We start from the raw sequence: 69,173 nt of genomic DNA on the forward strand, positions 1-69,173 counted from the left end.
GTCTTTTTCTTTGTTATTCTGTTTAAGGGTAAAGATCAACAGCACGCGGCGTGCATTGCACGCCCGTGCTGTTGATCTTAAAAAAAAAAAAAAAAAAAAAAAAAAAAATTTGCACTAGGCGTGCCACGCCCGCGCGTGCTGCCAATCAGTGCTCTCTGTTTAATAGCTAAATAAATCCTCTTCAAACCATGCAACTTGCTTCCATTTCAAATGAATTAATTGGGGACCAATTAAACTAGAAAAAACTTGGGTGGGTTTGGTTTTTAACATTATACCATGTTTAATGGACTCACCCAAACCCCAACTTGCATCTATGAATACCTATTTCAACTACCTACCAAATGCTTTCTTCTGAGAATTTAGTATTCCAACAAATATACGACAGACCACTTCAACATTGTGGACACTCTTTTTAATGACTGTTCCTACAATTGAATAATTGTTAATCTTAGTGCATGTTTTAATATGCTTCTTTGGATTCTTTTCTTCTTTCTTCTTTCTTCTTTCTTCTTTCTTCTTTCTTTTTCTTTTTCTTTTTCTTTTTTCTTTTTTCTTTTCTTCTGTTGGATCCTACAATTGAATAAAACGTTATAGCCTGTTGAAATGGGAAATCAAATCATTATGATCATAATACCAAAAGTAGAAGTTTGACCCCACAATAAATCACGGAATAAAACACCGAGACACACTTTGGTGGATTCCTCCTTTGATGTAAATAACGTATAAAACAAATGCATGGTTCCAAAATCCAACTACCACCATGAAACATGGACAAGAGCTGCAATTTCATTTTGGTTTTTTTTAAATGCTAGGGGCAGCCTAAAAATATTGGTGAACTTGAAAATATTTGTCGGTTGACATAGGAAAATAACTTTTATGAGGCTTGATAACGCTTCTTATATGCGTAAACCACTATCTACTACTATTGATCTCACACTTTTAAGTGGGCTGTTGTGAAAGGATCCCTTATGGGGCCTATTTACTCGAGCATGCCTCGAACTATATGAACACCTGACAATTGGGCCTCACAAGGGTTCTCTCATATCATAATTATTTGTCCAAATTACAAGCAATATAGACATGCAATTGCATTGAATTTCAATCTCACTCTCGAATGCCTTTCATTCTCATATATTATCTTCCTCACATCTTCTCATATTGGAGGTGGACCCAACTTAGATCTTTGGGGCAGAAAAATTCTCTAAAATTTTCTATTGTTTATAAGATAAATCCCTAAAATCTTTTTATTTCCCCCATAGTTCCCCTCAAATCAATATTTTTAATTAGTTCCATCACTGCCTCATATAATATAAAAATATTTATTGATTTTTTTTAGCTATTTTTGTTTTTAATGGAATAACTTTACGCCAAAAACAAACTTGGACTAAGCCTCCTTGTACTTTTTTGTTGGCGTTCAATACGAATAGACAATGGTGATGGTTAGGTTTCTCACTTAATAGGCGTCAAGTTTAGGTTTCTCAAGTAATAGCATCCGCACAACTAAGTGATATATAGTAAAGTTTAGGTTTCTCAAGTAATAGCATCCGCACAACTAAATGATTTATAGATAAATTATAAGGACAGTAGTTTGGAGGAAATTTTCTCTAACTCATGTAAAATAATGCTAAATGTCTATAAATATTTAAAGGGCACATTAAATTTAGTTTAAATTAGTAAACTGCTATTAATGAGGTTAAAAATTTAACGTGTCTTTTAAATGTTTATAGACACTTGACACTATTTTACATGGATTGAAAAATATTTTATCGGTACCGATTTCGAGGAAATTTCTGTCCAAGTTTATAATGACTTCTCCTCATGGTGTATAGGAAATGCAATTCATCTACTTTTTGAGGTGTATTAATGCATTTTGAACATAAAATGCTTTTATTTTTGGAAGCAGGATAGTTCTGTTTTGTGATATTACTTTTGAATATAAGTTTTCTCCAAAATTGATAAATTTTTAATTTTTAATGTTAAGCAATCGTAGGGTAGCTAGGTAGAATTCAGACGCAGCAAAGTGATGGAGCCTCCCAAGGATCCCACCCGCGTACGTAGTTAGCACTCGGAGAGGAGACAAAACTGATCCCGAAGAAATAATAAGCATCAACGCCAGCTGCTGTCTCCTCCATTACTCTCTCTCTCACACACACTATTACAAACAGCCTCAGCTGTCGCGGCTTCCTATGTCTAACGGTCTATAGTTTATACACACACAGAGATGAGGGAGAGGGATCCACTTTCAGTGCATGTATAAGCGTCAAGTTAACTCTTTAATTTGGTTATCCTTTGAAGCTCACAAGAAAGTAGGATCAGAGTCAAGACAACACTTCCCGATGTCTGATCACAAACCAGGCCGTATGAACGACCAGCTATCAAAGACAACCTCAATCTTTGGCCTTAAACTCTGGGTGGTTCTTGGGTTTTGTGTTGGAGCTGCCTTTGTGCTTCTTCTCTTCCTAATCTCTCTCTGCTGGCTCGCCTCAAAGCGCTCCAAAACCAAGACTTTACGCCGGCCCACGATCCCACTTGTGTCCAAAGAGATCCAGGAGATCAGAGTCGACCATGCCCGGTCCAAGCCAAGCAGGACTCAAATCCAAGCCGTCCCATTTCCTGAACCGGACCCAGTTCCCGGAATTGAAAGGCAGGCGCTGCTGCCGCCTCCGGAGGAAGAGAGCCCGCTGGGATACCACCACAGGATAAACATTGAGATTGGGAAGGACCATAGGATTTCTTATCCTGAACGGTTTTGTAGGTCTTCTTCTTCGCAGGGGAGTGGGGAGGCTCGTGGTGTGGATCATCCGGTGGCTATGGTGGTCCCTGAAGTTTCGCACTTGGGGTGGGGCCATTGGTATACTTTGAGAGAGCTTGAGGCATCGACGAATGGCTTTGCCGACGAGAACGTCATCGGCGAAGGTGGGTATGGGATTGTATATCATGGTGTTTTGGAGGACAAAACTCAGGTTGCTGTCAAGAATTTGCTCAATAACAGGTGCTCTCTTGCTACCTTTGCCTTAGAATGCACTCTGTTTTTGGTGTTCTATTAAAATTGGGAGCTTAATTCGGGTCCGTTTATTATTGAACCAATTAATTAATGTCAAAGATTGATGAATCAGATATTTGGTATCCTGTAGGGGACAAGCTGAGAAGGAGTTCAAAATTGAGGTCGAGGCAATTGGCCGGGTTCGGCATAAGAATTTGGTGAGATTGCTTGGGTACTGTGCTGAAGGAGCTCATAGGTACTCAATTGTGCCTAATTACCACAGCTTCCTTATTTGAACTTTAGCCTTTGGTATTGCAGGCTAGTAGAGTGTATTAATTCCTCATTGGAAACAATATTAAGTTGATTTGTATACTTTCATAAATGATGTTAGATATATCACCTTTTAAGTCTTGTGGATAACGGTTTATTTGGTTAATATGATAGGATGCTTGTCTATGAGTATGTAAACAACGGGAATTTGGAGCAGTGGCTTCATGGGGATGTAGGGCCTTGCAGCCCTCTTACTTGGGAGAATCGGATGAATATCATCCTTGGAACTGCAAAAGGGTATGATCCAAATCACTCACAATTGAACCTTAGTTTTTATATTCATTCCTTTCCCTGCATCTCATTCCTTGCATTGTTTCACTGGCCTCATGTAGGCTAGCTTACCTTCACGAGGGACTGGAACCCAAAGTTGTTCACCGCGATATAAAATCTAGTAACATTTTAGTTGACAAGCTGTGGAATGCAAAGGTTTCAGATTTTGGCCTTGCCAAGCTCCTCGGCTCAGAGAGTAGCTACATTACAACCCGTGTCATGGGAACATTTGGGTATGTAGGGCTGTGTTTTTATGAGTCTGCGTGCCAGTGTGACTAAAGAGGTAACAAGAACTATTTTTTCCTCTTCTTGTAGCTATGTAGCTCCTGAATATGCAAGCACAGGCATGCTGAACGAAAGAAGCGATGCGTACAGTTTTGGGATTCTTATAATGGAAATCATTTCCGGAAGGAATCCAGTTGATTATAGCCGACCTCCGGAAGAGGTTTGCACCATATTATTAGTATCGCTTTGCTTTAAAGATAGTAGAATCAGCTAAAAAACTTTTTTAGGTTGGTCTTTTATCATCTTTCCTCTTCCTTGTTTCTTTTAATTAAAAAGCCAAGAATTTTCAGGTCAACTTAGTTGAGTGGCTTAAGAATATGGTCGCTAACAGGAATCCAGAAGGAGTATTGGATCCAAAGCTACCTGAGAAGCCTACTTCAAGGGCATTGAAGCGGGCTCTTCTCGTGGCTTTACGTTGTGTAGACCCTAATGCACAGAAGCGGCCAAAAATGGGACAAGTTATACACATTCTTGAAGCAGAAGACACCCCATTCAAAGAAGTATGTATGCAACTCTGCTCAAAATTAATTTCAAATTCAGTGTTAACACATACAGGTGCACTAACAATGCTCAGATCACCTACTATCCAATCAATTAGTCCTTTCAACGAGTAATTTGTATTTAAGCAGATTAATTAGGAAATGATGATTAAAATTATCAAACCATACCAAACCACAAGTTTGGAAAACGACTCTAAAAGCTGGCTAACTCTTATGTTTCAAACGGAGTGAATAATTCTTGATGCACATGATCAAACTGGAGCAGGAATTTCATGAACTTTTAAAAAATGTTTGCTTCTGAGCATTTCTTTTCCTGCTTGGTCTTTTGAGCAGATATATTGTAATTCATTACTGTTATTAAAACTTCCATTTATCTCGTTTGGTCCTTACTATATATAATTAGTTTACCATATTGCCCCTCCTGGCATTTCATCTATCTTTTTTTCTTCCCCTGCTTTTCACAAACTGGTTAGCTGCTACTCTCCCTTTCTTAGAGTAGAACACATATAACTTTTTATCCCCTTGATTTTATTGTTTCTTTCTTGTAGCTGTTTACTGATCTGGTTCTGAGTATCTTGTTTTAGGAACGTAGAGTTGGAAGGGACAGAGGAGAGGCTAACATGTCAACAGTGCAAAGGATGTCTTGAAGGCCCCCTTTGATGTGAATAATTCTTGATGCATATGATCAGAACTGTAGGAATTTCATGGAAGTGGGGTGCATGCCCACTGAGGCAAGATGGCGACATCAAGAAAAAAATGTGAAGGTCCCTTTCCCAATCTATAATTATACTAAGACTTAATTGGCTGATTGGGGCCCTCTACATAGCCAGCAAAAATAGCTACGTGACAGTAATATGATTATTTTTGTTTAGAAAGCGATTAGTCATTTGATTAGCTTCTAAAGAGAACAATCCAACAAATTACAGAGTATCACCTTAAAATTGCCAATGTGTTGAAGAAATGCTTGGAACTTTTTCAGAATTGAAAGATGTATTAGACAAGAATCTATTGGACAACAGAAAGACCATCTTCTGCATTTCATATGCAATGCTGCGTTTCAACAAAACTCAATTAGTGCATTGGCCCGTGTATCTAATATCTTAGAAGCTATATATATATATATTAAAAAAACTACTGTACATCTTGTGTAGTTTTTCAATGGTCCAGATCTAATTTCAAGTTTCCATGAGAAAGAATATTAACCATTGAAAAAACCCATAGAAGATGTGCTGTAGTTTTTTTTACGGCTCTCAAGTCAAATCAGTATATCTAATATCATTTTCACAACCCGAAATGAAACAACATCAATCTCATCCAAAAAAAAATGTTCCGTGTGGTTCAAAGAATAGAAGAAGAAGGTTATCAGCAAGCAAGATGTTATAAATTACAGCCAAAAAAACAGAGTAGTGGCAAGTATTGCCCCAAACAACCACCGCAGTTGCATTGGCCTACTATCCAAGTAAGCAATGTTGGAAAGACCTGGTGATGATGGTGACGATCCGGATCCAGATCCAGCGGCAGCAGGCGGAGGCGGAGAAATGGGAGGGACGTCACACGTGCCAGATGTAGCATTTGCCTGCTCATATACAGACAAGGGTCAGATTACAAGTTAGCCTTATAGCCTCCCATTATAGTCAATATTTTCTAGAGCTAAGAGAGAAGAAATGGTTGTAAACCTTGCAGTAGGCAATGTTGTCACACCCACAAGTCAGATGACCATTTGCTTCATCTACAGCTTCGGGGGCTCCTCCACCATCACTCCTCTGCCACACCCAAAAAGGGTCAATATATATAGCAGATATGGGTCTCTTGAAAGAACTTACATAACGAATACAAAAAACCCAATACCTGGTAGAAATCAACAGCAATGAAGTTTGGCCACCGCTTGCCATCTGCTTCATAACATGTTTGCATCATGCTAGTTAATGGAGATGAATTGTCGGCGCAAGCTTCAGATGCATTGGGATTAGTAGGAAAATAATTCTGAAGAACCAGGGATACTGTCTTTGTGTTCATAGGTGACGATTCAGCACGACTTGGACAAGAACCAGCTACCATCCCTTCATTTCCATCTGATATTCCAGAACACCATCAAAATTGTTTCTTCACCTCTAATTAAAACAGACAGTAAACAAACAATAGGGCTTTAGGAAGAAAACATAATACCCACACTGATTTTCTACGACATAGTTCCACTGATAAGCAATCCCCTCGGAGGCCTCCTTGGATGATTTTGAGGTGAAGACCACCAACCGTTGATTCTTCTGGATCATGTCATCGACGGTCGGCCAATTGGTGCCGTTCTTGGGCATCTGGGAAAGTGGGAGCCAGAAGGTACTAAGGCCAGACGCATTAAAGACCTTTGTCAAGCCCTGTGAAGACGTCACATAATCCTCAATAAAAATGGTGACAATCTCCGACGGATTTGATTCCAAAAACGCTTGGATCTCTTTCAGCACGTTAATGGCAGGTTGCTGGGAAACGAAAGAGTTAGTGGACAATGAGTTAGAGAAGGGGAAATTATCCTTGGCAAAGTTAAAGCACCCATCAAAAGAGGCTCTTACAAATGCTGTGTAATTGTAACATTTGCCTCCAAAGGAGTGACACAACCATATGTCATTCTCGAAGTCATACATATCTAGCATAAGCCCTCGAACGCCATTCTACAAGAGAATAGAAGACAACACACAAAAGAAATCAGTATATAAAACTAATGTGGTAGGTTCTCACCAAGCAATTAAATAGCAGAAGTGACATGATTTTGGTGGGTTAGTTGGCATGCTTACTTTTTTGTTAATCCCCGGGCAATTATAGCTCATACAGCACATGCACCGTTTGTTTGAATTTGTAATTTTAAAAAGTACGAGCGTTTTAAAAAAAAAATACAGTTAAATATTTGGTAATATTGCAGTTTAGTCTTTAAAATCGTGCATTTTTTCAAACATATTACATCAAAACATTTGTTTAAGCCAAAATTAAAAAACTCATTTTAAGAGCATTATCAATAAACCCAAGCTTCCTGCCATGATAAAATTTAAGTAACTGTGGTAGTTTTCTTAAATTTAAAATAAAAAACAGTTCAAGAACAGTCTTAACAAATGTATTTTTTAAAAAATTGATATCGGAAAAGAATGAACATTTTATGTATTAATCTTTGAAAAACAGAGCCAAATATGCATATTTAGGAGAAACTCACATTCAGTTGGTTGGTGACCGAGTCTTCCTGGTTGGTGGGAGAGAGTAAAGGAGAACCAGTCGCCGACTTGGCACCCGAGAGAGCGTACGAGTTGTGGGTCGTCAGCCATGAGTACTGGTTATACGGCAGGCCTTTCACCTAATCACCCACCAAAAGCACAACATTCCACGTGCACAACATATGCCATTCAATCACAAAATAACCACCCCACTAAAATAATTTACAAAAAAAGGAAGAAAACGACATACTTTTGATGTGGGGTTGAGTGGTTGGACCCGAACGCATCTGGACCGGGTGTTGCCGCTGGCATCGCACTTGTCGCAGCGTAAGCCGGCGTCGCATTCACCGTTGGACGAACATGTCTCTCCGATCTGAGTTGAATTAAGCACAAGAGTAGATGAACCAGAATTAGAAACATTGATTACATGTTAGTGATGGAGCTTGTCTGGGAGTTTAGGGAAATACCGTGAGACTGGAGGAACAGGAAAACAGACAAACTGCGATGAACAGAGATTGGATTTGCAGATTGATGAAGATGTTTATTCTCTGCAAAAAGGAAAAAAACACAAAACAAAAAAAGAACAGAAAGTGTTTGTGTTAATGACACTTAAAGGCTTCGAGTGTCTCAAAAAAACATAAAAACCGTAGAAATGAGAAGAAGGAGAATGGACATGCCTTCATTGTTGCACTTGGGTTTGTTCAGAGAAAGATGGTTTCTCTAGCAGTTTTGAATCAGAGGTTGAAGAATTGACTTTGGCTCTGCCGCAAGAAATTAAGCAGGTGAAATGAGAACAGACGAGTTTGGTAAGAGAGGGAAACGCGTCTTCCCTATGCTATTCCTCGGCTAGCAGCTATTATTATCTTTTTTCGCTATTTAATTGGCCAACTAATTTCTTTAAGATATTTTAAAATAATAATAATAATAATAATAATAAAATATTGTTCGTTTCAAGGTTAAGTATGAATATATCATTAATATTCCACCGTCAAGCTATGTTTGATTAAGATAAAGAGCAGTTAAGTGCAAATTAATGTAGTTTTATGCTAAATATTAGTTTCTGGTACATTTGTGTAATTTCAGACAAAGAAATAACATGAGATGAAGAAGTCTAGAAGATATATATTATAAGCCATCTATTCATCTCATTTAAAGGAAATTAAGATGAACTGAATAATTCAATCGGCTAAAAATCACGTCTTATGACTATAAATTTGAAAGCATATTGCATGCAGGGATCTCTCTCTCCCCCAAGCCCACGCTGAAGTAATTTGGTACAGGCTTCTAGAAAGAGTAGTATGAAGAAAATGAACCTGTGGATATAATATATATTACGTTAAAATGAGGAATCCATCATACAGATTGGGAGAATTCTATGACCCGGTCGAGTTGTTGAAAGTTGTCCCATTCCTTGTTACTTTTCCATTTTAAATTTACCTGCTCTGCAGATCTTAGTCAAAAGAAAACAACCCTTATATATATATATATAAATGTGATAGGATCATCTAAGCTAGAAAGGGGTTATCTGGGATTATTCCATCCACATGCACAGTTTCTCCAATACGCAATTGTTATATAAACAATTCGTAACCAAATTGAATTGGGAAGAATTAATCGTCTTATGACTATCAATTGCGTCTTCTACGAAGACAAAGATGGGAACGGAAGAAATTGAAGAAAGAAATAATAATTAATAAAAGATTAATTAAACAATAAATATTGCACAACGTATATGCATGTGTGACGTAGCCGAAGCAATAGAAAAGAAAAGAAGATCGACGTCTTCAATTCCTTTACACAACCAATAGCAAGGTAAAAAGACATATTCAACTTTCTTCGTACCCTATAATTTTCCTGGGTTTGTTGGTAGAAAGTTTCTTCCAATTCTGGAGCTTCCTGGGTGAATCATAATGAGACATTCTAGTCATGGGCACAAACCATGACCGGCACCATCAAAGAAAAGAAAAAAAGTTAGAATAATCCATTAAGTTAATCTTCTAGATTTGATAAGGATTAAACTATTCTCATCAACCGAAATACAAATAAACATGACAATTGACAAGCAAAGCAAAAAGTAGACATTGAGGTATGATTTAAAGCATTGTTATAACTTGGTGGCATGTAGTAATTTTGGAGGGTTAAAACTGTTAGAATATATGATTGATCTACTCCCCAAAAAAAATAAAAAAAGGCCAAGGAGCTTATATCTGGCCCAGTTCCGTGGCCTATAATGGGTCCAGGCCTATTTTCAACTATTTGTTAGCTCATTTATCCAAGTTTTTTTTTTTTTTTTTTTTTTTTTGACATGTCCACACAAGAGAGGATGAAGGATTCGAACTACCGCTTTATAAGGTGTGAATTCCCAGCCAATTGAGCTACCTCTTGGAGACAATTCATTTATCCAAGTTGTTCATGCTATTGGCCACCATTGTAGGTCGCCGCCTCTCCGGTCACAATCGCCAACAGTCATCACCTCCCCGTCCACCGTCATTGGTCGCCACCGAACTCTGACTACCACCACCTTCACCTCCTCCTTAATGGTGGAGGTAACCAGGTAGGTGTGTAAGTTAATATATATATATATAAGGAAAATATATTATAAGTCTCTAAGTTAACGCGCCAAAATTAAAAACTCTCTAGATTTTTTTTTTTTTGACAATTTACTCCCTAGGTCAATCGAAACTACAATAAACTTCATACTGTCAAAATTTTTTAACAGTCGTTAGGGCACTCAAAAGTCAAAACGTACAATTTTACTTTATTAAAATATTAATTTTTTATTAATTTTAATTAAAAAATTAAATCTAAAAAAAAAAAAATGAAGCCAGCCCCCCCCCCCCCCCCCCCCCAAAACCCCTATGCCACCCATAGTGCCACCTTTGGCTACCCTTGGCCATCCTTCAATTTTTTTATTTTTATTTATAATTTTTTAAATTAAATTAATAAAAAATTTATATTTAATTAGGTAAAACGATGCGTTTTGAGTGGCCTTAACAACCGTTAAAAAATTTGACGGTGGGGAGTTTATTGTAGTTTTGATCGACCCATGGAGTAAATTGTCGAAGAAAAAAACTTAGAAAGTTTTTAATTTTGACGCGTTGACTTAGGGACTTATGATATATTTTTCCATATATATATATATATGACACCACTCCTAATCAAAAAACTTAAAATTAATGGGCTACGTTCACTTAGATATATTAAGTATTATTTTTTTTTATAATTTAACAATGTGAGACACAACACTTATGCACTAACAACAAGATTTAATGATGATTTTTTAAAAGGAAACAGCACAATATATGGCAACGAATGTGGAATTTCTTTCGCAATTGATGAATAATCAAGGTCTTATCACTTTTATTTAGTGGCCCAGACATGAAAAAGTGAATATTTTGTGCTTTTAACCTTTCATAGACAAGCTTGTTTTGCACAGGTGATCAGCCATCTCTCTCCCCATCCCATGGCTACTCTAACTCTGCAACTTCTTTGTTCAATTCTACTGACTATATCCCACCTCTCCTGCAATTTGGCAGAGACTAAGACATATATAATCCACATGGATTCATCAGCCATTCCCAAAGTCTTCTCCAGCCACCAGAGCTGGTACTTGGCCACCCTTTCTTCCATCTCAGTCAATGATCATCTCACCACTACCACCTCTAGGCTTATCTATGCCTACACTAGCTCAATCCATGGCTTCACTGCATCTCTCACTCTTTCCGAGCTTGAGGCCCTGCAAAAGTCCCCTGGCTATATTTCTTATACCCGAGATCGTCCTCTTACCATGCACACAACCCACACTTCTCAATTCCTTGGTCTGAGTTCTGTCTCCGGTGCGTGGCCATCTTCCAATTACGGGCAGGATGTCATAATTGGTTTAGTTGACACTGGAATTTGGCCAGAGAGCGAGAGTTTCAAAGATGATGGAATGACTCAAATTCCAGCTAGATGGAAAGGAAAGTGTGTGGCTGGCACCCAATTCAATGCTTCCTTGTGCAACAAGAAGCTTATTGGCGCTCGGTTTTACAACAAGGGTCTGCTTGCTAACAAGCCAAAGGTAAAAATTTCAATGGAATCTCCCCGTGATACAAGCGGGCATGGGACACATACTGCATCCACAGCTGCAGGCAACTATGTAAAAGGTGCATCCTTTTTTGGCTATGCCACTGGTACTGCAAGAGGCATGGCTCCACGGGCTAGAATTGCAATGTACAAAGCAGCTTGGAGCTATGGGGTCTACTCATCCGATGTTCTTGCCGCTATAGAGGAGGCAATTCAAGATGGGGTGGATATTCTGTCCCTGTCATTGGGTTTTAGCTTGGATGGAAATTCCTTGGTAGATGACCCTATTGCAATAGCCACTTTTGCAGCCATGGAAAAGGGTGTAGTGATTGTTGCTTCTGCAGGAAATGATGGGCCTCTGTATGGTACCTTAAACAATGGAGCTCCATGGGTACTAACTGTTGGTGCGGGTACTATTGATCGTAAATTTGAAGGAATCCTTGCTTTGGGAAATGGGATGCAAATCACCTTTGTGTCCTTGTATCCGGGGAATTCTTCCCTAACCCTTCTGCCTCTTGTTTTCATGGATGGCTGCCAAAGTGTGGAGAAAATGAGGAGAAATAAAAACAAGATCGTTGTGTGCAAAGACAACCTTAGCATAAGCACTCAAGTGGCAAATGCAGAGTATGCAAGAGTTAATGGAGCTGTCTTCATTTCCAATTTTCCTTTATCCGAATTCTACACAAGAACCTCATTTCCAACAGCCTTTATTGGTCTGCGAGATGGCCAAACTGTAATAGACTACATACAGAAGAACAGCAATCCAAGAGGAAGCTTGATATATCAAAAGACAGTTACTGGCACAAAGCCAGCGCCAATGGTGGATAGCTATAGCTCCAGGGGGCCATTCCCAGGCTGCCCCATTGTCCTAAAGCCAGACCTTCTGGCCCCTGGCTCATTAGTCCTAGCATCATGGTCTCCAATCAGTGCAGTTGCTGAGGTTCAATCAAGTCCTTTGTTTAGCAACTTCAATCTTGAGTCAGGCACATCAATGGCTACCCCTCATGCAGCTGGTGTAGCAGCACTTGTAAAAGAAGTGCACACAGATTGGAGCCCTGCGGCTATCCTGTCTGCCCTAATGACCACAGCAAGCTCATTGGACAACACTTTCAGCCCCATAAAAGATAAAGCAAGCAACGAGCTGCCAGCCAGCCCTCTAGACATGGGTGCTGGCCACATTGACCCCAGCAAGGCACTTGATCCCGGACTTGTCTATGATGCAACAGCAGAGGACTACATAAAGCTTCTATGTGCAATGAATTACACGGCAAAACAAATCAGAATCATTACAAGGTCCACACACAACTGTGAGAACAGGTCTCTTGATCTCAATTACCCCTCCTTCATTGCCTTTTTTAATGATTTCAATTCGAATTCGGATGCAAAAGTTGTGCAAGAATTTTGGAGAACAGTGACTAATGTTGGAGAGGAAAGGTCAAGTTATACTGCAGAATTAACTGCAATAGATGGTTTAAAGGTGAAGGTGGAGCCAGAGAAGCTGATATTCAAGCACAAGTATGAAAAGCAAAGCTACAAGCTGAGCTTGGAGGGGCCAAAATCTTTGAAAGAGGTGGTGATCCATGGCTCTCTTAGTTGGGTGGATGATCGTGGTAAATATGTAGTGACAAGTACAATAGCGGCGACAAGCATCATGCCGGATTCTCTTTTAAGGGCATAGCTGCTATGATCAGTATCCCCATTACCCTTTGCTGTTATCATTATAATTTCAGAATGGAAGTTGAACACAGCATATATATATATTCTTACTTTTTCCTATAGTTTTCCCCAATGTTTAAGGCAAATCAATACGAGAGCATGATCATGTTGCCATTAATCGCATCTATAGCAATGGAGAAGGGTGTTTTTGTTGCATCATCATTTGGAAGTGTTGGTGCAAAGTTTTCTTATTGCAGAAGATGATCTTAGAATGTTTCAAGACGCATTTCTGAGTCTTTTTTTTATGAAGAATCTTGACTTTATAATTTTTTTACTCGCCATAATTATAAAATATTTTAACATGCTTGAGTCCACTCATTGAGAAAGAGTTTGGGTGCACGTGAAGGAAGGGTTTGAACACCGACGCTTGTCCTTATGCAGCTGGAGTCACGGTGCACAACCCAAATGGAGTCCACCGGCAACGGAATCTTCAGTGATGATTACAGCCATCCCATATCATAATAATATACTTGACCCCCATCCATCTAAAAATAATAATATAGTATATGGAACACTTTCATCTCACTATGTCTTCTATACTCCTAACGTGACACGTCAAATACTCAAATGTGCGTTAGGCAAAAGAAGTCGTCCTCTCATCTTTTGGCCGGAGCCGCCTCCAACCACCACGAGGGCTGTTCGGGACTACTAAATCCCAAATCGGGTTGCATCATTAGGAGTAGATGCGATCTTCCCTGAAAGTTCGATTGAAGGGTAATCAACCACTCATGGAGGTTAGGCAAATTTTCTTTTAAAACTGACCTTACAGTATCACATTGCACTGCTACGTCGCATTGCCACATTATAAAAGAAATATGTTACACATTATTCTCTCAATCATCCTTTTTTAAAAAATTTATTAAAGTTACCATTAAATCTGTGAACTCATTTGAATCTCACACAGATTCAATAATAAATTCATTCCTTCCCTATATAAAGACGAGCTTGAAATAAATAAAATAGAGAATTATTTTTATTTATTTTTGTCAGGAAATATAAAAAGTGTTGCATTGCACTGTTATGCCCTGACATGGCACTACCATGTTGCGTTGCCATGTCAGAACGTATAGAAAACAAACGTTCATGAATTCTTTCTGACTTTCAACACGCCTTCTCACGTGTGGCGAAAGGACATCCAAACCAACACGTGCGACAATAGGTGACGGTGGGCTATAACCAATTGGGTTAGGGTCTGATACCATATGCGAAAACAAAGAATATTTAGAAATGACAGCTTACTTGATGTTGCTGACTATTCTTTCATTTATAGAAGAGTTCGTAGCTTTACAAATGAAGATAAAGATAACATGTAAGTTATGTAACTAAATTACAAAATTCAAATAATACATTTAAGTAATACAGATAAAATAATATCTATCTTATCAACGGAGATGTTTAAATATCATAGGATGACTCATCCAAGTGATAATCATCATCTGATATTCTTTGGGCAGAATTTCACGGATGATAACGCATCCAATTGGGACCTACTACTTATCACGTGCATTTAAATAAAACTGTGTTCTTACACGTGTAATGAGCCCAATAGTATGTGGCACTTGAAATCCAAATTAGGTGTCAGACATGGACACATGTTCCGGAGCTTCGCGCGTCTGTATGGCCCAAGACCCGGACAATCCCATACCATAACGGCATAAACCTACTTGTCCAGTTCACCCAAAATAAGTCGGTGCTTTGACCAGGGACCTCATCTGCTTATATCACAACCTAATAACATGTGGCAAAAAAAAAAAAACTGACGTGTCATTTCATAATAGGTAAAATAAGTAAGATTGTAAAATTTACAACTTAGCCATTAATCAATTAAATTACTCATATCACTAATAATAAAATGTAGCTTCAAATTTGTAAGAAGTTTATAATAAAAATTGTAGTATTCTTAATTATTTTCCATTAATTAGCAGTGTACGTGCAGCATACTCTTTCAAGTATCTATTTTTAAGTGTTTATTCTCTTAGATGACAATAAAAATTACATTAAATAAAATAACAAATGATTATTATTTGTCATGTTTGAAAAGAAGAACTTTGGAATAGGCATTTGAAAGTATATATAACATTTTTTTTTAATAAATATATAACATTTTCTAATAATTTTCATTGCCACGTCAGTAACATTTATAGGAATAAGATCAACTTTTACTAAAACAAAAGAGTGAGAGTAGGCAATATATTAAACAAAAAATCAGCAAGTAGACAACTGCCATTACTCTGTGTTTCGAGAAATCCACCATCTCCAATTAATAACCTTCACAAACAAGACTTCGTAAACAATAAAGAAAAGAAAGACATAACGTGCTGCACTGAGATTTACGTTCCAGAGATTCTAAACACCCATAGTCCTCCTCTTCACTCGTCCTCCATCTAAATCTCCCAAGTTGCTTGCTGATCAGAATAGTAGCAACAATGTCAATGCTGGCCAAGACAGACTCTGAGGTGAGCAGCCTGAGCCAGTCCTCGCCAGGGCGGTCCCCCCGCAGGCCCGTCTACTACGTGCAGAGCCCTTCGAGGGACTCCCACGATGGCGAGAAGACGACCAACTCGTTCCAGTCTAGCCCAGTGCTCAGCCCAATGGGCTCCCCTCCGCACTCCCACTCCAACTCTTCTCTGGGCCCCCACTCCCGGGAGTCCTCCTCCACTCGCTTCTCCGCCTCCCTCAAGCCCGGCTCCCGCAAGAACATCGGCTCCCAAAGGAAAGGTTGGAAGCCCTGGAAGGACCAGTTTGATTCCATTGAAGAAGAAGGCCTTCTCAACGACGACGATGGCAGACATGGCCTCACTCGCCGCTGCTATTTACTTGCCTTTATTGTTGGCTTCTTCGTGCTTTTCTCCTTCTTTTCTTTGATTCTCTGGGGTGCAAGTCGTCCCCAGAAACCCATCATCACTATGAAGGTACCTTCATATTTTAGAATAAAAATAAATAAATTAGTAGATTATAACTATAATTTTGTGATCTGGGTTTTTTTTTTTTTTTTTTTTTCTTTTGCTTTTTCCTAGGCCTGTGATCTAATTGTTCAATTGTGTAATTGCAGAGCATGTTATTTGATCAATTTGTAGTTCAAGCGGGTGAGGATTTCTCAGGAGTAGCAACTAACATGGTGTCCATGAATTCCACAGTGAAGCTCACATTTCGAAATACTGCAACATTTTTTGGGGTCCATGTGAAATCAGTACCTTTAGATCTCTCCTATTCACAACTCATAGTAGCCTCTGGAACCGTAAGCCACCTAAGAGATACATGTCCCTTTATTTCTCTCTCTGCTTTTTTTTTTTTTTTTTTGTAGTGTAAGATTAATTAAATTTGATTCTGTTTTAAATGGGTCTTAATTTACAGATAAGTAAGTTTTATCAATCAAGAAAGAGCCAGAGATCAATAACAGTGGTGCTGAAGGGAAGCAGTATTCCATTGTATGGAGGGGGGGCTAGCTTGGGCAGTTTGAATGGCGCACCAATTGAGCCAGTGCCACTGACACTCAACTTCATGGTTCGGTCAAAAGCATATGTTTTGGGTAAACTGGTGAAGCCCAGGTTCTACAGGAGGGTTGAGTGTTCGGTGGTTATGGATCCAAAACAGATGAATATGGCCATTTCTCTCAAGAGCAAGTGCACCTACAAGTGATGAACATAGTATAGTCCAGATTAATGATCTAGTTTTTGATTATGGAGGAAGCAATATACTGGTTTTTTTTTTTTAATTTCTTTGAATAATTTAAGGGTTATTAATAAAATCATTTTGGAAGTGATGTGTGGAAAATGCAGTTTTTTTAGGCATAGAAGCAGGAGTTGACTTGAGGGATCCGGATGGACCGGATCCTATTCCTGACTCACTAACCTTGAGAATCCAGGAAGTAGCCGATTTAATACAAAATCAGGAGTTGGTAGGTGCTATAAATTCTTACTATATTTTTCACCTTAACTCATACATGTATTGATGTCCAACTCCTAATATTTAGTCAATATTTATTATAAGTTTTTCCCTTTTTTATTATTATTATTTTTTTTTTTTTGCCTTATGGGAACCCGACAGTTTCTCTACCTTAAAAATTAAAAATATATAAAGGTAAGAAAGAGATAAATCGATATTTCAAGGTGGATCAAACCTCCAAATGAACCCTTCAAGTAGACCAACCTCTAAATATTTCTTTAAGCAATTATGTATTTTCCTTGATAAATTGCCATAAAGCATCTACATCTTTTAATTTATAGTGGAAAGTTATAATAAAAAATAAAAAATATCACCTAATAATGAAAAGATTGCAATATCATGCCACTATTACAGAATTTTTATTTTTATTTTTTTGAGAAATATTACAGAATATTTCTAATAATACAGAGATTGCAATTATTATATAAGGAAAATGCTTGGCATGCTACAATATTTTTTATACTTACTAATTAATTAAGTTGAGAAGAATTTTTTAATTAAGAGAAATGTTATTTAGTATCCTTCCATCTTTTTTCATACTCATTTTGAAAATTAACCATTAAATTTATATGATTACTTTTGAAGCGTTACGTCAGTAAAATACTTGATAATTATGAACTACCACGTTAGGAAATATAGTAATGATGTAGAGAATTATTTATAAACTGACATGACAATTCATAATTAATAGAATAATTAAGATAAATTGGAATGTTAATAGAGGCAAATGGTAGATTTTGTTAACTAAGTTTCTGTAGCTAAATACTGGGCCGAAGTGTAAAGGCCCATACCAGATCCAACACCTTCAGATTTAGGGACCCAAATCCATGCCAACACGGGGTTCCACGGCAACAAAATAAACACAACACCAGTTTATAACTGCGTTGCCTCCAAAATGGAATGGGTTCAAACGATTACACTTTTTTATTTTTATATTTTTCTCTATTTACGTCCTTTATTCAAGGAAATTAGTGCCATTTGTTAAATAAATAATATAAAAAAAAACAATATAAAAATTATGATTTAACATTTTCTGAAGGTTGCTGTAAAGCATGTTTGAGATTATATTTGAGAAATAGAGTTTTTAAATCAAAAAGAGCTTTTGGACAAAAATTTTATTTTTAAGCTTTTATAAAAAGTGCGTTTTGATCATTTTTAGGCTTTTTGGACCCTTAAAAGCGCTTTTAATTTTTTTACCAAACGTGAACTTTTTTTTTTTTTTTTTTTTTTTTTCAAACAAACTTTTTAAGTATTAAAAGCACTTTCAGGCCCATCAAACACAATCTTAAACAGGTCATAAGTCAAAAAGAGTTTTTGGGCAAAAGCTTTATTTTAAAGTTTTTAGGCAAAAACTTCATTTTGAAGCTTTTGCCAAAAGTGCGTTTTGGCCAATTTTAGGCTTTTTGTACCTTTAAAAGCGCATTTAATTTTTTTTACCAAACAAGTATTTTTTTCTTTAAACGGAGTTTTTTAAGTGTTAAAAACACTTTTAGACCCCTCAAACACAGTCTCAAACAGACGCACTAAGTTCCTTCCTAAAACCATTGAATTTAAGATTTTAGCTGATTATGAATTGTTACCACAATTTCATTATAAACCCATATGGCAGGATCAAGTAGTGTCGTATAGAATTTCACGTAATTTCTTTAAAGTATTATTTAATTGATAATATTTTTCCAAACTTTTTTCTAGTGATGGATCAAATACATTATTGCAAATCTTATATTACAGACTCTTCGAAGCATACGATAATATATTTTTAGTGATGAAATAATTGCTACAATAAGAAAATAACAAATCTTTCTCTTTGGAAGGAAGTATAGGGGCATATCACTTCTTTTTTTTTTTTGGTTGAAATATGTCGATATCACATTTCATTTATACTCAGCATGGGAATATAATATTCCTAGAATAACCTTTAACCCAGTTGCCTTTTACAATCGATAACATCAAATCAAAACCAAAACAAATGCTCTCCAGTCTCCAGTTTTAAAAATCAAAATCAAAAGAATGACGTATATTATCTCAATTAAAGGGACCGATAAAAACTTTTAGCTGTCACTTTTTCAGGCCCATAATGTTGGGATCAATATGCTCAACCGACTTGTTAATTAACATTGAAAATTAGTTTATTTACTTTTATCTATTTGAAAGCCACAAAATTTAAAGAAATAAGATATAAAAACGGCATATTTTTTACATCAGAAGAATATTCCAAGAATGACAGCAATCTCATCTACCCCATTGCAACTATAATTGCTGGGGTTGTTGGTCACCTTCCTCCTCTTATTGAGGAAATCAAAGGTCTTTTGCCAAACATTCAAAGAATGGCTTAAACACACCACTTGACGATTTTGACTCATCGCACACCACTATGATACAATGGACCAGAGGAGAAAAAGTCTTTTATGGCTTCCCACCATGTTTTTTCTTTTACTTTTACTGTGAAAATAAATTTACAAAAAGATAAATAAATTGAATCTAATCTTTTATTCGAATCTCAAAATAATTCTTTAAATATTTATTTAAAAAAATAAAAAATTGCTATGTACACTCGTGGCCAATTGTTCAATCAAAGTCAAAAATGCCAAACAAATATCTCTCTACTTTCTAGCATTTACAATCTACTTTCTAGTATTTACAATCACAAGGATGACAATCAACTAAACTAAATCAGAACCGTCGGATGTCCAAAAAAATGAAAAAATCTTCGGAAATTACTTTCCACAACTTCCTCTGCTCAAAAGAATCCAATTTCCGATCACCTGACTATGACCCAACTCTCCGAAAAGGACCAATTGGGTGCGTCATCGGTCACCAGCTGCCGGAGCCGATCCACCGGAGAACATAAACGCGACGAAGCCGGCGAACAGGACTCAAAATTCACTTCCCAATCAAACAATTTACCAGAATCCGGTGACGATTCCGGCGAAGTAACAACTGAGGATAGTATCGAAACCCAGTCTGGAAAATCGAAAGGACTTCTCGGCGACGAGGACATCGTTTTTAGTTCGTCTTTGTCCTCTAATGGAACAGTGTCATGATCATCATGAGCAGCAACGAAGGGATGTTCCAAAAGCATCTCAGCCGTCCATCGCTTTCTCGGATCCTTCACAAAACACTTCTCAAGAAAATCTTTCCCTTCAAAAGATAATTCCTTTGGGACTTGTGGCGTTTCTTCACCAACCCCAATTCGAAGCAGAAGCTCGAAGATGTTCCCCTGGGGCCCACAATTCCACACTGGTTTTCCGGTCACCATCTCCACTACGGCGCACCCAAGAGCCCAAATATCAGCCGGAGATTCGTACTCATTTTCGTTAACCGATTCCGGCGACATATACAGAGGAGTTCCTCTGAATTCGGCTCTCTTTTCTTCTGTGCTCTGTTTTTGCTCTGCTTTCTTTGCCAGCCCAAAGTCCGCAATTTTGATATCTCCATTGTCGAACACGAGGATATTCTGAAGCTTTATGTCGCAGTGAACGAACCTCTTTGCGTGAATTTCACGAAGCCCCAAAAGTATCGACTTCGCGTAGCGCCGAACATCGGATTCCGGTAACGAGCCTCCGCGGTTCTTGACCTGATCGGCTAGACTGCCACCAGAGGCGTACTCCAAGAACACGTTGTAGAACTTCTCGCCGTTCTCGAAGCTGTGGTCTTCTCCAAGGCACCGAATGATTTGCGGGCAGGTGGATAGCTGATCGAGTACTCGTTTCTCGTTCTCGAGCGACGCGGAGAAGGACAACTCAGAAGATTTCACGGCCATTAGCGGAGGCGCCTGATCAGAACTTCTTCGGGGTATCGCCAAATACACAGTTGCGAAGCTTCCATGACCGACTGGTTCTCCTCGAACCCACTCCATCCTTCGGTTTCTTGGGCGTCTCTGGTTTCTTGCTCTGTTTTCGTCTTTGCTGCGTCTTTCCTTGCGTTGCTTTGTTAATTTGTATGAAAGAAAGAGAGAGGAGAACACGAACTGAGCACAAAATGAAAGCAAGGGAGTTGCTTTTATACATGAGGAGGAGTCATAGGAGTATAGGACTGTCTTTTTTATTTTTTATTTTTTATTTTTATTTTTTGATTGAAGAAGAAGCGGCTTCAAATCAAAGCTATGATTAAAGCACGTGATACTCGATGATATTTTAGCTCAACGACGAGTTGTTTTAATTTGGCCCAATAGTTTCAAAACGTGGTATGATAATAATGGTAGATCCTTTGAGATTTTTACAAAACCCCACGCCGTTTGGATTGTGATGGCTTTTGCAGCCTCTGCAAAATGACTAAACTGCCATCATCACTAATTTGACGAAGCAAAATACCAAATCTCACAAATTAATGCTTTTTTTTTTCCCACTTCATTAACTTTAAAATAATGCTAGATATTTTATTTTTAGCACACAATTATCTAACTGATACGGCAGTTATAACTGGTTAAAAGAATTTTTTTTTTAACGATGCCCGATCTAATAGTTAGTTGAAATAGTCACATTAGCATTGATTGAAAACAACTGTAGTTTTTAGTGTCACTCTTAATGTTATCCAAACAAGGTAGTATAAGGTCGAATAAGGATCATCTCCATTTGATGTGTATATATTGCCATAAGGTTAATATGTTGCTACAATATTTACAAATTTTTTTTAAAAAAAGTAGAATTATGTACATTGTCAGAGTTGACTCGATAGCTTTTGAGGCCTAATTAGACAAATTTAAGTGATACATTTTTATATTTTTATATTAAATAATTCAATTTGAATCTCCTATTATAGTTGGAGTTTTATTTAAATAGCATTGACTAGAATTTGGATCCCCTCCACTTCAAATGAACTATAGGAGATTCAGTTGGTTTTATTTATAAGAATAAAAGATAATCTTTGCCCTTATAAATACAACCAACGGGATCCCTTCCAATTTAAATGAACTGGAATCGGAGAGGATCTTGTCATATTGATTAACTTCTTTACCATAATCCTTGTCCCATTGATTAACCTCTTTACCATAATTAGGGCTTTAAAAGGTTTTTATTTTATATGAAAGAAAACAATTATTCTATTGCCATTTTGAGGCCTTATTCCATTACAGGCCTTAAACGACAACCTAATTCAACTAGGCAATGAACTAACCCTAACTGTTAAATACCATAAAACACACTCCATGCAATTTATAGTTTCAATTCAGACCGGCAATTTTTTACACAATTTGCTACTTGATATGAATCCAACATAAAATTAACAAATTTAAATTAATGAGTCAAGTTTATTTAATTAAATAAGTCGGGTTAATATTATACTATATAATGTTATATTTATGCTTTGACACAATTCAAACACAATATGCGTGTCATAATATCAATGGGATTAATGGTGGGCAAGGGTATTTTAATTAATTAATTTATTTTTATTATTGCTAGAATAATGAGGGGGTGGGAAAAGAGGACCTAGATGTCCAGTTTCTAGAATTTCAGATCCAGACCGTCCATTTTCATCAAAGGGCCATTGTCTTGTTGCGTATCCTACTATTAATAAAATACTATTTAAATTTTAAAAAGAAAATAAAAATAATAAAATAATATGCGGTGGTTTGCTATATGGGGTGGCCATTTTTTGCCATGGGTGGCTTCAGCGGGCAAAACCCAATTTTTTAAAAATTATTATTTTGGGTTTGGACCGTGGAGATGGCCGTTTTATGGCAAAAATGAGGTGGCTGGCCATCCCATATATATAAATTTAAATATTATTTTAATAATAGTGAGATACGTGGGAGAACAATAACCCTCAAATAAAAATAGACGACGTGAATGTGAAATTTCAGAAACTATAATTCACTTCAAAATTCCGGGGATTAGATCTGGGAAAAGGAGGCCATACTAGTCAAACTCCATTCAATTCGCATTGTTTCACACGGGTAAAATTTGGACGTGTGTGAATTAATTGCAATTCTCAATCATTGGCTTTTAAATGTGTTTGGGACAACAATGAAATGAAATAGTAATTATTAGAGTCATTATTATTGTCTTTGGCCATTGCTCTCAAATTATTGAGAGATTGAATCGACCACCCATTTCAATAGTTTCTCATTGATTGCTGAGAGGGAACATGGGTTAATTCAATTTCGACACTGCAGGTTTGGGCCACAAATTGGCTTTTTTATGAGATTCCCAATTCCTTGTTTTTTTCTTCTTAATTTTTCCTTCCAATTTTCTTCGTAAATTCTAAAATTACTGACTTTAATGATGTATTATTAAATCACCATATATTTTAAATATGTATAATAGCTTGTTAATGTATTTTTGATTGGGTAGCTAGACATGCACAAAGCATGTGTTTTTATAAATAATATATTGTATATTGGAAGCGTCTTTTAAATCACATACAGAAAATGTGTGGTGGTACGTCCAATAAACTAATGGACTGATCATGTACCTGTAGAAACGTGCAGTCCACGTGAGGTTTATATATATGGCCCAAAAAAAAAAATCGACAAGGTTGATAACCGACACTCGCAAAACGTGGATTCATGTGAAAACAAAAAGTGTCCACCCTCCACCCCTCGTTGTCAAAGAAGGTAGGGGCATCTAATTTGTGGTCGAAGATATAGAAAGCTTATTTAATTTCTCTGTTCTTATTAACTCAATAAATAAAGTGGTAGCTCCCTCTTATGTTTCTGACCGGAAGGTAGGGGTCTCTTTTATCATGCGTTGTATGTTTAGTACGGAAGGCGTGTTTCATGTGTACTTAGCAATGACCTGCGACTTCAATATCGTGTCTAATGAATTCGGTAACAATCTAAAGAATTTTTTAGTCAAATCTGTGCTATTACGTCAAATGATTAGACAAATTGGGTTAAATTTTGTTTTGTTTTGTTTTGTTTTGGTTTTTGTTTTTGTTTTTGTTTTTTTTTTTCTAATTTAGTATACTAAATTTAATAAAAATTATTTCCAAGTAAAACTTTATCCTCTTGTTGCATATGTTTCAACTGTCAATGAGATCCATTTGCTGGGTTTTTTTGGTTCTTTATTATTTTCATTATTATTATTATTATTATTATTGTGAATATTTGTTGTGTTTGTTTCAAGTAGGGCTCACAATTTGTATTATAGTATCAGATTCGAGTCATGTTGAGGTATGTACATAAAACAGGTCAGACCCCTAAACCAGGGACAGAGACAAAGATTAGTATAGGTACGGACCAAGGGCCAAAAAATTTAATTGGTTTGGCCGATAGACCAAAAAAAAAAAAAAAAATCTTCTTATTGTGAATTGGGGGGCTATGGCCTATACTGGCCCCCAATTCCTCCCTCCCTACACTAAACCCTAATTTACTAACTTATTAGATTGGTAGGTCGTGACAAAAGTTGTTAGCTTTTATATCGCATGTTAGATTATCAGAATGTGTCAAAACGTAAGTATATAAATATGATTTGATAGGTTAAATCTAACATAATCCGTTTAATTAAATGAATCATACTATTCAATTTTAACCCGTAAATATATAATATATTGCATTCATATTAATTTCAAAGATGATAATATCAAGTTGCCCAAAAGAAGGAAAGAAAGAAAAAAGTTATTTTAATTACCAAGTTAGATGGCAACGTAGGAGCATGTTGGGAAGTTAGGTTTCCAAATCTGTGAGCTATGGCTGATATCACCATAAAGTGGGTAGCAGAAGCAGTGCTCGTCACTGTGACTTAGATGAGTAAAGGAATGAGTTACGAGTTCACGTTTTTGGTCCGCCAACTTGAGCTGTCGCATGTGCTCACGTTCTACACTATAACAAATATTATAATATAATATAATTATAAATGTCTCTGTTGCAGCCTGTTTTCAGCCTTGGGACCCAGCCTCTGTATTTACTTACAGTTACTGCAGCAAAGTTCATGCATCTCTGTTTTTCCTTTCTCACAGGGTTCATGAAATCTCTCGCAACAGTGTGGGCGGCAGGGCAGCAGCCGTTTTTAGTTAAAAAGGTAGCCCGAGGACCGATGCCGCGCGCCCTCACGTGCTCCTAACTATCTTTGGGGCTTATTTTCAGTTCGATGAATTGGACGGCGCACCCCACTTGGAGCTGCAAGACTGCGGCCTTAAATACTATCACTTCAAACCAAGACGACAAAGAGGCCAACGTCACGTTACTCGAATATGGAAAACAGATTACGTGAAACATGGTGGTGGGATTTCATTTCAATCTCCACGAATTTCTTCACTTGAAAGCGTGGGAATGGGAATTTATTATTAACTAATTAGGTGGATATCGCTGGATCTAAGCCTTCCCATTCACTGTTGATTCATGTGCCTCGTTTTTTGGCACTCAAAACAGAGACAAGACTAAAATTGATGAGCTAATTCTCAATCTTCTGGATCTTTCTGGCTTGCTAAATGGAAAAATATTACTTTACTCTTTAATTTTTATGTGATTTGACAATTTTTTTAAATTTTTAAATTTTTCAATTTGAACACCTAATCTTTTGATTGTTCTCAATTTAAACAATTTCTTAGATTTAAAATATTAAAAGTGAGACAATAACATTTATACTTCTGACTTTTTAAAAAAATTCTAAGTTTACCCTTATTATCAAATTAAAAAAAAAAAAAAAAAAAAAATTTGGCCGAGACTCGTGGGTTTTTTTCTTAAAAAAAAAAAACACTAAGCCCTGCCCAATGTTCAGGCTTTTATGACAGTTGATTTATTACCGAGATTTTGATTTTTTTAATACTAAATTAACTTCAACCTCAACATCACGAACAAGCTCAATGAATGGAGGACCGTCCAACAGATTTGCGGTCTCGTATGGGGTCAATTTGCGTTGATTGCTTGGGTTTGAGTCGTGTCAAGATATTAGTATAAAATTATACAAGTTAATTTTAATTAGACCAATTCAATTAAATAGGTAAATCCTCTCAAACTTAATTATCTAATTTCGTGTTGATTCCATATCATTTGCATATTGTATAAAAAAATTGTTGCTTTAAATGTGGTACGTCGGGCTTGAGTCATGTCAAAAGACATATATAATACTATATATAAGTTAAATATAACCTAATTAATTTAATTAAATAAGTCACGCTCGTTAACAGTCACCTGCTTTTCACAATTATTTTTTGGTGGTCTCCAACAAGATTCACTGAACCCCCCCTGGTACGAAAAGATTCCTAGGTTGATATGCTATTTTACTGCCAAACCCCCATTGCAAGTTGTACCAAAAAATCTGGCTCGCCGTCAAAATGTCAATTTTCCCGGGAAAACATGAGAGAAATGGCGTGATTTGTCGGTTCTTGTTGAAGCGGACGTAAGCGAAGACGGTGCTGCCGCGTATGGTGAAATGGAGTGAAAAATACATGAACCGACGGTTCACGAGCCACCGAACAGCATATTGGTGCACCAAGAGGGGTCACGGTTCGTGGGTTGGGTCCCAGTGCCCAGGTTGGGTTAATGTGGGCTTCAAGATGTGAGTGGTGGCCCACTAGCCGGCCGCGCCTTGATTTGACCCTCTAGATCACCTCTCCCGTGCTTTGCTTCAAAACAAATGCTAAATACTATATCTGTGTCTGCTTTCGGCTTGCATTATTATTGGTGGGGTTTTCTCCTACAACTTGCCAAATGCTACGATGAGTCCCAGTTGTAATTCAACAATTCACCCGGACCCACCTACTCGATTTCACCCATTTTTCAGATATTTTTATGATGAATTTATCTACAAAATTAAAAAATTAAAAATAAAAAAAGGACCAAAAAATATTGTTATTATAGCTCTGAAGATTAAAAATAAAGAAAAGAAAAGACATGTGATGAATTTTTTGCAGCCGTCGGCTGGCTTAGGCCATGACATAAGAGGAGTCAACAAAATTGCTTCACGTTGTTGAAGATTTAGGTATATTTGGTCCAAGTTCACAAAACCCATGTTTGAACTAGGCCAAGTTCAACGCTCAAGTGAACACGGACTTTCCAGGAAGCATTCCATCGGTCAAAGGGTTGAGTTTTAGTTAGACTTCTATTTGTCCAGATTGGGATGAGTTTTAGTTAGAGTTCTATTTGTCCAGAGACATCTAAAGAGAACGTAAAATAATTGTTTTGAATTAAATTAATGTATTATTTACTCTCATAATTTTTATATATTACATATTTAGTATGTAACTTTTATAATTTTCATATGTTACATATTTATTATGTAACTCTTATGATTCTCATAAGTTACATATTGATTATGTACTTATTGTATTCTTGGCCTCATTCAACTAAGCCATTTTATTGTACAATTTCAATGAAGTAAAGGAAAGATGTAGCTAAGAAAATGCTTTAACGTATAGGTGTAGGTCATAGGCTGAACCACCTTAATCTGTATCTTCCTTGCTTTTTCTCTTTATATTTTTTATGTACTTTAACAAGGATTACGGGTCTACCAGGTTGTGGACCCGTAACAGAATAATAATTTATGTTTGCGTATTGGGTTCAGATTATATATATTGATATAGGTTAACATCAATTCAATCTATTTAATTAAACGAGTCAAATATTTGAATTATAATCTATTAATTTCGTGTCCGATTGTCGTAAAAAAAATTGTCAAACCCTAATTAAAACACATGTTTCATGTGCCAATTGCCATACTATGAAACACACACATGTTTGAATCTTTAGACGCAAGCCATGACGGTTTCTATATATAGTGGCGACGACCAGTAGAAAAGCAGGAATAGATTCAGCCGCTAATTGGGGCAAATAAGATGGCCATTGGTGAAGCAATTTCTTATTCTTCGAGTTCGTTATCCATTTCCCTGTTGTTTTTTTAACCAATTACCAACTACTACATTAAGACAAGTCAATAATGTGTACTACAATTGAAAATACAATAGTCAAATGTCCTACTTTCATATGTTATTATTATTTTTTATATTGGGGAGAGCAACTATTTTACTGTCTATATTTTGTTTAAATTTTATTATGCTTATTTGCTGACGTGTCACAGTCACACGTATCGATATACACTAATTTTTATTTTTATTTTATTTATTTTTAACAGAGTTTGTCAAGAACAAAATATTTGAAGCTTAGTAGACTACTCAACAGTGATGGTTGATCTGGATTTTTGATTACCTAAACACCACGTCAACATCTTACGAGTTCCACGCAATTCGTAAGTACCGTTAGAATAATGGCCGAATATATTTTGGATATCTCATTTAAGTTACTAGGAAATGCTAGGTATTTTTCTAGTGTTTTTCTCGTGTGATGTGAATTTTTGAATTTGAGATTATCATTATTGATTTTTAATCTATTAATGATTTTAAAAGCCACATCGCAATTGAGAATACACCAGAAAAATACTAGAAGAACACATAGCATTTTCCTACCTTATTAGTCTGATATAAGAATTTGATTGTGTTGAGATTTCTTGTCATTCATATTTCATACACATCATTAGGTATAGATTTATTTTATTTTTTATTCTAACCGACCTTATTTAAATATAAAGAACAAAATATTGTGGTTTATTTTTCTATACCTTTCTTTAGTTTTTTCTGCACAATAAAAACTAAGACCGGATATTTTTGATTATGTCAAAAGCCCAACAAATGGCCTGGGCTATCGTATCTAGACTCACATCTCACTCGGTCTGTTTGAGCATATGCGGTAAAAGCCCATTTGCTTTTTCTCCATTGATCAGTGCGGAGAGATTATATATATTTCTATCTGCAGGCTATGAATATGAATATTTCTCCATGGTAAGCAAACAAATGAAAGCGAATGGGCTGCTCGCATTCGCCACTCCTTTTATGAATTGTTTTCTTTTTTTTCTTTTTTTTCTTTTTTTTTTTGGAGTAAATACAAACAAAAGGGAAGGATTACATTGGGGATCATTCCCACTATTAATTCTAATGGAAGATAAAATGGAAGAGGAATTGAGAATGCTACTAGACACAAGGTTAGTAGTGGCCGACTTGGCGAGGTGGTGTGCACGAAAGTTTGCACTTCTAGAAACTTTTGTAGCATTTCAAACTTGAAAATGCTAAAGTTTTAACTGAATGTTCGATGATGATTGGAGCAATGGTTCATTCAGTGAAGAGGTTCTGATTGTTAGTAGCTAAGATGGAAACCAAAGAGTCACCCTCAATCAACAAATTGCTGCAGCCTTGTAAGATAGCAAGATCAATCACTGTAAGAGCAGCCATGGATTCTCCCTTGTTCATGTCAGTGGAAAGTAATTTTTTGGTGAATGCTGAGATGATGTCTCCCGAAGAGTTGCTTAGGACAGCAGCAGTGACTGAAAAATAAGCATTAGTAGTAACATCAAAGTTAATCTTCATAGAACCTGTAGGAGGAGGATGCCAAATAGATTGACCAAATGAAGATAATTTCCAAGCTTAGAGATGAGTCCGGATGACATTAAAGATGGACTTCAAAGTGTTGGAGATAACCGGAGTGATATTTTTGTAAATCAATTGGTTACGGGCAAACCAAAATCTGGTCTAGAACAATCATTGCAGTCAATTGGAATTCAAAAACTTCTTCAAAGGGGATGCCAAGCATGGAGTATGGCCTAAGCAAAATTCTAATCCAAGAGGGAATAGAAATATTGCTAAAGGCATTACTATCCAAGGGCCATTTTTGGTTTCTCCAAATAATCTTGGTAAAGGGACAATCCAAGAAAAGATGGTGTTGAGATTCCACATTACCATGGCAAAGAGAGCATTCCCACACCTCCGGATCTGAACGAGAGACAAATCTTCTAATGTTTTCTCTAACATAAAGGGCATTCCAAGTCAGTTTCCATAGGACGTGCTTGTGTCTATGTTGGAGTTTTAGGCTCCAAAGAAGGTTCCAATTATCATTGTCTAGGGGAGGAATCCTAGTCAAAAAAGGGTAATCAAAAAACTTAAGGCTATGTTTGGAAAAAAGGGTAGACTTGAGGATGCGAGCCAGAATTGTAACAAATTTGATTAATTTAAAAAAAAAAGTAAGAATGTTTGTATAAAAAGTAAAAAAATTTATTTTGTAGTGATTTTTTTTTATTTAAATAGTAATAAAAGTGATTAATATGATGTAAAAAAGTAAAAGAATTGTGGTTGATTTTGAAAAGAATGTTTTAAAATTTTGGTTCTGGACCGGCCCATTACTCCACCGAGGTTCCTGAAAAAAACTTAAGTTGATACTTTTGGCTAACACTGTTTCTTTGTCTTCTACAGTCAACCGGTTTTGATTTGAATTGATGTTGTCTGTGTTATCTCAAGTGTCTGTAATCTTGTGTTTTTACAGTTCTAGCAAGAAGGGAGCCTCAATTTGACTTTATGGTTTATAACTCGAACAATCAAATGCAGGTATCTTCATAATAGCAATGGTATTCAATCAACATAATAGATAGCCGGGCTGAAACCCTGCTTTCAAATACTTCATAAGAAAATAGATCAGGGTGGAATTCATGAGGCAGGTACATGAAAATTAATGGAATTGATTGAAGGCAGAACCCTGTCATATACCATTTTGCCCAAAATCATAACAAAATATAAATTGATCCGCAGTGAAATTGGGGCTAGCAAATGATGAAGGTAGGTGACAGTATTAAGCAAGTTGTTGGGGGTGGTTGAAGCCAGCTGAAAAGATAATAGATGAGTAAAGCACTTGATGAGCAATTTTTGAATATTAACACACAATAAAAAATTGGCAAAGCACTTCTCTGCACCATATCCCCATCAATCCAGACAGATGATGTCTACTAACAACTCGTGGCTCTCAGCCTCACTAAAATACACAAAAAAAAAAAAATTCCCAATTGAGGTACAGAAGGAGATAAGCAGTAAGCTATAACCTACAAAAGGATTAAGAAAATGTAACATATGAAAGGAAGATAACTCCATCCATTACCAAAAACCAGGCCAAATTTCCATACAGACGCAAGCGTCTAAGCACATTGTCTACATTACACGGATAGTAATACCCAAAACTCACACTACCCAGATGGCTTAACACTCTCAACCCACACCCAACCAAACTCACACATACCCATTAACATAAATCAAACAAAAAAGCATTAAAAACCCAAATCGACCTCACTCATCTCCTGCAGCGAGCGATCCTAGAGCAGCCTCTGGTGTAAGGGTTCGCTGGGGTTCTAGCCTTGTAGCAGTTGTGGGTGTAGTAGGACCTCCCAGATCGAGGTGGGCAGGGGATTCTATTGGCCGAGAGCGCACCGTACGAAATGTAGTACTTCACAACTCCATGCCAGAACAAAGACCTACGCCCGGACGACCCACCATCCATGTTGTCGTCCGCCTCCCCCTCGTCGTACAGCGACGACATTGTCGTCGGCCACTCAAACGCGTCAGTCATGAGCTTCATGCTGGTCTCCTCAAGCTGAGCCCGAACACACGGACCAAAATGAACGAACACAAGGAAGAAGCTGAGGACGAGAAGCTTGGGCAGATCCGGAGATGCCATGGATAGCCTGATCGAGAGAGAGAGAGAGAGAGAGAGAGAGAGAGAAAGGAGGCTCTAGTAGTGCCGAGTAGGTGTTTGAGTATTTGTCCCAACTGTTAAAGGGTAAGGGGGGTTGAGAACCATTCGTTGGTACAATGAGTGAAAAGAGTGAAGGGAGGGAGGGGGGACAAGTCACAAGGACAAGGGGTCACATGCAGCAGCAGTGAGAGAGAGAGAGAGAGAGAGAGAGAAAGAGGTGAGGGGAAGTGATTAGGTTTACAGCTGTGTCTCATCAATGCATGAGAGTTTCAGATATGACGCGTCCTTACCTCGGCCATCGTGAAATGAAACAGTGCGGGTGTGTTTAGCTAAAGACTTGAAAAAGGAAGTGTAAAATCTGATGCGAGAAAAAGGCAAAATGCTTGGTTATATTAAAATGTTTATTTTTCAGCTATTTTAACTTTAAGTGGCATAATTAATTTTAATTTTTTTATTGTTTAAAATTTATTAATTTTAAAATAAAAATAATAAAAAATAATGAAAAGGGAGTAGTTGCCTCAAGACCAAACCCACAAAATTTATTATTATTATTTTTTTCTTTTTGGCCCCCAACCCAACCCCAATCGGCCTTGGGGGTGGTTCAATCCCAAGGCTCAATAGGGTGTCTAACTACCCATTTTTTATTTTTTTATTTATTTCTTAATGTTTTATCATTTTAATTTTAATTTTAAAATTAAGAGATTTTAAACAATAAAAAATTAAAATAGGGTCATACGCTCTTTGCCATCTAAGCAAAAATATGAACTTTTTATTACAATTAAGCATTTCTCGAAAAAATATATATATATATATATATATATATATATATTTTGTAATAATTTTTTTATTTAAATAATAATAAAAAATAATTAATGTAATGTAAAAAATAAAAATATCAAAATTAATTTTAAGATAAATTTTTTTGGGTTTAGGGTCAGTCCGTCCTTTTGGCAAACATGCCCTGTTTCTCCCTTAAATTACGCGGCCGTTGGTCGGATGGGCTTGGAATACATACAGGAATAGCCCGGTCCCATTTCTCTCTTTCTTTTTTTTTTGTCCTATTTCTCTCTCTTTTTTTGTTTTGTGTTCAAAGAGGGTGACGCCGTGTGCAAATTTAAAAAAAAAAAAAAAAAAAAAAAATTTGCACAGGCGTGTTGTCTTGAAAGAATAAAGAAAAAACTTCAAGACAAATAGAAGTACGCCGTCTGTGGGAATCGAACCCACGACCACGTGGTTAAAAGCCACGCGCTCTACCGGCTGAGCTAAGACGGCCAGATGGTATGTGCTTTTGTTTCTAACTAATTATTGTAATGTTTTTTTAAGGGTACTCCTATGGTTTCTAAATTTTAATTAATTTCGAAATTTATTCAGATGTCAATAATTTAGTATTGAATTATGATTAGAATTATGTTTTGTTAATTTATATGTTAAAGAACATAAAATCTTTTTTTTTTTTTAATAATATTTACGGTTTTAAAATTGACATAAATTTGCTACAAAATGGTTTGTACATAATTTATATAAACCAGTCTAAGAAAATGACATTCTCTTATCTAACCTTTTTAAAAATCAACCATTAAATTTATAGGACCCACATGAATGAAGGCGTGGATCCTACATATTCACTAATTAATTTTTTTAACAGTTAGATAAGAGAAGGATAGGGGAAAAATAAATAACAATTGTATTTTTTAATAGCATTAATAAGAAAGTACGTGTTTCTCACATGCTTTAAAAACACGTCGCTTTATTATAATAGTTTGTATGAATAAATTATAAATCATTTTTTTATAGCTAATTTTTGTCACTTTAAATATTCAACACAGAATTATCTGAAAATACCTAAAAAATTGAGAATACTATGATCAAATTTAACTGAGAAAAAATTGATAAAACTGATAAAGTGTAAATTCCAAAAACCATTTTGACAAATATTCTTTGTTCACCATTCTTTGTCCCTGCATCAATCATCCAGGAATGGCTTATTGAGCTGGCATCGGAACATTGGATTCCACCAATTATAAAGTTCTTAATTCGTTTTATTTTAATTATACTTTAAAAAAAAAAAAAAAAAAAGTGGACATTTATTTTGGGGGATTTCTTAAGCAAAGACAACAAGTATAAGGACAATGAACAATGGGTCCATATGTTTGGATCGAATTCTTTTGGGGTATTTATCAGCTGGCTGGATTGATGATGCCTTGTGCACGTGAGCCCAAAACGAAATGCCGTATAGCTTGGACTTCACCGAACGCCGCTCGAGTCTCTAGGGGCCCAATCTTACAACGGTAATTATTTCATACTAGAGATGTTGGATTATTCTATAAATTAGTATAATTGATAGATTTCCATGCAGATATTCCATATAATTATTAGTTTCTCATGTAGGAGATAATTTTTTTTTTTGGGGGATAATTGCTTTGTTACATCAATTATTTCCAAACTGGGATGTTAAGCTTGGGCCAGACTGGTTAGCCCAAAGACTTAAAACCGGCTTAGGTGTATACTATACTACTCATTGAATTGTCTTACCTATACTACTCATTAAGGGGAAAGAAAATAAATTATTGACAGCTTTCTACAGTTTTTATTTTTTTATTTTTTCCTTTCTTTCTTATTCATAAAAAAAAAAGAAAAAAGAAAAAAAGAAGTAGTTGGATTCCGTGTTATACGTACATAAATGGAAGACTTTATTTGAATCTCACTAGTGTTCAAAAAGCATGAGGAAGGGGTTTGGACTCCCTAAGCACTTACCTGAAGAAATAGCACTCGGGCGTGGGTAGAATCACGAAGAATCAAGTGAAGTAATCACCATCAAAAGTGGTGGTTTAATGGCCCAAAAAATTTATTAAAGTGGTTAGGATATCTACTAAGGTGTGGGTTCAAATATTTGTAATAAAAAATCATCATATATGCCTGATTGATATTAGTCATCTTGAATTTTTATTGATATTCTAGTGGACTAGATCAAGCTATGGTTATAGCTCAATTGGACTTGAAAGAGCCAAAAAAAATTTTAAAAATTTTGGGTGACTAATTGGGTGTAAGTTTTCCCCTGCCTAGTGCCTATATAGCCCTTACTTGCACTGGATTGGGAAAATGAACCAGTAGAGAGGGACGTAGGTCTGTCTTTCTTTCTTGTTCTCTCACCCAGATTGCTCACAAAAGAGAAAACCAATCTAGTCACAATCTCAGCTCACGCCTGGTGGGACTCGAACCCACAATCGTCTGATTAGAAGTCAGACGCCTTATCCATTAGGCCACAGGCGCTTCTCCATACTGACTGTTTAATGACGCTATAAAACCTTTAATTGTATTTTTTATGAAAATATAATTATTACGCAGCTGCTTCTCTAATAAAAAACATTAAAAGTGAACCCACCGCCAAAATAATAAATTACCTACCAAACAATAAATGGTCTTATTATTATCTTCCTATATTTACTTCAATAAATTTTGAGTAAAAGTAAAAGTTACTGCAACAATTAAATTAACCGCAGCTTTTAGAAATCCCATATTTTTACCATACGGACAAAACTAGCATTTTTAGATAATGTTTCCTCGAGGCTCAACTTTGCCCTCGGATTCTCTCACAAAATTGGACAACGTCAATGTCTTATACGTAGCTATGCGTTTTCATGCTTATCAGCGCCGTGACTTTTATTAAAGATCATGACAACTACTGCCTTAGCGGGATAGATAGACATAGACTCAATCATGCCTCCAGATTAGCTCACCTTCAAGCCATGGTGGTCCATTTTCTTGGTTCTTCTTATTGTCATACTTAATTTACTCCCTATTCATATAGGAGTTGGCGCTGGCTATATTATTAGACCGATGGATTCGGCTCGGGTCCAATTTTCAGGACACAATTAGAAATAAAGTGTTCCAATTTCAACGAGTTTAGTTCCAAAACACGCTGCCCATTTGACTATTTAGCAAATTTTTTGGGTGTTCCTATCAAAATACCTACACAATGGGAAGAAGTTATTTCTTGAGCTTTGTTGTTGGTGAAAGCCCACCGCCAACCTTTAAATTTGCAGAGTTGACTCTGCAGATTCGTGGAAAGTGCATTCATGAAGCACCTGCCGTTTTGGTGCTTAATTAGGATGGTTAAATTGTTGGGGCATTTTGCACGGTCACATGCAGCCCCTTGTTGTCAACAAATATGGGCTCCTGGCTATGTCATGCTTATTTTTTGCTTACTTTAAAAAAGGGTTCTTTAATTTGCCCATGATGGTAGCATGCAAACCAGAGAAGTAATGGTGGAATGAACGCCAAAGGGCAGACAATTTGAAAGCTTGCATTTCTATTATTGATGCTGGTTTGAGCATTTGTGGTAAAAGTAAAAACTAGCCAATTGGGTTGAAGATTGAGGAATATATATCACGCCCAAACAATATGCATATATATAAGAAACTTGGAGAAATCTGCAGGGACCACCCTCTGAGCTTTTGTAATTATCTCTTCATCGTGCTTCCTCATTATTATTATTATATATTTCTATAAAATTAATATCTTCTTTCATTTTCATATGGGGCCCCTAGCAGAAGGGTAAAATTATATATGTTCATCTCCAGGCCTGGGATCTGGCTATATTTGAAACTTCTAAGCTCAGTCCAAAATGCATTTGTCTTGGTTGGTGATTATAGAACAGCAGTTGAAATATGGTTGCCTTTATATATATATATATATATATATAAAACTCATTTTTATATGGTGAAAGGATTGAATTATGTCTGATCTTGCAGTGCAATTGGAAGAATGCTTCAAGTTGCATGTATAATATATAATTTCTTATTCAACAAGAATAGTGTATATTGGTAAATCTATCTCTTTTCTGGATTATTTGTTTATTATGTAGATAATAAAACCTTTTAAAAAGATACTGAAACAGTTGATTTCATTTGTGTCACTTTAACGTAATGTCAGAATCTATCATAATCATCCATTGCATGTAAGTTGGCTGGCTTTATTTTTCGATCCTTACAATATTGATCAGCTTTACTTTAAAAACTTTTTTCACACAGTCGTGAATCGTGACACATTTTCATGAAGATTGACAAGCTGCTTCACTGAAGTTTGTATACAATATTATAGTTAGCAAGAAATTTACCACTTATGCGTAAATAAGCAGCAGGGGAAGTCAGCATCACCGCCAGCTTAATTCTAACCAACCTCGAGAAGCGTGCCAATGGAGCAGTGAAGTAACACTTTGCTGTGTAGTAGGTCCCCAACCCACTTCACCATCACATAAAGCAACTGACACACCGGAATATCCCACCGCCGGCCGGCAGCGCCAGCTTCCTAGCTCAATCCTCATCATACTACAAATTAACTACAAGTAGCACCGGCAACTAAGTCTTTTTGGGGGAGGCTCTTACTAATTGTTCTGACAAAATCTCATGTGACTGTGGGGTTGCAGCCTCTTCTTATCGGGAACTAAAAATATTTTAACGCTATAAAGCAAATGTAAAGCTTTCAGTCAAAAGAGTCATCGCTTTGAAAGGAAGCAAAAGATCATAGCATTCAAAGAAATTGCGGTTCATGCACCTTTTTTCAACCCTTAAATTTCTGGGCCCACTTCAAAATCTACCGTTGATATGATATCCATAGCAGGTTTGACCTTTCGATCTGATGGTGGAGACAACACTTAGCAGTAGGCTGTAGCCCCACAATGATGGGAGCAAAATTTCTTTTAATATGAAGCATTTTTTAATCATTTTAATGTAAAAAAAAAAAGAAGCTTAAATTAAATAATTTGAGAATTTGCAATTTTAAAAATTAGAAATGATAAATTAGTTCCCGGATTGACATCTTCTATATCTATCTCATTAAATTCTTAAATATGATTTATTTTAGATGCTTAAATGAGATCAAAAGCTAACATTTATAAATTTGATAATCTCAAATTTAAAAAAAATTCTAAGGCATCTCGGCCCATAAATGAGCCGGGAGACTTGTTTAAATCCATGTGTTTCCAAGAATAAAATATTGATCACAACTTGCTATATAAAGCCATTCCCACTTACAGAGAGCCTGCAAGATTGATGGTCGGTTCCAGAGATAATCTTACAACTACTTTGTAATTTTCTGTCACTATTTTATTCTTCCCATCTCACATAACTCTGCATATATCTGATAAAACCCTTCCTCGCCCATATCTGATCTGTTGCTACCTCTTCTCTGTGTGTGTGCGTGAGAGAGAGAAAGAGAAAAGAAACAATGGATGCTGACATGCTAAAATCATCAGCGCAGGATCACATGGACGTGATGACAATGATGATGCAAATGGAAAAGTTTCCTGAATTCTGTGACCCTTTTCACAACATTCCCGCATACCAATCTCTGATAAACCCAACTCCCTCCATGCCGTTCATGGGCGGCGCTCCCATTCAAGAGCCGGTGACGCCGCCTCTCCAAGCCCCCGTGATGTCATCAGGTGGGAGATTAATCAGGAACAATGCTTTGTCGAAGAACTCGTCAATGGCGGCAATGAGGGAGATGATTTTCAGGATAGCGGCTATGCAGCCTATCCACATAGACCCGGAATCGATCAAGCCGCCGAAGCGGCGGAATGTGAAGATCTCCAAGGATCCGCAGAGCGTGGCGGCTAGGCATAGAAGGGAGCGGATAAGCGAGAGGATAAGGATTCTGCAGAGACTTGTTCCTGGAGGGACGAAGATGGATACAGCTTCCATGCTCGATGAAGCTATACATTACGTGAAGTTCTTGAAGAAACAAGTGCAAACGTTGGAGCAAGCTGGGGTTAATAATAATGCTCAGATGGGTAATTTTGCTGCAGGGATGACGAATGTGAATTACTCTACCTTGGTCAAGGCTTGCCAGCCTGCTCAAATGGTGGGGTCCTTCCAAATGCCTAGGTGATTGATTATATATGGAAGATTATATCGAGTCTTCATGCGTTTCTTCTTCCTCCATCTTTTTCTTAATTAGTGTGTATCAAACAGCTCTCTCTAATGGATGTCATTGCTCTTATCAGTTAATTAATTAACCTTTTTTTTTTTTTTTTTTTTCTTGAGGACGTTTAATTAATATTCTGAATGCAAAAATTGAAATAATGGCTTCATTATTTGGTCTCAGCGAGTGTATGTTACATGCAATTTAGTCAAAGAAAAACCGTAGTATTTCTCATTTTCTATAGTTTTTTTTTAAGCTTCATTTTGGGTACTGTTCAAAGTGCTATAGCTTGTAGCTGATGATCCAATCATATATAATAAATGAAAATGCAAGCCCATTTGAAAAAAAAAATTAAGGTAGACCAGACCAGAACTTGGTGACACCTGCACCTTTGTCATTTTCTCTCTTACATTTTTTTGCACTTGTGGGACTGTCCAGTCTATCACAGGACGGCATTGGGGCCAGTCCTCTCGTGTTTTTTTTTTTTTTGTTTACGGTACAAGAGGTTATAAGGGAGGATTTTCCCGCTCTTAATCCAAATGTAAGAGGGAATAAGAGATCCTATGAGAGCTAAGTAATGCTTTAGTCACCCGTCAAAGGAGTTAGTTACGTACGTACATATTATATTGACGGTTAGGGTTTTAGATCCTTTCTATTACATTTCTGAAATATTGGAGCAGATGAAATAGTAGATCTAGAGTGTAATTAAAATCGGGGATTATATAGCTTAATGAGGTTTTCATATTGAATTGAAATCAGTATCTAAGTATGATTAAATTTCATGCGTTTGATATAATTTTTAAAAAAGGAAATGCAAAATCAGTCTATGTAATTTCTTTGGATTGCAAATAGCTTTACGAAGTTTAAAAAATGATTGAAAACTCTTTGAGGATAAGCAAAAAACACAAATAGGTCCACAGACACATGATTTTTGTTAACAAATTAGATGGAATCCAATAATGTGCCATGATCGACAACACCAAGAATATTGTGACAAATGAAAAAGTATTAAAATATAAAAGAAAATTTAAGACCACCATCTGCCAACCAACATGTAACTACTTGCAACTCAATAAAGCCACGTGGACTAATTTTGTATATATATATATATATATATATTTCGTAATTTTTATAGAGGCCTTGTACTAAGTAGCATAATTAGTAATATGCGAGAAAACATTGTAAACTACATGTGGATTTGGAAAGTTTTACTTAGAGTGCGGAATTAGTATGCAATATATATATACACACACAATACACCTTTTAATTAAAATGTTAAAAAAATAAAAAATAAAAAATTAAGGTACATTGACTATGCCACATCAACTGAAAATGTTAAAAGAGTGTTGAGAAAATACAAAATAACATTTATTATATCAACTATATATATACATACATGCACATTATTCTTGGGTACTTTCCTAAACTTAGGCGCATTGGATTTATTAGAAGTGTATTTCTAGTCTGATTTTTCGTTAGCATTAAGGGTGAGCTTAATAGTACATCTTTGGCTTCAGCCTCTTTGCAGTGGTTGTTGTTGGTTCCAAATAAGGGTTCATATAGAATCGCCTTAATCTGTGTCCATTTTGCTTCTGTAACAGCCTTGTGCAGTCTCTTGAGAAGACCGAGTGACTTGTTTGACCTATGTTCTACTTATTGTAATTATTTTTGCACTGTTTTAGTTTGTTTTGAATTTGTTGTTGAGAAGCCCACCCCATTTTTGTTTCAAGGATCACCCACTTCTTCTTCATTTAGGATAAGAATTGGGAAGAATCCTCTCTTATAACCATTTCATTATTCAATTAAACCAAATATATATATATATATATATATATATGTGTGTGTGTGTGTGTGTGTGTGTGTATTGGAGAGGTTAACTGTTTCTTTCCAGGGAAGATATGTCTAAGACAAAGGACCCATCATTTCCTTACCTCTTTGTACGTCTTGGTGATGAAAGCTTTTTTTAGCTTCCATTTGAAGATAATAGAAAGAGCACTGCATCACCATATCTGTTTTGGGGAAGTAAATTCAATTTTAGTGATAAAAAATTGCTTCTCTCGACTTAAGGACATGTCTGGCCTCACTCCCAACCGGGAAAAAAGCAACCTCTTCTCTTGTGAAGAGACAGAGTCTGCCAAAACGATGTTAAAGAAATAAACGAAAGAGATAGAAAACATTAAAAGAAATTGGTTCCACAAATTAAAATCTTATATGCACAAAAAAGATCAACATGTTTGGTCCAACTGGCCGGTTCTAGTTTGTTCTAGACTTAGTTTCCTTTGCAATTTGCATGTTGATGTTTGATTATAGTTGGGACCCTTTACCCTTATCTATGACTATAAGTGTACCAGTTTTGAAAGTGATTCGAATCTCATTAAATTGCAGATATTTTTGTGTAGGACATTATGATAATTGGTCCATCTAAGCTGCTCTTTTTTTCTTTCCCAGCAAATGGGTTATGGGAAAGGAGATATAGTGGGTGAGGTAGGTTGCCTCCCGAGGCAGGGTCGGATAGCACAAGTGTTTGTGTCTGAAGGATCATGCCTCACTAACACCCATTTCTCTCATCCATCCAAAACAAATCCAAAGCAATCATAAAGAAAAGAAGATATATATATAATGGTCAAACCCCATCTATAGCAAAAGGGCCATGTGAGATATCCCACTAGTGCCCCAACATACTCATAGAGGCTTTGATTATTTGTGTGGGGATACCCCTTTTCATAAATTTAACGCATGCATGGGCTATTTGGCTACCTCTCACAACCCTCAAGTTCATTGTATCCTTCTCCTTTCACACCCTTCATTGTTTAAAAACAAAAACAAAAACAAAAAATCATTTATTATCCACATCTATCTCTTTTCTTTTATATATTCACAATTAAATGTAAAAAAATAAAATATTATTTATGACTTAAAAGCTTCATTGTAATAAAATATTGGTTTTTTGGGGTAAGAAATTTTATTTTTATTCCATCTTCCATGCATGCATTAGGCTTGGTAGCTAGAGGAGATGCATAGAAGTTTGGTGGGGGTGGAAGCCAGTATAAATAATAATAAATGAAGATAGGGTCATATGAGTTGAAATAGGAAGTTTCATGAGATTCATTTGTATAATACGTATGAATACAGACAATGAATTGGTTGGTTGGTTGGATTAGATTTTGGCAGAAGCACTGCCCAATTAAAGGGGGGCAGATTGCAGATCCTGAACCAAAATTCTTCACCATGTGTGATGTCCCTTATGCCAAGGGAGACGTATAGAATGTTACTCCATCTCAGACAAAATTTGCTCCAAAACAAGTTATACAAGAAAATTGAATTAAAAAAAAAAAAATTCACAAAGTTTTTTTATATTACGTGGTCAAATCTTATTAATCAGATCGAGCACGTGAAGTTCGTTGAACAATTGACTTATTAGTTTGATAAGTTTCCAAATTTGTCTAAATTATCACTTATAGCACAATATTTTGACTACTTTAGAACCAGTTTGATTAAATTATATATTAGTTTTTAATTCTAATTGGATAAAGTTTTTTCCTAAAGTAGGGTAGGAATTTCCTCAAACTCCGTCTTTAAACTAACATATGTTTATAAAGCAAGCATTTAATTTTTATAAGTAATTTTAAAAATGCAGGTTAAAAAATAACATATTTTAAAAATAAATATTAATTTATTAGACTGAATTTAGAGAAAATTCTTTTATTCAAATTGCCACCTCCAGCACGTTAAACCATCAATACATGGTGAAATCAGGAGATGATTTCTTTTTTTCCTTTTTTTTTTTTTTTTTTTTGGTCCCATGTCAGTGATGTGACTGATGTCAGCCACCCTGTGCCATCGTCGGCGTTTTCTTCTCTTCAACGCATGGTCCAGTCCAGATATGGATAAAATTCACTACGCTGTCATCAAACTCCCAATGGCATGGGGTGATTTAAGGGAGCCCATGGGCCATTGAGGGTTTTGTGAACAGATAAACGATTTTGGCCCAAAGTGTTGGTCCAACTCTCTAAGCTTAGCCCAACCCACGCTAAGCACGGCTCGATTCAAGGCCAGGGCCCAGGAATGAGGAAGCTCTCTGTTTGATAAGCACAATTTGACAATTTGACAGACAGGAACAGGCAGGAACAGGCTCATTGTTCATGTCTCGATCAACTTTATATCACGAGTATCCAACAACATCAATTGCACGTGATTCGTGAACGTCCCTACTTTTTTGGAAACCTGACCAATATTGTCGTGCCCAAAGAAAAAAGAAAGTTGGGAGTATGAAAATTAATTAACAGTCCAGACAAATTAGGTTATCTTTTGATATTTGAGATATTGTCCAAGAAGAATGTACATCAATGGATTCAGTTTCTCTTGGAAAGGATTATGATGTAAGATGAGGTAAGGATTTAGGTTTATCAATAAATTTAGAGAAAAATTACACATATAGACTCTCAAACTATCAAATGATTTGTAACGTTTCTTCAATTTTTTTTTTTTTTAAAAAAAGAAAATTATAATGTAAGGTTTTAATCTAGTCGAGAGAGTTGAGTTGATCGACAATCTAATATCGATATATATCAAAGTATAATTTTCCATGTACATTTTTAATTTGGTTTATATCAAATACAAGTCATATGCAAGAGAAATTATTGGTTCCATTTTACAAATGTTTTGTAACAAGATTTTTGTTTGATTAGTAATAAAAGGTAATTGATATGATATAAATGCGTGAATTTTTGTATGAATAAAATAAAAATAAAAATAATTTAAAAATATATTTATTTAAAAATAAAAATAAGGATAGAAACATGTGCTGATAAGACATTTTGTCATTGCAGAATATATATATATATATATATATCGTTTGATGCCAAAATTGATAATCTGGTCGAACATGTGCTCATAAGACATTTTGGCCACATGCATAATGCTATTGATGATTAATAACTAATTTTCTTTTACATTAGTACTGTTTTTATATATATTTTTTTTTTAAAAAAAGATAAGAATAAGATTCTTAAATTTTGCTCAAATGTGAAAATTTAATGATAATTTTCATTTAACGTCACGTTAAAAAATGTGCACTTGAGAGTACTGAGTAGATATAGCATTACTCATTAGTTTAAGAAAGCAAACTCTATTCTTTGAGTATTCGCCCAATGGAGGGAAAGGAACTGGAACGTGGATTTGCTTTTTAAGGAGAGGCTTACATGCGGTCCAGCAAAACTACTGCAATCTGCGGTAGTTTGGTTGGAAGGTTGAGATCTTCCAAGGAGATTTTAACCCCAAAACGACAGTAGGTCATGATTTTAATAAAAAAAAAAAAAATTGACGGCAAGAAGGATGCCCGTTAACTCCCATCCAAACGTCCTTTCTCCTTCTTATTTTCTTCCCAAAACTTCTCTCCACTCTCCACTAGTATTCCCCCCGGAGCGCTATGGTTAGAAAAACCCAAAATCAACGTCGGCAGCCCTGAAACGTGGGAAAACTTTAAGCTACTAAAGACTCCCAAAGCTATGACCTCAGACCCTATGTTTCCAGCTACAGAGGTAGTTCATGACTCTCCCGGCTCAAAATGAAATCACAACCATAAAATGGCCCAAAAACATAAAATTCGCAATGCACATCATCTAATTTGAGAGCAGAAAAATGTAGAAAATAATCAACATTTATTTTCTGCAACAATATTAAGTGCTTTGTCATTCTCGGCACTTTCCTCCTCTGCAGATTTGAAAGCCCCTACAGCTCCAGTAGCTACTACAGCCAATTGAGCGCCGTGGCTAGATTGCCGTGATCACTAATCACGCTGGGTGCATCGCCGCTCTTCTAGGCAGAGGCGGCGACTCCATTTTTGGGTAGAGAAGTTGCGCCACAAACCCTAAGAAATATCAGGTCTATCGATTTTGGGTTTTTCTACCCATAGCGACAGCCGGATTGGAAGCATAAGAGAGGTCACACCGTCGTTTCAGGGCTGCCGGCGTCGACAAGCATTGAGAGACTGGAGATTTTGTCGATTTTGGGTTTTTCTACCCATAGCACACCAGAAAGGAATACTGGCGAGGATCTGAAATATTTGTGGAATGTGGTTTTTTGAAAAAGAGAACAGAGAGAGAAGTCTTGGAGAAGAGAGAAGACGTTTGGATGGGAGTTAACGGGGCATCCCTTCCTGCCGTCAATTTTTTTAAAAAGAAATCATGACCTACTGCCATTTTGGGGTTAAAATCTCCTTGGAAGATCTCAACCTTCCAACCAAACTACCGCAGATTGCAGTAGTTTTGTTGGACCGCATGTAAGCCTCTCCCGCTTTTTAAATTCTCAGGTATTTTGGTTTTCAAATCAATTGGTTTTTGTTTCCCAAGTTTGGGTATTTTGTTTCCTATGAATTAACAGTGAATTGATGTGTCAAATGATAAGTGGTTAATTTGAATGGTAAAGTGACAGAAAAACCTATTTAAAATTTGAATAAAATTTAAGGACTTTATTATTAAAATTGAAAACTCAATAACTAAGCCTAAATTAAATAAAAATCTTTGGACTAAGTATAAATTTTCCATATATGTATATTATAAGTATAAAAACACTCGAGATAGTCATGAATTGCTACCAATTTCTTATGTATATTAATACGACATGAAGTAATTTGTAATTTAGGCCAACTATAATGACTAATTATTTATTCCAAAAAATGATATTTTTTTATTCGCTCATTGTTTTTTTTTTTTTTTTACAATCATTTTATTATTTTATTTGTTAAAATAATAGGGATATCATAAGAATATAAAAAAAAATAAGTGGCATTTTTGATACATTTTGGTAGTTTTGGAGATTATTTTAGTACCTTTCAAACATTGGAGGACTATATTACAAGCTACTTATAGTTTGGATGACTTTTTTATATTTTTTTCCTAAAAAATGAATATTTTTAACCAAGAAAATGTAGAATTTACAATAAAAGGAATGAGAAGATTACAAGAGAGCGGATGTAATCAAATGACATCATATTGCACGTATAGCTAGTTTTAGTTGCTTTGCTCAGATTAAAAAAATAAAATTCTGTGGCGCACGTTTTATCCTCTGGTCTGAGAACCGACCATTTAAGTGGTAGTCTGGTAGAGTACACTTTTAGTGGGGTCAAATGAAGTCAATGATTAAATAAGTTAAAATGACCATGTGAAGCTTGCTGGTTGTTTCGCAGAAAGACTTTAATGCCGAACTATTTCTCACAAAATTACTTTTCAATACTTTTATTTTTATATTAAATCAATTGTGTTTTTTATTATAATTCAAATTAAAAAATAACTACAACACAATTTTTTTTTTCATACAAAATATTCTTATTTTTTTCTCACATCAATCAATTTATGGTATAATAAAAAAGCCAAATGCCTTTACCAAACAGCCCCCTAAGTAATTTGGAATTCGGCTAGAAAAAGTAATTTGCCTATATTTGTTAATGTGTTTTGAGAATTTTGTTTTGTTTTTAGTTTAAGAAAATATTATGTATTAAAATATTAATTAAATGATTAATATTGACTTCACATTTCACCAAATTTCTTTAAAAAAATTTATGTGTTGGACATCATTTGTTGAGGAAGGGCTTTAAAATGTTAATTAAATAATTAAATTTGTTATTTCTTAAAAGCTTATCTTCTTAGATTAAGTAGTGATTTAACATTATGATATGATATGAAAATAAAAATTATTTTTTATTTGAGTTATTTATTAATACTTTTGTTTCGAGTTTAGAATAAAAATTTTAACAAACAGAGCCAAAGTTATTTTTAGTTTAAAATAACAATTAAATTTTTCTCCTCAATTGTATAAAAAAGACAAGAAAAGAAAAATGAAAAAAATATAATTTAGTCTTCCAAACTACCGGCCATTTTCATTTTAGCTCCCTAATATTCAAAAAAGTGATAAAGTAGCATTTCAGACTACCAACCAATTACAATTTGGTCACTTCGTTAGTAATTACCGTCAAATAGGATGAAAAATTCAATACTACATCGTTTTGACAATGTTAAATTACTAAAATACCCATTTAAACAAATTCAATTAAAAAAAAAAGCCCTCCAAAACAACGTTGTTTTGTGGAAGAAAAAAAAAACGGTGGTTTAGAGGTGGCTCATCGTCCAGCCCCGGGCCTATGGGAGTGGCTAACAAGCCACCCCTAGGCCTGTGGGGTGGCCGCCACCCCTAAACCACCATTTTTTAAAAAACGACGTCGTTTTTCAGGAGTATTTTTTAAATTGATTTTTTTTTAAATGACATTTTAGTAACTTAACCTTAAAAAATGACATCGTTTTGTATTTTTCATCCTATTTGACGGTGTTGACTAACGGAATAGTCAAATTACAATTTTTTGGTAATTTGAAGGTTATTTTATCACTTTTTTAATTTGAGGAAACTAAAATAAAAAAAAAAATTGATAATTTGAGGGACTAAATTATATTTTTTTTGAAAAAGAAATTAGATGCCATGGATTATTGTGGATCATCAATGATGGTGAAGGTGCTAAAAGCTATGTTTGGCAAGGGAAAGCCCGGCACTGTAGTTGGAACGGCACTGTTCCAGCTACAGTGCGGACTGACACATGCTGACTTTTTTCAGCTTAACTTTTTTTTTTTTGTTAAGCAAAATATTTTTTTTAAAAAAAGGAAAACGCTGGGGTGGTTCCAACCACCCCTTGGCCAAAATGGGGTGGTTGACTGGCCAAGGGGGTGGTCCAGCCACCCCCTTGGCCAAAAAAAAAAAAAAAAAAAAAAGGTAACGGGTGCATTTGGGGGTGGCCAGACCACCCCCAAGGGGCTGGGGGTGGTTTCGGCCACCCCACACCGGCCGTATGGGGTGGCCGAAACCACCCCCAGCCCCTTGGGGGTGGTCCGGCCACCCCCAAATGCACCCGTTACCTTTTTTTTTTTTTTTTTTTTGGGGCCAAGGGGGTGGCCGGACCACCCCCTTGGCTGGGGGTGGTTCGATTTTGGCCAAGGGGGTGGCTGGAACCACCCCAGCGTTTTCCTCCTTTTTTTTTTTTTTTTTTTAATTTTATTTTATAAAAAAAAAAAAATTAAGCTGAAAAAGTCAGCATGTGTCAGTCCGCACCGTAGCTGGAACAGTGCCAGTGCCAACATAGCTAAACTGACCCTACTACTGCTCAACAGAAAAAAGGACTAACCCGTCTATTACTCATGGAGTTTTTTCTTTTTTTTAAAAAAAAAAAAAAAAAAAAAAAAATTCTACGCCTTAATCATCATTGCTGACTAGCAATAATCGATTGGAACCAACCCCTGTGGTTAGATGAAGCTTCGTGTTGCATCTGCATCTATATAAAGAGTGAAGGGACCTTGCTTAGCTTCTGTAAATATTATAGTATACAGCGATGGCTTCAGTGGCTTGCGACAAGGGCTTCTCTAGCAGTCATTTTCTGCTGAAGCCAGAGGAAGTGCGTTTCTTGGATCTCATTCGCATCTTATTTTCCAGTGACATAGAGAACAGAGACTTCGTTGACACCTCCGAGGGCAAGGAGGAAAGTTTTCGCCGCAGGTGGCTCATTTTCGTCTCTATTTTGGCCCAAAAGTTCCTGCTTTTTGTGGCCAAGCCGCTCGAAGCCATTGGATCAGTGATCGAGATGTGGCTCAACCTTGTCATATGTAATCGCAACATCGGTGTCCTCTTGCTCAATCTTATACGAGGTCAGTACTCTCCTCCTCTTCTTAATTAATATAACATTCTTTTGCAAACACAGCCTCAAATATTGCTAAATCTGTCTCATTTAATTAATATCTGGAATTGTTTGAATCTTATCTTTTACTCGAGTATAATGGCCAATTAAGTGGTTAATTCGCATACTGTATCTCTCCAAAATATAGCATAGAAAGCAGAAGAATTTGTGGCCATTCACTTCATTTGGAGTTGCAGAATAAATCTGGGATTTACTGTTCAAGATTTTTAACTCTGGGATTTACTGTTCAAGATTTTTATTTATTTTTAAAAAATTTTGCAAAATCTTTTGATAATTTGAGTTTTTTTTTTTTTTTTCCCCTCTATTTGCTTTTGCGCCGAAAGACAAATTAATGCTCGAGAAACGAATTGCCTATGAACAACACTGATCATTCTAGGTTTGTAAGCTATGAGCTCACAAAAGTATATATATGTACAACTTATTATATGATGAAGTAATTAGAAAAAATGATTGTAAGAATTTCATGTGTCCTCAAGAAACCATAACCACTCTTATACTTAAATTAATTAATACATTGTTTGACAAAATAAATGAATGAAGAAAGTCTAGAGAAAAAGTATCCAAGCTTAATAATTTGGTTGGTGTTCGGCTTGTAATAAGGCTCTTTACTCTCTCACTTAATATATGTCGCCTTAAGGTTAAATAGTTTTGGTTTAGACCTTTAGGTTGTGAATGTGATCATTAACCTGACTTTCGGGTTAAGGAGGAAGAGTTTTGGCATGAGAGTCTTTTCGCTCTCAGAATCGAGAAATAATTGTTATTTATGCATTTGGTTAAGTCTGTCTATCACCAATTTAGTATTAAATTTGATTTTAGTCATGAGTTAGTGGACTGGTCTCAAATCTTGTACTAAATTTGGTAATCTTGTAATTTCATGTTATGATTACTTCAGAGCTTTGCTCTATAATGTAAAAACTTTATACTCGTAGTATTATCGAATGAAATGTTATATTTTCTAAAAAAATAATAATAATAATAATAATCTGGTAGGTGAGTCATGAGTGTGAGAAAGAAAGAAATTCTCCATTCTTTGAAAAATAGATCTAAATCCTTGTCACGTGAATTATTTTCCATATAATGGATTTGGGAATTTGTATTGTATATTTGTATGTAGGGTTATTGTTTATATCATTATGTGCATAGGGTTTGGTGATTTCCCCCCAATTTTGCTGACGTTCGACAGCCAAACAGCTAGCCAAGGACAATGGGACAGAAACTGTCGTCTCAACATTTCTATATAAGAAACAATTAATTATTGATATTCAGGCGTGAAAGAGAATAAATGCATTAAATTAAACATTAACCCAAAAATATTCCAATGTAATATAAATTAATATAAAACGAGAATGCATGGGAGAGGTGTTTTAAAATCTAAGAATGTTTTGATTTGTTTGATTTAGGTAGTTAATTAAGTAGATTTATTTTAACAACTTGCTCGATCATTCACGTGGATATGTCCCGGTTTGCTTGCATCGTCCAAATTGGTACCCTTGGAAGATGAAGAAAATATTCGTTATTTTTTCATTTTGCGTTTATTTTGTGGACACTATATATTCTGGGGCATGAGCTGTTATGACACGAAAATATGATTACGAGCCCCACTAGCTAATGTTCTTTTGTTGTACGCAATTACGTGTCAGTCCTGACCATATATATTTGGAGAGATATTAATTAAAAGCTGCTCTCTGGTGTAGCTGCATGCATGATTACGCACGATGGATGATAAGGTGGAGCATTTTATCTTTTTGATTTGATGTGGGCAAAAATGGTGCATTTTTATAGGGCATCCTTGTGCTTTTTCCATAAGATAAAAAGGGAAGAAGAAACATAATTAAGAATCTCTAGCTCCACTAAAAAAAAAGTGAGAAAAGGGTTGGGCACCAGCTACGAGGAATATGATCCAAAGTCTTTCCTGGCCCCATCCCCATTGCCTTGTTTCTTTCTTATAGCCCACGTATGACTTTTAGCGTCATCCTTCGTGGAGACTAATTACGACAGGCGTGACGAGCGGTGAGATGCTTCTTTTTTTTATTTTTTTCCAACATGTGTTTCACGTTTCAGCCCAATTACTTTTTTCTTCTTAATTAATAAGTAATGTCAATATAATGAAAATTAAGCTTTTAGCATAACACAATCTTCCTATTGTAATTATTAATTAATTAAACCACAAACTCAATAAATACTAAATCTGGCTACGCAAAACCATTAATTACTTAATGGGGTTAATGTGACGCAGGGAGGTTGGTAAAACCGGATAAAACATCAGCAACTTTCTTGTCGTTTATTGGTAATTTGGACAAGCGAGTGGAGTTGGACAGTAGCATCAAGTGTGGAGATGGCAGGTACAATGCAGCACTGGCTATGATGGCTTCTAAAGCATCGTATGAGAACAAATCCTATCTCGAAACTACAGTCAACGATCATTGGAAGGTATTTATATCTATATAATTCGTTAATTTACATTTTTATATATTTAAATATTGTCATTCAATTCAAGTATCAATGTTTTTGTCTTGAGCAGATGGAGTTCTTGGATTGTTATGACTTCTGGAACGGTAAGAATTAAGCAACTTAATTAAATTCATCAAAATGCGCCATGTTTGGTGGTTCCCAAAAATCTTTAAACGATTTTCATTCATGCCTGGCATGCAGAGTATCAAGAAAAACCCACAACACAAGCCTTCATGCTTCGTGATAAAAATGCCGACCACGACACCATTGTTGTGGCCTTTAGAGGCACCGAGCCCTTTGACTCAGATGCATGGTGCTCTGACTTCGACATCTCCTGGTACGGAATCCGCGATGTGGGAAAAATGCATGGTGGGTTTATGAAAGCCCTGGGTTTACAGAAGAATCTCGGTTGGCCTAAGGAAGTCGAACAAAACGACAGCCGCCCTGCTTTAGCTTACTATGCCATTAGAGAGAAGCTGAAAGAACTTGTGCAAGAAAATGATAAAGCAACGTATATATTGACAGGGCACAGCTTGGGTGGGGCTCTAGCAATCCTCTTCCCAGCAATCTTGTTAATGCACGATGAGAAATTGCTGCTGGAGAGATTGGGGGGTGTTTATACTTTTGGGCAGCCTAGGGTGGGAGATGAAAAGTTCGGGGAGTTTATGGAAAAAAAGCTCAAGGATTATAATATACGCTATTTTAGATTTGTTTACAGTAATGATATGGTGGCTAGATTGCCCTACGATGACAAAACACTAATGTTCAAACACTTTGGGACTTGCCTATACTATAATAGAGCATACAAGGGGAAGGTAAGCACATCTTTTTTCTCTTATTGTCACGCCCATTGAAAACCCACTAAAGAAAAATTCATTTTTGATGCAGATTGTTGCAGAGGAGCCAAACAAGAACTATTTCTCACCATTGGGAGCGATTCCTATGATGATAAATGCGTTTTGGGAGCTGATTAGAAGCTTTACAATTAAGTACAAAAAGGGACCCGAGTACAGAGAAAGCTCACTCCTTAAAATATTTAGGCTAATTGGTTTAGTAATGCCAGGAGTACCAGCTCATTGCCCCCAGGATTATGTCAATGCCACTCGGCTGGGATCCTCTGACTTGTTCCTCCCACCCAAGGAACCAGAAAATCAACATCAAATTATAATGACTACTACAGTTTGAGGAGGAAATTTGCATCAACTCATTTTACTTGCAATATTGCCTTTCTATATTGTGATCGAGTGTGCCGATGCATTTACTTTCAGTTTGTAAATGCTTTTCAGATTTTTTTTTTGAAAAAAGTGTTCTGATGTGATATAAATATTATAATATTTATGTGACATAAATGGGTTGTCTGTTAATGTTTTTATTTTGCAAAATATATATATATATATATATATATGAAAAGACAGTGTTTTACCAAACATGCCTTCAAGCTTCACTTAATTAATTAGCTAGTAAAACGTCACTGTGAAATAAATTCTATAGTCCAAGCGTATCGTCAAATAATGGGTTGGCTTTTACTGGATAAACCAAATTTAGGCAGGTGCATATTTATCCTTTGCGCCCATCAACATCGAATCGTATTATATTTTATAATATAATTAAAAATAATTCATAGCTAAAGTTAAGTGGTACTGCCAATGTGGCGAATTGTCTCCTAGCCCTTGGGTTGAGGAGGGATTTATTTTCTGACTTTTGAGTTGAGGAAAAATTGTTTCCTAACCTTTATTAGGTTGAGGAGTAGTAGATTGGTGTGAGATTATTTCTCACGGCCGGATTTATAAAAACAAAAACAAAAAAAAAAAAGAGAAAAAGTTAAGTGGTACTTAGGCTCAATTTTATCCAACAAAACAAGACTAATCAATACAAAGAATCAGTTGTATCCTCTACCACCATACGTATGATAATACTCTCGATGTTAAGTCATTAGGAAATAGTCAATTTATTTATTTAATTAATATTTAAACGCACACTTTTAATAATTTAGAAATAAGTGAGATTTAACAAGTTGAATATTTAATTGAAACGATAAGTAAATTGTGGAATCAGGTTTTAAATCATTACTTATTCCAAAAATTTAAACAAGTAAAAAAATAATAAATTTAATTATTTAATAAAAAAATTAATTATTTAATCAATATTAACACACTCATGGGTGATTACTGAATTTGTGGACACATCGCCAAATCCTAGTTTCCTCTCCTAGTTGGCATGTTTGAGTGGATCTTGGACCAAAGACGATTCACCATTTTTGTTCAAGCATATACATGGGGTCATGCCTCCCCTGTAATAGCTGCTATGAAGGGAAGGTATATAAATTCCCCTTTTCCTTTACTTCTGCGATCATAATGTGACCTTTTTTCACAAGTTCCATGATCTTTATTTGCAAATAAAGAGTTTTGTTCCTAAACTCTGTTCAACTGTCTTCTTTTCTTGTTTGCTTTTCCTTCCCCTGATAATGGATAATATTAATTTGGAAATTGATGATCTCATCAATCATACAAATTCTCTTAGTTGGTCTGATTCCCCCCCTCTGTTATCTTCTCCTTCCCCAAATCCTTCAAATCTTCCCTCCCTCACTCTAATGGGTAAGGTTATTTCTCTTATTCCCATTTCTAAAGTTATTATCAAGAACAATATCTCCCTAGCCTGGAAGTTTTTGAAATCCCTAAACACTGAAGACCGTGAAGATGATCTGATGGTGTTCACCTTTGACAACTTGGAAGACTTGATGAGAGTGCTGGAAAACTCTCATTGGAATATTAAAGGTTCGCCATTGGTTCTTAAGAAATGGTCTTTGTCCGAATCCATTAAGGACATAGATTTTTCTATTGGAGCCTTCTGGGTGCAAGTTCATGATTTGCCTTTGGAAATGATTACTCCAGAAAATGCTTTCAGCATTGGTTCCAGCTTGGGTGAGCTCTTGGAGGTTGATAATGCTGAAAGTCATAAACCTTCACGTAAGAGTTTTTTGAGGTTTCGAGTTCTGATCAAGCTTCATTGCCTTTTGACTCCGGGATTCACTCACCATCATCCCCCAAAAGCTCCTACATGGGTTCAATATAAGTATGAACGTCTCTCAGAATACTGCTATTTTTGTGGTAGGTTTGGGCATCTCTCTTATGCTTGTCCAGTGGCTGATCATCCCCCTGCTCATGGGAGATATAGGGATATTTTGAAGGCTAGTCCTCCCAAGTTTACACGGGTGGTTCATCTTATTCCTGCTTGTAAACCTCTAGCTCGCATGACTGAACCAGTGGTGGAAGTTCCCTTTGAAGTTTCAACTTCGGCTTCTACTGAGTCAAACCAGCCGAGTTATCTCATGCCCACTCAGTCTCTTAGCACCTCATGTGTCCAGTCTCAATCTCAAGTTTCTGCACCCCATCCTATCCAAATAAACTCGTTCTCTTTGAACCCCGTTTTTTCTCAAGAGGCATTTAATGAAAAGTCTTCTCTTGTCCATTTACTGTTGAAAACCCATACCTCCTCATTAATGTTCACTCAACCCAACACTTCTAGCATACTTATTCTCAATCTAGCTGATAACAAGTGCCCTGTCACACCCTCACCCCTTAGTTCACCTAACCCCACGTGTAAACTAGATGATCTCTCTTCTAGTTTGAAAGTAACCAACCTCTTTACGTGCTCTTCTCCAGATTTATCTATTTGCTCTTCTAGAATTTTGCCTCATTCTTTTTCACTGAAACCTCCAAAATACACTCTGCCCTCCATTACCAAAAAACGTTTTCACCCTTATTCCAAACTTCAACCCACCCCTACCATTCCCTTTGTGCATGATTACCCCTATAAGAAATCTAAGGTTATTTCCCAATCTTCTGAGGATGATGTTGAGCCCAAAGACCTACGGGTTCTTTCTATTCCTCAGTTTGTTTTGGAGGAGATTTTGTCTGTTGTGGATGTTCTAGCTAAGGTGGAGGGCTTTGTTCAGCCCCTACTTGTCCCATGAAGCTCCTAGCTTGGAGTTGTCAGGGCCTTGCTCGTAACCCGACAATTCGTGTTCTACAAGCTTTGATCAGGCAACACAGACCTGATCTTCTCTTTCTTTCTGAGATGATGGTGCCTTCTTCCCGTTTTCAAGCTTCCTTGTTTGGTTTGGGTTTTTCTTCTTGGTTGGAAGTTCCTCCGGTTGGTTTGCAAGGAGGGATTTTTCTGACTTGGAAGGCTGGTGTTGATGTTGAGCTTGCTAGGCTGGATAAGAGGTGTATATCTTGTTTGGTGTTTTCTTCTCCTTCAGTTTGTCCTTGGCTGGTTTCTTGCATTTATGCGCCAGCTTCTTTTTCTGGTCGTCATGATTTTTGGCCTTTTTTGTCGGATTTGGGAAATTCCTTTGGAGGTCCATGGCTTCTTATGGGGGATTTCAATTCTGTTCTTTCTCCTGCTGAGAAGAGTGGAGGTCAAAATTTTGGGTCCTCTTCTCAAGGTGAATTTGTGGATTTTGTTCAGTGCAATGATTTGGTGGATTTGGGTTTTTTTGGGAACAAATTTACTTGGAGCAACCATCGGTCTGGTAGGGCTAATATTCGAGAAAGGCTTGATAGAGGTTTGGCCAATCAACAATGGGTGCATCTTTTCCCCAATGCTGTTATTAATCATCTGCTAGCCTCTCAATCGGATCACTGCCCCATTTTGGTCTTTACTGAGGGCTCTTACCAGAATATTCCAAAACCTTTTCGTTTTGAGGCTTTTTGGACTGGTGATAAATCCAGTTTCTCTGTGGTGGCTGAAGCTTGGATGGCTGAGGTTGAGGGCTCTCCAGCTTTCTCTTTGAGCAGGAAGTGGAAGAATACTAAGATTGCTTTAAAATCCTTGAATCACCAGAGTTTTGGCAATATTCAAGCTAAAATAAAATCACTGATGGCTGAAATGAGTATTATTCAGAGCTGCCCTCATTCCTCTTCAAATTCGGATAGAGAAGCTGTTCTTCAGCAGAATTTACAAGAGCACCTTTTGAGAGAGGAGGTGTGATGCAGCGTGACTTAGTAGGCTGCAGCGGAAAACAACAATAAAGCAGCGAATAACTAATTCCAGATCTTGAGTCTATCAATGATCTAAGAATTCTTCTAAAAACAATAGATACTCTCTAAAGTTTAAAGGAAAAGAGGAATAAACTCAACTCTGAGTATTCTCATTAATCAAAATCAATAATAATCGACAACCGTTTTCTCTGGAGGCTATAAGCATATATTTATAGCCCCAAAACCCTAAACATAATAAAATATGACATAAATATCTCCAAAACCCAAAACCTAATAAAATAACGAAATAAAGGTTCCCAAAACCCTAATCCTACTAAAACAAGGAAATAAAGACGGCTTAACCTAATTTAACAACGCAGAAAATTAACATAATGCTCCGTGTGCGATCGATCGCAGGTATAAGTGCAATCGATCGCACAACCAGGGACCTAGTGCGCAATTGTTTGGAAGTGCGCTCGATCGCAGGTACATGTGCGATTGATCGCACTTCCAGAGGACCTGCGATCTGCATTATTCTCCCCTTGTTGGAGAGAATTCGCCCTCGAATTCGGCCGGTTCTTCCCACGGTCCTTTGGATGTCCAGTCAATTCATTCCACTCGCCCTTCCTCAAGATCAAAATAAGGCAAAATCCCAAAATAAACATGACGCTTCTCATCATCGAAATACCTTGATGGTTGTCATGAAAGCCCCACATACCACTTGGCAATATTACAAATTTGTCATTCTTCTCTAGTTCCTTCTCCCTTTCACGTGCCATGAAGATACTCAAGGACGGGTCAACCGTTGTTTCCCTTGTGAACATATAATTCTCCTCATCCGCATAGAACTCATCACAATTGTTGTTAGGAGAATTTAAAATACTTTCAACACCAAGAAAATCAACATAACCCTCTTTATCATTATAGTTAGGCACTTCACCTGAAAAGTCTTCATCAACCTCTTCATAATTGTCGATGTCACCCGTGGGCTCTTCCTCTTCCAATTGATCATCTTCGGGATATATGCCGCCAAACATGGGAGAAAAACCATCTTCTTTGTACTCTTCCTCTTGGTCATCTTCTTCGGGGTAGAGGCCGTCAAGCATGGGAGAAAATCCATCCTCTTCGTACTCGTCCTCTAGGTCGGATGCCAAAGGTCCTTCAATCAATTATTCCTCATCAACATCGTCATCATAGGTTGGTGGGGAATCCCAATTCACGAATCCTTGCGAAGGATCTTCAACATCTTCATGTCTGAACTCTTCATCAATGAATTCGGACTCCGCAAACTCTTCATCCACAGATTCTTTTTCCTCCTCCACTAAATATGGATTCAGTTTATGGATTTGTGGTTGGCAAGTAAGGGTCCAATTGCCCTGTCGTGGACTCTTCGCTTCACTCCATGTCTCCTTAAATACCTCTTTTTTGTAGAAATTTTCTGTTTTCTTCGTCACAGCCGTAGACCCTTGTCTCCAATTTTGTGACTTTTGACCCATGGTATAACTATGGGGCAAGAAAGCGACCCGCATATATTTCAATAGTTTATCCCAACTATTGATCTTCAATTTGCCTTCTCGCTCCATAGTTTTCTTTAGTTGTTACCACCACTCATCAACTCTTCACCGGAATGTATGTACCATCAAAGAGACTTGTTGTTCATCAGGCACCCCGTTGAATTCAAAAAGCTCTTCAACAGCCAACACCCAATCAAGAAATTCGTCTGGTTCTAGATTCTCGTCGAATTTCGGAATTTTGAGTTCGCATCTACTTACCTGCCGATTGGCATGAGCTTGCGCAAGGTGCTGACGTTCGTAAGTTCGGCGCTCCGCAAACGGGTTTCTAGATCCGTTCCCATGTTGACCACACAAGTTGGATAATTGGGTAGTGAGGTCTTCAACTTGATCCCTCATAGCCCTGAATCGATCTGCCGTGTGTTGCCAACTTTCAGTAATAGATTTGCCTTCCGCCTCCGCGAATCGTGGTCTTGGTTGGCGACGACAATTGTTCGGCCCACCACTCATGTGCCTCAAACGAATTGCCGGTTGCTCCTTACGTGTTGTCTCCATGCGCACGTACACCTCGTTCATGTCTGCAAAGCGGTTGCTCCTCCCCATTCATGGAAAGTAACTGAGCTCTGATACCAACTGATGCAGCGTGACTTAGTAGGCTGCAGCAGAAAACAACAATAAAGCAGCGGATAACTAATTCCCGATCTTGAGTCTATCAATGATCTAAGAATTCTTCTAAAACAATAGATATTCTATAAAGTTTAAAGGAAAAGAGGAATAAACTCAACTCTGAGTATTATCATTAATCAAAATCAATAATAATCAACAACCGTTTTCTCTAGAGGCTATAAGCATATATTTATAGCCCAAAAACCCTAAACATAATAAAATATGACATAAATATCCCCAAAATCCTAAACCTAATAAAATAATGAAATAAAGGCTCCCAAAACCCTAATCCTACTAAAACAAGGAAATAAAGACGGCTTAACCTAATTTAACAACGCAGAAAATTAACATTATGCTCCGTGTGCGATCGATTGCAGGTACAAGTGCGATCGATCGCACAACCAGGGACCTAGTGCGCAATTGTCTGGAAGTGCGCTCGATCGCAGGTACATGTGTGATCGATCGCACTTCCAAAGGACCTGCGATCTGCATCAAGGTGCTGTGGAAGCAAAAGTCTAGAGAGTTATGGCTCACTTGTACGGACCTCAACACAAAATTTTTCCATGCCTCAATTGTGTCTCGTCGCAGGAATAACTCTATTTCTAGCCTTAAATCTTCGGATGGTTCTCTTATTTGTAATAGGGAAAATATTGGTGCATATTTGGTGAATCATTTCGGTAACATTTTTTCCACCTCTCATCCCCCTTTGATTGATACTTTGCCGGATTTAGTGAATGTTGTCATTTCTGCTGAGGAAAATGTTAGTAGTTGTACCATTCCTGATGAACATGAGATTTTTGTTGCTATTAAAGAGCTTGGGCTTAATAAAGCCCCTAGCCCGGATGGAATGACGGGTCGGTCTTTTTTACAAAACTTAGTAGCCTATTGTGAAAGATAGTGTTGTTGTCTCTGTGCAGTCCTTCTTTAGGGGAGGTTTTCTTCTAAAAGAGTTCAATCATACTAACATTGCTCTTATTCCTAAGGTTGATAACCCTTTTCTGGTGAATCACTTCCGCCCTATTAGCCTTACCAATCTTAATTATAAAATCATTTCTAAGATTCTCTCCAACCATTTTAAGCTCTTTTGCATAAAATTGTTTCTCCCTCTCAATCGGCTTTTTCTTAAGGGAAGGTCCATTCATGATAATACTATCATTGCCCATGAATTATTCCATTCTATGAAGCAGAAAAAAGGTAACGGTGGTTTGATGGCTTTAAAACTTGATATGGAAAAGGTCTTTGATTCTATGGATTGGGACTTTTTGTTAAGGATTCTCACCTTGCTTGGTTTTCATCCTGTTTGGGTCCAATGGATTAAACAATGTATTACTACATCCTCTTTTTCCATTCTCCTTGATGGAGCCCCTTATGGAAAATTTACCCTATCTCGGGGCCTTCGGCAAGGTGATCCTTTATCTCCATTCATTTTTATTTTAGGTTCGGAGATTCTTTCGAGATTGTTCCTTACGGAAGAAGTGTTGGGTAATCTGCATGGTATTAAGATGGCACGTTTATGTCCGCCTATTTCTCATCTCTTATTTGCAGATGATGTTATGATTTTCTCTCGGGCAAATGTTAGTGAGGCAATGGCCATTCTTAACTGTCTTTCTACTTATTCTAAGTGGTCTGGCCAGTGTATCAATATATCCAAGTCAGCTGTATTTTTCGGCAGAAATTGTCGGCCAGCTAAGAAGAATTCTATTAAAGGGATTCTTAATCTCAATTTGATCCCTGCTAGAGCCAAGTTTCTTGGTATCCCTCTCTTCATGCACAAGAGAAAGTCTGATTCCTTTATTGAGCTAAATGACAGAATATTTTCAAAGATCACAAGTTGGAAAGCTCGCCTTCTCTCCTAAGCAGCTAGAACTACTCTTGTGAATTTTTTTGCAAATGCTATTCCCACATATCTTATGTCTATCTTCCTTCTTTCCAAGTCCTTTTGTGGTGTAATTATTTATGGTCTAAGGAAATTTTGGTGGGGTTTTCCCCAAGAAAAAAAGCATAATCTTTCCTTTCTTGCTTGGAAAAGTATTTGTCAACCTAAATCGCAAGGTGGTTTGGGTATGTGTTCTATGGAATTTCTGAATCATTCCTTATTGGCTAGGCTGTTGGTAGTTGACATCCAATCAACCTCTTCTTTGGGTTGATGCTCTTAGGGGAAAGTACCCCAAGAATGGTGTCTTTTTCTTGGATGCCCCTCCCAATCCGTCTTCTTCTTGGCTTTGGAAAGGTTTGCTTAAAAACCGTTTGGTGGTCCAAAAGGGTGCTTGTATTGCTATTTCCTGCGGTTTAAATGTGGAGGTTTGGCAGTCGCCTTGGATTCCTTTGAATCCAAATTTCAAGCCTATTCCAAATGTCAACTTGGCTTCTTTTAATGTTGCAGATTTGATTTTGGAAGAAGATCGCTCCTGGAATGCCTCTCTCTTGGTTGATCTTTTTTAGCCTAGTACTGTCCAGAACATTTGCAGTATTTATCTTCCCAGCATACTTGTATGGATAAGTGGATTTGGGCCCCTTCTCCAACAGGGACCTTTTCGGTAAAATCTGCTCATGATATCTCGGTTGTTCATGGTGGCCGTATCTCTCTTCTAGCTGAGGATGCCTGGTTTTTCCTTTGGGGTCTTAAACTTCAAGCTAGGCTTAAGCATTTGTTGTGGAAAATAGCTTGGGATATCTTACCCTCTAAAGCTAACATTAGTAGATTTGTTGTTCAAGAGGTAGAGGAGGCTTGGGTTTGCCCTTTTTGTAAGGGTCCTCTGGAGACTCTTTGTCGTATTTTTTTGGAATGCAGCTTGGCTAGATTTCTTTGGAGAAATTCGCCTTGGCCCTTCATCATTGATGGCTTCTCTAATAAGCCTATAGTGGATTGGATTTTAGCTATTATTTATCCTGCTCAATCTCTTGCTATTCCGGATTATGATGTTAATAAGTTTCAGGTGTTTGCAGCTATTACTTTGGATAATATTTGGAGGGCAAGAAATATTTTAGTGCATGATGGTGTGGAGCCTGTGCCTTCCAGAGTCGCTTTCCAGATTTCCTCTTCTTTGGAGCACCATCTCTCAGCTTGGAGAGATTCTACCTCTCCTTCTATTTGGGTTCCTCCTTCATTTGGGTGGCTTAAGGGGAATTTTGATGTTGCTGTTCGTGGCTTTTTTTTCTGTTGCTGCGGGAGTCATCTCAGATGCTTCTGGAAACATTATCATGGCAGTTACTCATAAGTTATCCTCCACAGATGCTCTAGCTGGAGAAGCTTTTGCTGCTCTTCTTACTTCTCGTTTGGCTGTCTCTTTGACTAATGACAAATTTTGTATAGAAGGGGATGCTCTTTTAGTAGTGTTAGCTATTAATAATCCCTCCCTCTTCTCTTATTGGTCATTTGCAAATTGTTTTTATGACATTAGTGTTATTTTATCCTCCTTTCCTAGCTGGAATGCTTCGAAAGTGTCTAGATGTGCCAACTTCCGTGCACATGCTTTAGCTAAGTGGGCCGCTTCCAATCTTGTTTTTGGAAGCATTCCCATAGAGTCTCTCATTCTCTCTTCCATCCGGATCAAAGGTGGAAAAGAGCCTCCCTTGTAGCCTTTTCCTTTATTCAATTAGAAAAAAAAAAAAAAAAAGAGTAATTTCATATTTTAGATTTTGTTTCACATGATTAACAGTGTTCGGAAGCCACGCCTTTTTAATTTTTATCATACCATAATTTTAGTAACAACTTGCCTATCTAGGGCGGGTAGAATCCACTCATAATCGCACACGGGCGAAAGTTATTTTTGTATTAGTCACTTGGGACATCCTTTTTTTTTTTTTTTTTGGTTTTGGAAACTATGGACTTAATTTATTCAAGTCTTTTTGTAGGCTTTTTATTAATCCAATTTTTGAATTATAAACATTGGGCTATATAAGTATTTATAAATTGAATTGTAAAATAAAAAATACATAGATCTATTTACAAACGTTACCGAATAATGGATATGGTACCCGCTTGTCTAGGATTAGGAGCTGAAAATCTACCTGTAAGTAATCCATACGAACAAACAAATAGCAGATACAAAACGATTTTAGCCACTCACGTGGATACTCCTACATGTAAGAACCAATTGTTATTTTAATTCAAAATAAATATAAAAAATAAGACTGCTTGCACAAAAGTTATACATATTAATATTTTCCTCTTCTTCTTCTTCTGTTTTTTTTTTTTTTTTTTTTTTTTTTTGTGAGAATAACCTTTTCTCTAGGGGTGTTTAAGCAGGTCGGTTATAATCGACCTGCCAACCAATAACTGCTTATAATTATTAACCGATAACCGATAACCGATTTGGTAGTCGGTTATTAGAAACCGTTAACCGATTAGGACAGTTGCGAATTGCGATTAGCGATCTTAAGGGTAAGGAAAGACGATTATAACCGATGACTGCCTTTCTTTATATATAATAATAATATAAATATTTATATTAATAAACTATTAAATAAAACATCCAAAACCAGGTCGTTTTGTTGGCCATGCTTACTAATTTGCTTTCATTTGGTTTGTATTTTGTAATATGTATCTAAATTTGGGATTTGTCTTTTCAATTTTTTTCATTTGAATTTGGATTAATGGATTTGGGCTATTTTTTTAGCCATATTTTTGGGCTAGAATTTATAGAATTCATTGTCTCTGTTTGTTTGGATGAATAGAGACAATTTTTCGTTCAACTACCTTAAAACGACTTGTAGCGCAATGCGGACTGTAACGCGTTTATCCTGGTCAATGAGCTACGTGGCCAGTTCCTGAAGCTTGACCACGGTGGTCCTAGAAACACCCGATCCCTTCCCACTCACGAGCCCTCTAAAATCACTCAGACGGCACCGTTCCAATACTCGAATGCGAGGAGGTCCTGAGCGGCGCGAGCGAACGAGAGGACGAGAGGTGTGAGAGCTCTGCGTTTAGGGTTTGTGAAAGTCCCACAGAGATTTCCCAAAAGGTCAGTGAGCGCGTAAGTTCATCAAATTTTCCTTTTGCTTCGAGCTCTTTGAATCGCAGATTGAAGGATTAGAAAACCCCAGAAAGGTTGAAAATGGTGAGTTTCATTTGGTATTTGACGCATGTGTGTGAGAAAGAGGTGTGCTTATCATGTGCAGGGGGCAGAGAGAGTGAGAGATTTAGAGAGACGAGAGAGAGATTGTCTTTTTGTGTGTGGTCTAGGGTTTCTCGCTTCTCTTTTGTTACACCGAAGCCTTCTCCGACTCTCTCATGGACCGAAAGCTTGTGGTTAGCTCTTTCTTTTCTTTTCTTGTCTCTATTTTTTTTTTTTCATTTTCGTATGAATTAATATCTATAAGATATACAAAAAATTAAATTTTGCTCATTTTGTTGTTAATGTGGGAAAATGTTTGCGTCGTTTGTAGGTTCTGGGTATTCCATGGGACGTGGATACGGAGGGTTTGAGAGACTATATGAACAAATTTGGGGAATTGGAGGATTGCATTGTCATGAAGGTTAGCCCCTTTTGGCCTTTCCTTTTATTTTTAACCTCGCATTCTTCACTGCCTGGCAACTTGATGAATAACATATATTATATGCTCTTCTTTCCCATTTTATTTGTTCTTAGATTGTGTATGGACGGGAATTTGGGATGAAATTGGTTCCGGTATTGAAGAATTTGTGCAAAGTAATTCAACCCCCCCCCCCCCCCCCCCCCCCCCCCCCACACACACACACACACACCCAAAAAAAAAAATTTGTCCAACGTAATTTCGTGAAATGTTAAAATTCTTGTTTTCTGTCTTTGTTTTCTCTTCTCTTCTCAAAAACAACATTAACAAACAACCTAAACACAAAACACTTATAAAAACACAAATAGAGTTTTCACCTTTATGTTATATCAGAACACTTTTTCAAACAAAATAAACAAAAAAGACCTCTCAAAACATATTAACAAACAATGCAATATCTTGAGATGGAAGTGACAAGTGAACATATTAATTATTTTCCCAAGTTGTAGGTAGCTTTTTGATGTGTACTTTTTCTTTATTAATATTAAATTCATCTTACTTCATCACGCATATGATATAAAATCTTACAAGGAAATATCATAGACATCAGTTTTTTGACAACCTTGTCAGTTAATATGTATTGGCAACTTAGCATTGCCTGGTATATAGCACCTTCACCAAGGGCACTTTATGGTTTCTGCAGTTGAGTATCTTACCTTACTTCCAGATGCATGTATAGTCCCTACTTCTGCATGAAGCCTGGATGTAGATTGAAGAATTTTCATAGAAGATGAACTCTTACCATTGTTTTCCTCACTTGGAGGTGGCATATGTGAAAGAGGTAGAGGCTAGATCTGGATATTGTTGAGCCTATGGGTTTAAGTGGAAGACCAAGTTTGACCCTTGTGATACTTTATTCTCTACAAGAAAAATGATGTTTTTAATTTCTCATACCAATTTAAATGCAATATGCTTTTCACAGATAGACTATTAGGTGACTGCATTTTTTATTTGTGCTTGGGTTTATTGATTCCTTTAAATTGTTTTCTGTTAATTTAGATTACTTTTTAAGGCTGATTTAACTTTCTGTCCATGATTCAGGAGCGGTCAACAGGCCGGTCTCGTGGTTTTGGATATGTAACATTTGTGTCAGTTGAAGATGCTAAGGTAAGTGCAAATTTAGATTCATTGGAATTCAGGCTCTGTTCTTTACTTCTCATGTTATTTTGGGATGTTGTTGTCTGATCAGATAAGTATTGGATTTTTACAAATTTGAATATGTACTATTTGTTTGATAATATCTGATGCATGACATCTTTCTGGCTGTAGAATGCATTGTCAAGCGAGCACTTCCTTGGCAACAGAATGCTGGAAGTTAAAGTGGCTACTCCTAAGGTTCTGTTATAATATTATATATCAGTACTATTTATTGGTCAATTTCATTTTTTTGTTACAATTTTCTGTCGTTCACTTGTATTCCCTGAAATTAAATGTTAATATTCTGCTGACAATATATGTAATTTTTATGTATTGCAGGAGGAAATGAGAGCACCTGCAAAGAAAGTTACTAGGATCTTTGTTGCCAGAATCCCACAATCTGTGACTGAGGAATCCTTCCGTAGGTAATAGAGATGATTTCAAGATTACCAGAATACTCAATTTTGTTATACATTTGATAATATGTATCATAAATCAATAATGAGGAATGAACATGGTTGTCTTAATGTTCCTTCTTTTTTGGTTTTTCAGTCATTTTGAGCAATATGGCGATATAACAGATTTGTACATGCCTAAGGTTCTCTCTCTCTCTCTCTCTCTCTCTTGTAGGTATATAGGCACACATGTCCGCATGTACATATTTAACATACATGAATACATGCACAAATACAAAATTGTATTTTTCTATGCAATTATTGCTTTGGTTGGAATTAACATGATTTAATTGCTCTCTTTTTTGTGAAGGATCAAGGCTCAAAAATGCATCGTGGAATTGGGTTTATCACTTTTGCAAGTGCAGGTGGGATCATTTTACTTTGACTTGGTGCAATGCAGCTATCTTTTGCATGACGATGGCAATATGGATGTTATCATCATATGTTTCTCTTTCCAATAACATCTATCATTTAGAGGAAATTGAATCCATCATATAAGCATCGGATGAGTATTTATCAGCTTGATCTATACATATAAAGTTCATTTTGTCTATATGTGAAATGCTCAAAAACTTACGCTATGTTTGCTAACTTACTCTCTTCTTGTTTTTTTGTTTTCAGTTTGAATTTTCCACTCATCTCAAGCACATTAACAAACAACACAAAACACTTTTTAAAACACTTTTTTTTTTGGTAAGACTTTTCAAACTGAAAATAATAATAAAATAAATATTAAAAATATTAAAAAATTAAAGAAGGGATTAAGTGTTCATGTGGCCCACCTTAGCAGAGGAGAGGGGTGGCCGCTCGGCCACTCTACCTATGACAAGTGATGCAGCATGGTGCAATGGATCGCAAAACAAACAACACTAGATTAACAACTCTTCCCAAAACCAAGAACAAAATCAAGGATTTGAGACAAATAGATAGAAAATCACTCATTGAGTGTTTCTTATTGAAAACTAAAGAAAATATCACTTTAGTTGTGGCTAAGCTGTCCTAGGTAAGTTTATATAGAAAAACAAGTTCAAACCTTACTTGGAAAACAAAATAAACTAGTATCAACACGGGTGGCCCTGCATGGCCATGCATCCAACCTTCTCCTCCATTAGGTTTTCTCAAAATAAGTAGTTCTACTCAATAGAAAACACTTTCTCAAATGTGAACCTATCATAATACATTTCTCACCTTTATGGCACAACAAAACACCTTTTCAAAAAAATAAAAAAATAAAAACTTGCCTAAGAAATAATACTTACAAAGATAACCTTAGATTTGCTTTCCTTTATTTCTTTAAACTAATAATATTTAAGAAATCAAGATTGCCAATTAAAATTATCAAAAACTACATATGTTTAATCTATACACGATCAATAAAAGAACAGGGAGCTTTTCTTATCCTGTCTGCATTCTCTTTTAAGGGAAAAAAGTAACAAATTGATGACAAGGTCATTAATAAACTAATTGGAATCATCTTTTCTGATCTGCAGATTCCGTGGACAATTTGATGGCTGAAACTCATGAATTGGGAGGTTCTACGGTAGTTGTTGATCGAGCAACACCAAAGGCAAGTTACAGCATGACTAGCCTTTTTCTCTTTTGATTGCACCCTTTTTTTTACTGTGTATTTATTTATTTTTTTTAGAATTGAATTTTATTGAAAGTGATTTTTTTTTTTTTTTCTTTTTCTAAATTTAAGCTATATCATGTAATATTTTCAGGAAGATGACTTCAGGCCAATAGGCAGAATGCCCCAGGTTGGATATGGCGCATACAGTGCTTATATATCTGCAGCAACTAGATATGCAGCAATTGGTGCTCCTACTTTATATGATCATCCTGGCCCAGTTTATGGCAGTAAGCCCCTTTGAGACTATGCATGTCAATTGTTTGCCAGTTGTATTAATTGATGCAGTCAATTTTCCTTATTATGTTGGATCAGGGGGTGAGTCCACTCGAGGAATGGGCAAAAAGATTTTCATTGGCAGGCTTCCTCAGGAGGCAAGCGCTGAAGATCTCCGCCAGTATTTTGGTAGATTTGGCCGTATATTAGATGTCTATGTTCCAAGGGTAAGCGAGCTACATATTCTATGGCTAGAAGTTTGATTTAAGGTAACTGACAGTCTCACGAAATGTTTATAAATATAGGACCCTAAGAGAACTGGCCACCGAGGTTTTGGTTTTGTAACTTTTGCTGATGATGGTGTAGCAGATCGTGTATCTCGCAGGTCTCATGAAATTTGTGGACATCAGGTAAATTGAATTCCTTTGTGATCTTGCAATTCTAACTATTATTCATGCCAACCCCCTGACATCTGACTACTTTTGGGACTTCAACAGTCCCCACTTCATGGCTCAGTGAATTTTGTGGTTTTTATGGTGCCAAGATTAGTTAGTTGAGCTTTTCTCCCTCTTTTCGATTTTTATGATGTGAGCTGGGTTAGGGAGTTGGGCTTTTTCAACAGTACCCATTTCTGATTCTACTTGGTCTACTGTGACCATTTTTCAACCTTGAAATTATGTAGAAGTTTGAAGTTTTAATTTATTAAATTGCTCTGCAGGTTGCAATAGACTCAGCCACACCTCTTGAAGATGCTGGCCCCAGTGGAAATTTCATGATGAATAGTGCAGAACCACCCTTTGGAGGCTACGGTGGTCCCATGCGGACATATGGCAGGATGTATGGAAGCCTGGACTTTGATGATGTAAGTATATCTATAATGTTTTCCTAAATTGGTAAAAATTACAATGGCAGTCTAGTAATTGATTTCTGTTGATACTTCTGTAATCTTTGGAATGAGAATACTTTTTCGTCTTATGAAGAGTAGGTTGTTTTCTGTGATGAGGTAATTTGTTACTCAATGTAGTCTTAGTTCTTCATGTCATCTTCAATTAAGAAATGAATTGTTGCTTCTCTGATGTCTGTTCTTGATAATGATTTCATGATGTCTACTAATTTTTCACACGATGCCATCTTTGTTTTGCAGTGGGGTTATGGAATCAGCGGTGGGAGACCATCAAGAGCAGATTGGAGGTATAGGCCATACTAATGAGTTTTGGCCCCGGAGAGCTTGCCATTGCTTCTCAATCGTTTAGGGATGTCGACAAAATGCTTTGCAGTCTTTGTTAATTGAATCACCTAAATTTATTAGTAGAATGTTTTGTCGAAGTTGATCTATTACGATGGGAGTATGGATTTGTGTTTGTGTGTCAACTTCTTAATTTTATTGATACTTGGTTTGCACAATAAATCTTTCAATAAGTTATGTTTCCATGAACGTAGAAAGCTGGCCCGCAGGTTTTTAGATATTGTCCTGTGGTAACTTGTCGCATGGGGCCTTCTTGTTCACTTACTACTTTGCCTGTTATGATCACTTTGTCTGTTATGATCATAAGTGCCACACATGGTTTAGGTACAATCTTAATTAATCTTAATTATGTGTATTAGTTTTTGGGTACTTTTTCTTTACAAGCAGGTTGGTATCATTTTGTGTCATGGGTTAAAGTTACGAAGGGAGCGATTTATAGAATAGCGGATCGCTGAGGATGTCAGAAGTATGGTAATATGTTATGATTTTAAGTGTCTTACATGTGTATATAAAAGCTCTTAAACATCTCTTCGAAAGTCGGTTTTCAGTAGTAAATTTTACTTGAGGTTTGAATTAGTCTCATTGATGCTGCAAAACGAGGAACCTTCTTTTGCAGGGTCAATTATGATGTTTAAGCATTCAAGAACATGATAATGTTTCTTATGCACAATATTCTTGATTACTAAAGACATCGAAGTATCATTATACAATGCAACAAAGGGAAGTTCAGAAGACAGTAAAAATTCTGTGCTTTAATGGAGTCTAGGAGGATTTAGAACGCATCGGTGGTAAAGCAACTACTGAAGGAACCCAACCGCACGTACTTTCTGAAGGAAACAACCTTGCGGGAAGTCTTGGGGACGTGATGGCCTTGATGGACTAACGCCTCACTTCTCATTGTGTGCGCTTTCCTCTCTGCTATTCTCAGCTTGTTTAAGATCTTATCCATTGATGACGACTTC

The 69,173-nt window shown here is 36.5% G+C and overlaps 10 protein-coding genes, 2 non-coding genes and 1 pseudogene across 14 annotated transcripts in view; 7 read left to right on the plus strand and 6 right to left on the minus strand.

Annotated features, from left to right (window-relative positions):
- Positions 1-1,965: 1,965 nt before the first annotated feature.
- On the plus strand, positions 1,966-5,189 carry LOC132188817 (putative serine/threonine-protein kinase At1g01540). The gene is made up of 7 exons (XM_059603372.2): positions 1,966-2,992; positions 3,135-3,239; positions 3,428-3,550; positions 3,646-3,816; positions 3,899-4,028; positions 4,159-4,368; positions 4,953-5,189. The coding sequence occupies exons 1-7, from the start codon at positions 2,250-2,252 to the stop codon at positions 5,013-5,015; spliced, it is 1,545 nt and encodes a 514-aa protein (XP_059459355.2). The 5' UTR covers positions 1,966-2,249; the 3' UTR covers positions 5,016-5,189.
- A 475-nt stretch (positions 5,190-5,664) lies between these two features.
- Positions 5,665-8,245, minus strand: LOC132188818 (PLC-like phosphodiesterases superfamily protein). The gene is made up of 9 exons (XM_059603373.2): positions 8,240-8,245; positions 8,030-8,110; positions 7,813-7,935; positions 7,565-7,702; positions 6,933-7,031; positions 6,539-6,842; positions 6,217-6,440; positions 6,045-6,131; positions 5,665-5,944 (listed from the first exon to the last, which is right to left on the minus strand). The coding sequence occupies exons 1-9, from the start codon at positions 8,243-8,245 to the stop codon at positions 5,753-5,755; spliced, it is 1,254 nt and encodes a 417-aa protein (XP_059459356.2). The 3' UTR covers positions 5,665-5,752.
- Positions 8,246-10,998: 2,753 nt separating this feature from the next.
- On the plus strand, positions 10,999-13,433 carry LOC132188816 (Subtilisin-like serine endopeptidase family protein). The gene has a single exon (XM_059603371.2). The coding sequence runs from the start codon at positions 11,026-11,028 to the stop codon at positions 13,303-13,305; it is 2,280 nt and encodes a 759-aa protein (XP_059459354.2). The 5' UTR covers positions 10,999-11,025; the 3' UTR covers positions 13,306-13,433.
- A 2,239-nt stretch (positions 13,434-15,672) lies between these two features.
- On the plus strand, positions 15,673-17,024 carry LOC132188636 (uncharacterized). The gene is made up of 3 exons (XM_059603151.2): positions 15,673-16,255; positions 16,396-16,581; positions 16,698-17,024. Exons 1-3 carry the CDS (start codon positions 15,770-15,772, stop codon positions 16,980-16,982), a joined length of 957 nt encoding a protein of 318 aa, XP_059459134.1. The 5' UTR covers positions 15,673-15,769; the 3' UTR covers positions 16,983-17,024.
- Positions 17,025-19,787: 2,763 nt separating this feature from the next.
- LOC132188819 (mitogen-activated protein kinase kinase kinase 20-like) lies at positions 19,788-21,257 on the minus strand. The gene has a single exon (XM_059603376.2). It carries the CDS (start codon positions 21,145-21,147, stop codon positions 20,050-20,052), a length of 1,098 nt encoding a protein of 365 aa, XP_059459359.2. The 5' UTR covers positions 21,148-21,257; the 3' UTR covers positions 19,788-20,049.
- A 9,856-nt stretch (positions 21,258-31,113) lies between these two features.
- On the minus strand, positions 31,114-31,922 carry RALFL34 (ralf-like 34). Its single transcript, XM_059601615.2, has one exon. It carries the CDS (start codon positions 31,711-31,713, stop codon positions 31,330-31,332), a length of 384 nt encoding a protein of 127 aa, XP_059457598.1. The 5' UTR covers positions 31,714-31,922; the 3' UTR covers positions 31,114-31,329.
- Positions 31,923-32,930: 1,008 nt separating this feature from the next.
- On the minus strand, positions 32,931-33,003 carry TRNAK-UUU (transfer RNA lysine (anticodon UUU)). The gene has a single exon. It is a non-coding gene; the product is annotated as a tRNA-Lys (tRNA).
- Positions 33,004-34,928: 1,925 nt separating this feature from the next.
- Positions 34,929-35,001, minus strand: TRNAR-UCU (transfer RNA arginine (anticodon UCU)). Its single transcript has one exon. It is a non-coding gene; the product is annotated as a tRNA-Arg (tRNA).
- A 2,789-nt stretch (positions 35,002-37,790) lies between these two features.
- Positions 37,791-38,758, plus strand: HEC1 (basic helix-loop-helix (bHLH) DNA-binding superfamily protein). The gene has a single exon (XM_059602880.2). The coding sequence runs from the start codon at positions 37,957-37,959 to the stop codon at positions 38,617-38,619; it is 663 nt and encodes a 220-aa protein (XP_059458863.2). The 5' UTR covers positions 37,791-37,956; the 3' UTR covers positions 38,620-38,758.
- Positions 38,759-47,898: 9,140 nt separating this feature from the next.
- Positions 47,899-52,127, plus strand: LOC132187335 (alpha/beta-Hydrolases superfamily protein). The gene is made up of 5 exons (XM_059601620.2): positions 47,899-48,335; positions 50,622-50,815; positions 50,907-50,940; positions 51,038-51,651; positions 51,725-52,127. Exons 1-5 carry the CDS (start codon positions 48,023-48,025, stop codon positions 52,019-52,021), a joined length of 1,452 nt encoding a protein of 483 aa, XP_059457603.1. The 5' UTR covers positions 47,899-48,022; the 3' UTR covers positions 52,022-52,127.
- A 1,173-nt stretch (positions 52,128-53,300) lies between these two features.
- LOC148584776 (uncharacterized) lies at positions 53,301-61,574 on the plus strand (annotated as a pseudogene).
- Positions 61,575-62,844: 1,270 nt separating this feature from the next.
- Positions 62,845-68,400, plus strand: LOC132188513 (RNA-binding (RRM/RBD/RNP motifs) family protein). Of its 2 annotated transcripts, none has more exons than XM_059602994.2 (14): positions 62,845-62,971; positions 63,117-63,246; positions 63,384-63,473; positions 64,572-64,637; positions 64,800-64,865; positions 65,007-65,092; positions 65,220-65,265; positions 65,433-65,487; positions 66,613-66,693; positions 66,848-66,979; positions 67,065-67,192; positions 67,271-67,375; positions 67,684-67,827; positions 68,110-68,400. In XM_059602994.2, the coding sequence occupies exons 2-14, from the start codon at positions 63,229-63,231 to the stop codon at positions 68,170-68,172; spliced, it is 1,080 nt and encodes a 359-aa protein (XP_059458977.1). In that variant the 5' UTR covers positions 62,845-62,971; positions 63,117-63,228; the 3' UTR covers positions 68,173-68,400. The 2 variants fall into 2 exon arrangements, with proteins under 2 accessions (XP_059458977.1, XP_059458976.1); XM_059602993.2 differs by having other exon boundaries at positions 62,845-62,959.
- Positions 68,401-68,862: 462 nt separating this feature from the next.
- LOC132187325 (Remorin family protein) overlaps positions 68,863-69,173 on the minus strand; it is a 2,654-nt gene continuing 2,343 nt past the window's right edge. Inside the window, exon 4 of one of the 2 annotated variants that reach the window (XM_059601605.2) lies at positions 68,863-69,173. This exon is cut by the window's right edge and continues 17 nt beyond it. In XM_059601605.2, coding sequence (XP_059457588.2) covers positions 68,984-69,173 — 190 coding nt within the window. In that variant the 3' untranslated portion in view covers positions 68,863-68,983. The other variant, XM_059601606.2, reaches the window with a different exon arrangement.

This window comes from Corylus avellana, chromosome 6 (genome assembly GCF_965113065.1).
Source record: "Corylus avellana chromosome 6, dhCorAvel1.hap1.2, whole genome shotgun sequence".
NCBI classification, from domain to species: domain Eukaryota; kingdom Viridiplantae; phylum Streptophyta; class Magnoliopsida; order Fagales; family Betulaceae; genus Corylus; species Corylus avellana.

Bases quoted from the DNA above. Each gene is read 5' to 3' on its own strand.
- LOC132188817 (XM_059603372.2), top strand. From the start codon at position 2,250: ATGTATAAGCGTCAAGTTAACTCTTTAATTTGGTTATCCTTTGAAGCT. The intron at 3,817-3,898 runs GTATGTAGGGCT...CTCTTCTTGTAG, and splicing joins CGTGTCATGGGAACATTTGG to CTATGTAGCTCCTGAATATG. The intron at 4,029-4,158 runs GTTTGCACCATA...AAGAATTTTCAG, and splicing joins ATAGCCGACCTCCGGAAGAG to GTCAACTTAGTTGAGTGGCT.
- LOC132188818 (XM_059603373.2), bottom strand. The intron at 7,936-8,029 runs GTATTTCCCTAA...AATTCAACTCAG, and splicing joins CCTGTTCCTCCAGTCTCACG to ATCGGAGAGACATGTTCGTC. The intron at 6,132-6,216 runs GTATTGGGTTTT...TGGGTGTGGCAG, and splicing joins TTGCTGTTGATTTCTACCAG to AGGAGTGATGGTGGAGGAGC.
- LOC132188816 (XM_059603371.2), top strand. From the start codon at position 11,026: ATGGCTACTCTAACTCTGCAACTTCTTTGTTCAATTCTACTGACTATA.
- LOC132188636 (XM_059603151.2), top strand. From the start codon at position 15,770: ATGTCAATGCTGGCCAAGACAGACTCTGAGGTGAGCAGCCTGAGCCAG. The intron at 16,256-16,395 runs GTACCTTCATAT...GTGTAATTGCAG, and splicing joins AACCCATCATCACTATGAAG to AGCATGTTATTTGATCAATT. The intron at 16,582-16,697 runs GTAAGCCACCTA...CTTAATTTACAG, and splicing joins TCATAGTAGCCTCTGGAACC to ATAAGTAAGTTTTATCAATC.
- LOC132188819 (XM_059603376.2), bottom strand. From the start codon at position 21,147: ATGGAGTGGGTTCGAGGAGAACCAGTCGGTCATGGAAGCTTCGCAACT.
- RALFL34 (XM_059601615.2), bottom strand. From the start codon at position 31,713: ATGGCATCTCCGGATCTGCCCAAGCTTCTCGTCCTCAGCTTCTTCCTT.
- HEC1 (XM_059602880.2), top strand. From the start codon at position 37,957: ATGGATGCTGACATGCTAAAATCATCAGCGCAGGATCACATGGACGTG.
- LOC132187335 (XM_059601620.2), top strand. From the start codon at position 48,023: ATGGCTTCAGTGGCTTGCGACAAGGGCTTCTCTAGCAGTCATTTTCTG. The intron at 48,336-50,621 runs GTCAGTACTCTC...AATGTGACGCAG, and splicing joins CTTGCTCAATCTTATACGAG to GGAGGTTGGTAAAACCGGAT. The intron at 51,652-51,724 runs GTAAGCACATCT...TTTTTGATGCAG, and splicing joins ATAGAGCATACAAGGGGAAG to ATTGTTGCAGAGGAGCCAAA.
- LOC132188513 (XM_059602994.2), top strand. The intron at 66,980-67,064 runs GTAAGCCCCTTT...ATGTTGGATCAG, and splicing joins TCCTGGCCCAGTTTATGGCA to GGGGTGAGTCCACTCGAGGA. The intron at 67,828-68,109 runs GTAAGTATATCT...TTTGTTTTGCAG, and splicing joins GAAGCCTGGACTTTGATGAT to TGGGGTTATGGAATCAGCGG.